General features: G+C 38.7%; 6 protein-coding genes and 1 long non-coding RNA gene across 9 annotated transcripts in view; 3 read left to right on the top strand and 4 right to left on the bottom strand.

Annotated features, from left to right (window-relative positions):
• The window catches only part of LOC110055739 (uncharacterized), a 4305-nt gene extending 3200 nt beyond the window's left edge, over window positions 1-1105 (bottom strand). Inside the window, exon 1 of the mRNA XM_020762140.2 lies at window positions 543-1105. Within this exon, the coding sequence (XP_020617799.2) occupies window positions 543-997 (455 nt within the window). The 5' untranslated portion in view covers window positions 998-1105. The remainder of the gene's footprint in view (window positions 1-542) is intronic.
• A 54-nt stretch (window positions 1106-1159) lies between these two features.
• On the top strand, window positions 1160-5783 carry LOC110055740 (methyltransferase HEMK2-like). Of its 2 annotated transcripts, XM_020762144.2 has the most exons (7): window positions 1160-1290; window positions 1366-1452; window positions 3523-3613; window positions 4150-4233; window positions 4309-4362; window positions 5099-5186; window positions 5653-5783. In XM_020762144.2, exons 1-7 carry the CDS (start codon window positions 1160-1162, stop codon window positions 5781-5783), a joined length of 666 nt encoding a protein of 221 aa, XP_020617803.1. The 2 variants fall into 2 exon arrangements, with proteins under 2 accessions (XP_020617803.1, XP_020617802.1); XM_020762143.2 differs by lacking the exon at window positions 1366-1452.
• A 5861-nt stretch (window positions 5784-11644) lies between these two features.
• LOC149104399 (uncharacterized) lies at window positions 11645-14412 on the top strand. Its single transcript, XM_020762141.2, has one exon. It carries the CDS (start codon window positions 11645-11647, stop codon window positions 12608-12610), a length of 966 nt encoding a protein of 321 aa, XP_020617800.1. The 3' UTR covers window positions 12611-14412.
• A 1798-nt stretch (window positions 14413-16210) lies between these two features.
• On the bottom strand, window positions 16211-41695 carry LOC110055745 (DNA mismatch repair protein Msh6-like). The gene is made up of 41 exons (XM_089271814.1): window positions 41265-41695; window positions 40153-40462; window positions 39829-39925; window positions 39252-39367; window positions 37098-37402; window positions 36183-36237; window positions 35819-35857; window positions 35616-35675; window positions 35083-35157; window positions 34859-34935; window positions 34224-34282; window positions 33507-33569; window positions 33152-33228; window positions 32551-32625; window positions 32272-32343; window positions 31521-31611; window positions 31235-31329; window positions 30988-31024; window positions 30586-30652; window positions 30378-30432; window positions 29539-29607; window positions 28210-28318; window positions 27261-27324; window positions 26424-26522; window positions 25740-25817; window positions 25553-25648; window positions 25053-25096; window positions 24816-24877; window positions 24451-24505; window positions 23364-23464; window positions 22825-22843; window positions 22265-22469; window positions 21759-21830; window positions 21294-21366; window positions 20266-20364; window positions 20038-20166; window positions 19251-19338; window positions 18482-18726; window positions 17247-17381; window positions 16821-16888; window positions 16211-16419 (listed from the first exon to the last, which is right to left on the bottom strand). Exons 1-41 carry the CDS (start codon window positions 41630-41632, stop codon window positions 16347-16349), a joined length of 4176 nt encoding a protein of 1391 aa, XP_089127940.1. The 5' UTR covers window positions 41633-41695; the 3' UTR covers window positions 16211-16346.
• A 983-nt stretch (window positions 41696-42678) lies between these two features.
• Window positions 42679-49999, bottom strand: LOC110055789 (tRNA-splicing ligase-activating factor archease-like). The gene is made up of 9 exons (XM_089271816.1): window positions 49837-49999; window positions 49555-49579; window positions 48804-48814; window positions 47005-47036; window positions 46283-46361; window positions 45529-45611; window positions 44828-44880; window positions 44281-44317; window positions 42679-43586 (listed from the first exon to the last, which is right to left on the bottom strand). The coding sequence occupies exons 1-9, from the start codon at window positions 49997-49999 to the stop codon at window positions 43497-43499; spliced, it is 573 nt and encodes a 190-aa protein (XP_089127942.1). The 3' UTR covers window positions 42679-43496.
• LOC110055790 (uncharacterized) lies at window positions 49999-53721 on the top strand. 2 transcript variants are annotated; one of them, XM_020762197.2, is made up of 4 exons: window positions 49999-50061; window positions 50142-50913; window positions 51799-51923; window positions 52459-53721. In XM_020762197.2, exons 1-4 carry the CDS (start codon window positions 50020-50022, stop codon window positions 52522-52524), a joined length of 1005 nt encoding a protein of 334 aa, XP_020617856.2. In that variant the 5' UTR covers window positions 49999-50019; the 3' UTR covers window positions 52525-53721. The 2 variants fall into 2 exon arrangements, with proteins under 2 accessions (XP_020617856.2, XP_089127941.1); XM_089271815.1 differs by having other exon boundaries at window positions 50142-50949.
• A 2304-nt stretch (window positions 53722-56025) lies between these two features.
• On the bottom strand, window positions 56026-69235 carry LOC110055737 (uncharacterized). Its single transcript, XR_002297392.2, has 9 exons — window positions 69080-69235; window positions 66129-66171; window positions 65464-65514; window positions 61948-61968; window positions 61001-61024; window positions 60252-60281; window positions 59707-59736; window positions 59421-59481; window positions 56026-56546 (listed from the first exon to the last, which is right to left on the bottom strand). It is a non-coding gene; the product is annotated as an uncharacterized LOC110055737 (long non-coding RNA).
• Window positions 69236-70514: the final 1279 nt, after the last annotated feature.

Genomic DNA, 70514 nt, shown 5'->3' with positions numbered 1-70514 from the left:
CTCAGGAAATACTCTAAGGATGATAAAATGCATGAAAAGCTAAAAGAAATTTGAATGGAGACCTAATCACAATGGAATTATGACCATCAGTTCTAGGCAATGCAAGGGGAGTGGAATTTGTTAAAAAATACTCTTAGCGCTAATGCGCGTCACTAATCAGTTGCGTGACGCCGCGTCACGATTTTAATAAATGGTATCTTGGTAGTTCAGTTAATAAGTTAAGTGCCTAACTATTGTGATGCAAAATTGATATTAAAAACAGATGCACTAGTCGACAAGGGTATTTGTTTTTCATCAATCAATGATATGAATTTTCAACTGCGGCGAAAAACAAAATCAAAAGGTCTCTTTCTCAAGGAATATTACTATTTATAGACTTCTTTTTTAAAAAATGTTCCTTGCCTGAATAAATAACAAATCGCGTATTACTGCAGACGGCTAACTCGTGTGAAAATCACATTACGAATTTTCCGCTCTATTTAACACAAAAGCATGCTTGCTTTTTATTTGATTTGCACGTTGATCAAAACAGCGGTACTTACTGAGATCCCAAACTATCGCTGGCAAGTCGGTCTTCATGCGTTTTTGCTGTGACGGATCCCTTATCTTCGCCATCTTCCGATTCGCTGTCACAGTAGTCATCGAAAACAGGTTGTGTGCTTTCCACGTCAAAGTATGGTAATTCCACAACTTCGCATTCATTTTCTTCGCAGCTTTCTCCCTCTTTGTTGTTATTTTCATCTCCATCGCCCTTTGCAGTCGGGTGCCAGAATTCTGCGAAGTGAATCAAATCTGTCTGACTGCACTTTTCACCATGTTTACACACCGGAAGTTGCTCATTTCCCGCGTGGAGCGCGGGTTCTGTTTCCACGACGTGTTTGTCGCTGCATTTTTCCCCATTGTGCAGATATTCCCTAGAAATTGCAGATTTCTCATCGGAAGTGCTATTTTCTTTAATATCGTTGTCCGTTTTAAAACGTTTTAGTTCTGGTTCCATTCTGAACTACAGTCGAACAAACAAAGAACACCTGGGGTGCTGAGCGCATTAAGACTAAGCACTAGTTTGACTCCAGGTTTCAGACTTACCCGACAACCTCACGGACAACATGGCGATCAAGGTGAAGCGCGAAAGTTAAATTTTAAGTCTTACGGTTTTACAATGTCGTTTCCGACCCCTTCGTTTTCTCACTTAAACCAAGAAGATTACCAAAATGTTTATGAGCCGGCCGAGGATACATTTCTCATGATGGATGCCGTAGAGAAAGATGCAGAGTCTTTGAAAGAAAGAAGGTGAGCTTACAAAAATTTTATCGACACCTTGCGGGACAGAATGAAGTTTTAGCCTTTGATCCGTTTTGTACGCAGGCCACTTTTGTGCGTGGAGGTAGGCAGTGGATCTGGTGCTGTGATAACATTTTTGGCTTCTATTTTGGGACCATTTTGCTATTACATGTGAGTCAATTTAATGTGTCCACTTCCGTAGTTTCTTCAGGACGTAACATGTCGATTATTTCGATAGTTGATAAAAATCGATCATTGTCGATCGTTGTCGATACTAATTAATCGACAAATATCGGAAATAGATAAAAGTCCATCACACAATTTATTGTGATTATCGACTTTGTTCGATTATGATCGATTTTGATCGATTTCAATCAACAAGTATCGGAAATACAAAAAACGATGTATGGCGTAGGCATACGTAGGTTGTGGAGTGGTGCAACAGTCACAGATGCAAGGAGAAGCAAGGGGCATACAAACCCGACAAATACAGCACACCTAGCGGAGAGGGAGGAGAGTTGTAGCAGCTTGTATTTGTCAAATGTTGAACTGAATAAAAACACTGATGAAATAAAATGCCAATTTACTTTACGTTACCTCTTAATTACTTTGCTGGCCTCGATTTTTCCCCGCATCTAGTCTAAACTTTGGCCCGTTCTGCCCCCCGAAGAAACACGACTTTGAGTTCCCAGGATCTCTCATCTCCCCTGCCTAGAGAGACTCTGGGAACTCGGTTGGTTCAAGTTATGTTATAGATTGTGATTTAGTTCAGCTGAAACTGTTAATCGATCATTTCTCGAGGTAATTTAAACATTCTATTCTGTAATGAATAACAGACCACTTGGTTGTTCAGGTTTTTATTTAAGTTTATTGTCATACAGATTTACTTTAGAGCTGTTTACACTCGGTGTAAAAAAAGTCATTGGAGCTATTATTGGTTTGGTTGAATTTTGTAGCTGATTGAAACATTTGTCTGCATTTTTGTCAATAAAATCGATAATCAGTTGAAAACCTTGTGATTATCAACTTTCATCGACAAACTTAACTTGTCGAGTGACATTTATCGACAAATGTCGAGTACTATTGACTTATCGACTACGTTTTCAATGATCGACTTTGATCGACATGTTACGTCCTGTTTCTTAATTAAGCCTATGAGTTATCCTCAATTTCTTGTCGCCATTATAGCCATGCATAAAGCTGTAATGCATTCATTTGATGTAAATGCTCCATGTAATAGAAATTATGCATATTGGAAAGAAGGGGAAATGGTAAACTCCCTCTTTGAGATGCACCAGCAGGGAGTCATGGTAGTTGAATTCATCACCTTGGACATTCTTGTCCCCAGAGGCTGCACTCCTTTTGGTGAGCACCAAGAATCGTGACCTTTGGCCTAGTCCAACACTGGAAGTCCATGATTCATGGACTTCCCGTTACTCTGTACATGCTCAGAGTCAAGTCTGACAAATCTGATTAGCTCAGAAAATTGGACCTTCCCTGAGGTCTTGACTCTTGGTGCTGACCAAAAGGAGCACAGCCTCTGGAGATGAGAATGCACCTTGGACTGAATACAACTACCATGATTCCCTGCAGGCACGTCTCATAGAGGGAATTGACCATTGCAATTTTCTGTATGATTCTTTTCATGGCCAACGCATTGGCAGTGGGAAGGAAGTTGTGGGGGGGGGGGGGAGGGAGGGAGGGGGAGAAGGTGATTTTGTCACAAAACTTAATTTTGACAATTTTGCATTTCATGAACCAGATCTTAGAAATACACACTCCACAGACCGTACCTCAACTTCGATTCATATCTAAGTCATCCCACTGCCATATTCTTATAACTCAACTTATCAGTTTCTTTTTGTTTATTTTAAGTAATTTCTATAAAGGTAAAGGTTCAAAATGTAGTTAACAGAGGGGAATGGTTGTGAAACTCAACAAAGTTCTTTGTTGTATGTTTTTGTTCTCTTTTTTGGCCTTGACCGTGCACAAAACACAACAGTTGTTCACTACTGACCAAGGAACTAACCAACAGAAATGTTTTGATTGTCACGTAATTCATACATATTGTATGAACGCAAAACAAAAGAAAAGATTGTGCACACTTGGGGACCTTCCAACATAGATCTTGGGATCTTTGTTTGGTCCTTTGATGTTAATGCCTGGTTTCATAACCATTCCCCTATTTTCAAAAGGGGTGATATTGAAGTTAATATCTTTTTACTGTCTCAATTCTCCCAGAGCTACAGATATAAACCCCATTGCTGCCCAGTGTACATCACAAACAGCAAAGCAAAATGGAGTGAATGTTTCCTGTGTTGTGACAGACCTGGTGAGTGGTAGTTTATCAAGACTAGTGCTATCCTGGAAAAAAATCTGATAGTGAAAATAGTCTTTTTATAAGAAACATAAAGACCCCTTTCATTCTAGCTTTCAAACACTAAAACATTGTCGATGTAAGTTGAATCATAATCTTAAAGTTTCGATATATTCTGTCCGTATTGTTGTAGAACTTCTGAATTGCATATTACGGGTATTGTGACATTGTTAATTTCATGCTCTATGTTATTTATGATGGTCTCAGCCAGACATAAAGACATCTTCACTCAATCATTTAACATCTAATACTGATATTTGAAAAACTCAAAATCTAGAAATCTGACCAATCGCTTTATGATGGAATTGTATAGCAAATAGATCTTGAGTACATGTATTATTTAGACAAATCTCCTAGAAATTCTTTAGGCAAGATATTTGCAGGGTTCTTGAGACTTGGAGAAAAGGTCTATAGATACAGAAAATATATTCAAGACTTAACCTACACCTAATGGCGATACTGAAAATAATCCAGACTATTTAATTTTCCAGGTTGAATGCATTGTGCCTCACATTTTGGGAAAAGTTGATGTTTTGATTTTCAACCCACCGTATGTTGTTACGGAGTCTGAAGAGGTAAGAACAGAATATCTTCTCATTAAATTTTTCTCGATTTCTTAAATTTATATTCAGTATTTTCTGGTTTGTCAGGTTGGCAGTCACAACATCGAGGCATCATGGGCAGGAGGAAAGCAAGGAAGGGAGGTATGGAAAAAATATTATTTTATGTCTTGTTATATTCCAGTTGTTTTGTTTCACTGTTTGCCTGAAATTTTGACTGGATTTTAGATTATAATTACATTTTCTTCTGCTGCTTATGGTTTTGTTACAACTTACAACAACAGCAACATCAAGAACAACCATTAATTTGCCTAGAACAAAATAAAATAATATTAAATATAATTCACATAAGGCAAGGAATAAAATTTACTTTAATGTAATAGCTAGCCAAAAAACGAACCAGAATAGTTATCTTAATAGCATTAGTTTTATGTCAGTCACGTGTATGAAAAAATACGAGTCAGTCACCAACAGGATTCAAACCCATAACCTGTCACACACCAGGCAGGTGCTCTATCCACCAAGCTGCAGAGAGACTCCTGGGTGACTAGGCCATTAACTAGGTCATAAGAATTTTATTATAAACACACATCCTGCATTGGCAATTTTGGAATTTCGCAGGGGAATGCGGTGAGTTTCAAGGTTTAACTAATTTATAAAGTGACACCGCCACATGAAAGATCACAGTGAGATTGGTCAAGTGACTAAGTTTGATGCTCTCAGGGTAAACAGAGACAAGTTAGCCACCTTGAGACATGGTTGAAAATCTATACAAATGTGTCTAATTTTGAGACAGCGTCCCTCCAAATCATTTAAATTCTGCCTTCCTTGTCTGCAGGTTTGTTTGCGAAAACTAAATTTGGTTTTAATTAATGTGTAGGTGATGGATCGTCTGTTTCCTCTTGTTTCCAGTCTTCTATCCAGCTCAGGGTGTTTTTACCTTGTGACTGTAGCAGAAAATAAACCAGGTATGGTTTTTCTAAGCTCTTTTTTTCTGAGGATGAATATCCCACACAGTGAAACTTATTTTCTGGACTGGGTGTGATTGGTGTTACAAATCAATGAGCTTGCTCATTTACTACCACAGGGAACCCACACTAACAACAGGACAACCAACAGGGCGTAATCACTTACACAACCATTGTAGTAATATATGTCACAACCAATCAAGTTTCTTGTAGGATGTGGCCCTCTTTGTATTGATGCCGTTTGCTATGGTCTCAGGTATTCCTCCTCAATTAGCCTGTCTAAGAATATTTTTGTTTATTTCCCTCTTTTGTTTAATGATTCCCTATTAAAGATCTTTTGCACTTTCTTGCTTACTATTCTGTTCACCTCTAAATACCTCCATGTCACCTGACGTCTTTTCTTTGAATTTTCTAACCCTGGTACCAAGTGAGTTATATAATTACCATTTTCTTTAATTTCCTTCAGATGAGATCATTAGTTTGTTAGACTCGTTTGGATTGTGCGGTGATGTTATACTGTCAAGAAGAGCCGGCAGGGAGAGACTTTCTATTCTCAAGTTTATCAAAAGATCAGAAGTGAATAACTCTAACAGATAACAAGTAGGTCAGATTTTGTTACGAGAAACCATTGCATACTTCCCTTATACCTTAATCAGCTGTCTTGTCAGACTTTCAACACTGGTGGAAATGACCAAACAACTTGTGGGATGCGCTAAACAGCTAAGCTCGCCCATTTCAACATACTGAAGAACTGTCAAGTCTAAAACATCTGTCCTTGATGCAGTTTTTGACAGTTTTAAGAGCTTTTTCAGCCTTGTACTATTTTTTCCACACTGTTTTGGTAACAGCCATATTCTTGTCTCAGGTAGAAGAACCTGTCGGCAAAGGCTGCCTTTTTTTTCAAGTGTTTGTGTTTGCTTCTGGGTTGTTTCACAATGGGACGTTCCATTTTTTATCCATACCCCCTCCCCCCTCCTTATGGGGGGCATATTTTAGTATGGTCCTATTGGGCCCTGTCGGAATCTGCATTTTTCCCCATAACTGGGGGATTCGGAAACAGCATTTAGAGGTAAACGATCCCATCGGAATCGCTAAAGTATTAAGCCTGAATCATTAAGCTTTTTCCTGTATAAATTGAGGGGCCCTGTCGGAATCAGCATTTTTTATATCGGGATGAAACAGCATTGGGCCCCTAGGAAAAATGGGAATTATATAAAGCAGCCCTATAGGAATCGTTGAAATTGAATTTAGGACCTGTCGGAATAAGCATTTACCGAATTCGAGTCCTGTCGGAATCTGCCCCTCCACTGGGAGATGCGGAAAATTTTTTGGAACGTTCCAATATTAAAGCAAAGAAAAATGTCGCCTTTGTTGACATTGCCAGACAAGAACGTAAATGAAAAGAATAACCATGTCTGAATGACCTTGTTTAATTGACCAATGAGAATACTGAAAGCTAGTGACGTCAAAGGCGAATCGTGGGCGCACGCTAAACCAATCATATTGCTTACTTCTAATTCATTTTCAAAGTCATACAAAAATCGCTCTCTGGAGAATTATTTGTAAAGGAGAATTTATCTCAAACTTTCTCGAGTGCCATCAGCACTGTGTAAACAGGAAGTGGTGACTGTGTTAACAAGCTGTGTTTACAAAGCCTTTAGATATAATGACTTCACAATTAGAAGGCGTGTTATGTCCCCGATAAACAAATCTTTATGAGAGGAAGTTTCACTTATCCTTTCGGAAGTACGATAATTATGTTTGTTCCAGTTTTGCGGTATCTCATCTTGAACTTGTCAAACACCAACGACGTATTTTTGTTTCTTTTCTAAAGACAGCGGAAATTTGAATCAAATTTCGAAACAGCTAAAACGGAACGTCAAGCTGTCGAGAGCTCGATAATCAGTGGAAGCGGACTGCAAACAAAGAACTGCAAAGAGTACAATTTTGTAGTCATCTTCTATAACTTTAGGAAACGTCAGAATATATTGTCCGACAGTGTTATGTCGCGTAGTAAGGAGAAGATAACATTCTTGTTTTCCCCTTCTTAGCCCTGTAGAAAAACCAGTGAATAGACACTTCTGGTTTACCAAGTGTCGATAATAGGAAAATTTGAAAACGCATCTTTACTTCTACGGTTCGGCCTACCGTGCACACTAATCCGTCACGAAAACGGAACTTTTCCGAAACGCTCTTCAAACGGAAGGAATCTGAAAACGCGGGGTTTTCGTTTTCGTGTGGACGGAAAACATTTTGAAAACGGAGCTTCTCGAAAACGATGTGACGTCACGATTATCATTTAATTTCCCTGTTCGAGTTTTCCTTAAACATAAATCCAAAATAAGCGATGATTGTAGCGTTTTAAAATTTCTCCGGCGTAGTGTGGACGAAAAAAAAAAATTTGATGCATTTTCGGAGCGAAACCTTTGTTTTCAAATTCCTCCGGTGTTGTGTGAACGGGGCTTAGACGCGTTCAGAATGCAAGGGGTACTGAAATATATTACAGCTCAAAGTTATAAACCCACGTTTTTTTTTACCAACACTACAATGCTTTACAGAAGTGTGTAAAGGTTTGACATTTTTAGAAGAAAGAACACTAAGAAAAGGATACTAAAATATAGAAAAAGTGAAGAAATAGAAATCATTGATATTATATTTTAGGATAAAAACTAGCGCTTAAAAGCGACGTCTCGAGCTCTGTGAGATCATTTTATTTTAATTTTGCGTATTTACATTTTATTTTAATCGCTTTTCAAATTCTCATCTCTTCATTTTACTCTTATACGCAAAATTTTATTACTTTTTAAACTAGAAAATGATCTCAGAGGGATCGAGTCGTCGTTTTTTATCACTATTTTTCATCCTAAAATGTAGTTCGAAGAAACTGCTTATTAGAATTGTTATTATAGTACTGAATATGCCTTTTTGCTTTTCCTAGATCAGCTTAAGTCGTGCTTTGAACAGCGCTAACATCTGATGCTGTATGAAGTCTACGAGAACGATTAATACAGCACTCTTCCGAGAACGACGGTTCCTGTTTCGTTTAGAAAATAACCTACAGAAAATATTTCTCACGCTTTTTATAAACTTACAGAAACCTCGTCAGCGTACTTACGGATCTTGTGGATCCTTCGGTTGTAATGTTCGTGAACCGCCCGAAAAGTTTCCGATTTGTGTCTGTACCAATCAAGATCAACACGACAACACTCCGACAGTTGTCACGTAGACTGTTTTTTGGTTTACCAAAGTGGTGCTTCACTGACCGACAAGTAAGCAATTGCGGGCTCGGGAGATTTTCAGCCCTAAGCCAAGAATAAGACTTGGTCTTTTTTATATTTTTTATCGATTTAGTTCTTGCACTTTCGTAACCGTTAATTTCCAAACAACGATCGAGTTTTGTAGAAACTGGATTTTTCTGCGTTCAAGTTCGATTTATTGAATTCATTTGCGGGAAACGATATCACAAAGTAAGAAACTGCCAGAGGTCGTTGCTGCCAAAATTTCCCACCCGAACATGAGTTTTAATGAGGAATAAAAGGAAAAGATTTTCGCGCCTGCCAAAATAGTTATAACAAAAGAACATATGTTTTCTTGCTTTCTATAAATGAAGTAAATTGAACATTTTTGATTTATTTGCAGCGGCTTAAAAACAAAAAGGTTTATATAGAAACACCCCATGAGGTATCTTTCAGCAAAATTAAATCGAACGTGACTTAACTTCAAATTAGCTTTGGGAGGCCAACGACCTTCTTAATGCAAATTTAGAATTTTAATGGCTAGTTGGATAAAATGTTGCATGTTTGGTTTTTTTTTTGGCGGGCAAGATAAATATTAATCTTCAATCAAGTCTTGTTTGGTGAAATATTGTTCGAATTACCGAATTTGGATGATGTAGGAAGTATTAGATTAATGTGTATTTCGCAGCCGTTAAAATGTTGTTTACATTTCCTTGTGTTGCAAATGTAGGTTTAATAGAACTGCGTTGCTAGTTTACATAAAAAGTGTCCTTTTATCACGTTCTGTCAGTCGGTGATTTTCCAGTGAATGTCAAATCGTCACGTCCTCGATATAGCACTTGCAACCACAAGCCTCGCGTTTCGCGTTTTTGTTGTCAAATGGCTTCTTTGGTTAACCATTTCTGTTTTATTTACTGATTTTGCGGCCGTTTGTGTAATTTTACGCGACTTGAGGGAACGAATTTCTGAAAAGTGGGCAGAAAAATTAACTGGCTGTATTGATCTGTCTTTTAACGCTAACGCGACGAAATAATTGTGATCGGCCGGCTTCAACCCAACGGTAGGTTTTAGTTTTTTTCTCTTCCTTTCTCAATAAGAATGTAATTTTGAAGAAGAAACGTTACCTCGCGTCGAATTTAACAGTTTTCTTTTTCCATTTTACAAACATACGACCAACTTGAACCCTAAATGATGTACGTTTTACTGAAACCATTTTTACACGGTTTATTAATTCTTTCGCGTTTGCGGAGATGTAAATTGAATTTGAACTGAAAATCTGGCTCTAACACAGTGTTCAAAGTTCAAATCCCAGAAAATGAGGAATATTGGACCTTGAGGCATGTAGTTGAAGATAAAACGCGAAGTGTTTTCATTTCTCAGTTTTGATTTGTGGTGTACGCTATTTTTCCCCTGTCAGTCGTGTTGAGAAACCTTTTATAGCAAAGCGAAAGGTAAACTTTAACGAATAGAAATGCACAGATGTTATTAAACGGAAATACTTCAAACCTTCGGCCGTTGCCTCGGCTGGAACAATAGCTGCTTTTTAAAATATGAAAAGTTTCCATCTTTGGGCTTTTTCAGGTTAGAATATTTGGCAAGCATATACGCGTATATGTCATTCACGAATGTTCAATTTTAGTAATTCATGTTATTACGTTTTAAACTACTCTGCAGAACTGTTGCAAACATCACTCTTGTGGTTTAGTAAACTTTTGTTTCGTTAGTTTTAAAACACCGCTAGATAAATTCTGCTCAGATATAATGTGCCATTTCTCGTTTTTCTGGGACCTGTTCTTTACCCTAAAAAAGTGCATTCGGCTGAAGGGTAATTGAAGACTTTCAAGATGTCTGACGGAAATTGACCAAAAGGTATTCTGATTAGCGGGAAAAAATAATTCGAGGGGAATCAACATTTCCGAAATTTTCTGTGAAACGTTCGTTCTTGTTATTTGTAATCATTTCAATCTTCCAGGAATGTTTGCCACTTCGCCAATAATCTGTCGTTGGGTTTTTTTGATGGTTAGCTTTGCTAAGAGCTTTTTTGGATCAAACGAAACGTTCCAAGATAGAACCAGAATGTTATTTGTTTTGCAATAAATTATTAACTTATTAACGGCATATCGCGTGCCATCTTTATTCATTTGAAATCATGAAAAATTCACGCTGAAACCGCAATCCTACAGAGATGAATAAAAGTAAGATGTTAATAGCAGAGATAAGAATACGTAATTTGGAAATTAAGCTGGAATGATAAAACGGCCATGCTTTCAATTGTTTTCCACAAAAACCGCTTTAAAATTGGGGTTTAGGTACATTTTAAGTACGTACCTTTTTATGGATGGAAATTGTCCATTAGAAATAATTCTGGATGCATTGTTTTTTAGAGAAATCGACGCGCAGAAGAGCGAGAACTTGAGAGGCGACTTGTTTATCTTGACCCTACTGCTCAGCGTTTGCACAATTCTGACTGACAGCCAGTGAGTCAGTCAGTGAGTCAGTCAGTCAGTCAGTCAGCCAGTCAGCCAGCCAGCCAGCCAGCCAGTCAGTCAGTCAGTATTTTGGTTTTGTCAACTGGGTTGATGATGTGAATTGGCCACTGTAAAGAGATTCGAAAGCTGACGTTTCGAGCGTTAGCCCTTCCTCGGAGCGAATCCATTTGCTATGGGCTAACGCTCGAAACTTCAGCTTTCGAATCTCTTTACGGTGGCCAATTCACATCATCAACCCAGTTGATAAACAAAATTATCTTGTTATACTACTCACCGACGCAGCACCTCAGTTTCTTTAATAACTTACTCCCTCTATTCAGTCAGTCAGTAAGTCAGACAGTCAGTCAGTCCGTCCGTCCGTCCGTCCGTCAGTCAGTCCGTCCGTCAGTAAGACAGTCAGTCAGTCAGTCAGACAGACAGTCAGACAATCAGTTAGATAGTCAGTCAGTTAGTCAGTCAGATAGTCAAGGCGTTGTCCTCGGCGTCGCCGTCGTCATTGCGTAAGCATAAACTCTAGCTGATGATTTTCTTTATTCTCATCACCTGTCTCCTTGACAACGTATTTAGATTGCTAGGAGAAATCCGCTTTTTATAACTTTTGGGGGTTTAGTTCGAATTTAATCACTGGGTAATGTTTCCTTTTCTATCTTTACACAGGTCTGCAGGTGGTTTGCACGCTACGCAGACCTAGAAAACCCGTACATCCTTGAAACTTGAGACGGTAGTGAAAAGCATGGAAGACGACTTGCGATCACCAGTCTGCATCCCTGGCGCAGTTTTTGTGCTCATATTTTCCCTTATGGCCGTGGTGCTAAACTGTCTTCTGTTAGTTGTGCTGTACAAAGATCCAACGAAATCCCTCAGGTCGACAACAGCGCTTTACATCTCCAGTTTGGCAGTGCTGCATTTTCTATTTGGAGGCGTGGCCGGTACAGCGGCAGCAGAAAGCTACATAGCATGCGCGTTGGGCGCAGAAGATTCGCCTCACTTCCAAAACCAATTTTCAAGAACCTGTTTAACATTCCTGATACGCGCCGAGAATTTTCTTGTACTCGCTTTTTCCGTGGAACGTTTAGGAAATACGGCTTTTCCAGTGTTCCATCACAGCGGTGAAAAAGTAAAAAATGCCTTGATCTGCTTCGCCTGCATTGCTTTGTACGCGCTGTGTTTTTCAATATTCGAAATAGTTGCCACAAAATGGTGGATTCGCAGACTGGATGTTCATCTTAACATCATAATTCCTCTCGCAGCGACGATCACTTTGACTGCCCTGCTGCACAAGTCTATAAGAAAACTGAAAGTACTCCGAACAGAGCGTGACAGCTCCAACTGTGCTTTACGCGGGGAGCGAAGCCACACAACAAAGCTCAAAAAACAAATACTCTTGTCAAACGCGTTTATTTTTGTGGCGTTGTTGTATTTCGTATCTGTGGTTCCCTATCTCGTCTTTGCGTTGTGCGAGGTCTATTGTTCGAGTTGTGAGCAGCGAGAATGGTTCTTCGCTACATTACGGTTTTGTGTGGCGATGGTCTTTATTAATGCGGGTTTTTACCCTCTCATCTATTACGTTTGTGTCCCAGAGTTGCGAAAAGGATTCAAGACAGTGTTCTGTGGTGTGCGCGGGGACCGAGCATTGCGGCTTCCACAAGTGAACCGAAATAACAAAACACCGGGAACAGTCGCCGTCATATACCTTTGAGCTGTCGGGCTGTTACTTAAACCCGCTTTCAATAAAAATTTAACGCATTCTTTTAATCAAGCATTTTTATCCCTTTTAATCGTTTTCACAACCTATCCATGGCAAGTTCTCATTTTTTTTTTCCGCTTGTCTTATTCATTTTTTTTTTTACTGTTCGCAGGTTGAGGTTACGAAAAAGAACTCTCTAATTTTTCAAACTTTTTCTCAAGTTCAGTTCAGTTTTGACTATGTTACCAGTTTTGATGTTCTCCGATCGTTGCAAACTTATTTAGCGGTTTTTTTTTTTCGAAAGAGTTTGTGCCGCGCACGTTTAACAAACAAACACCGCTGAACAAGTGGAATGAAGTAAAAGGACAGAAGTTGGTCTGACCTGAGCTACGAAATAGAACGAATCCATAGCACGCTACGGGAAAGAAAGAGATTGCTCATCGTCTAGAGTTATGATGACGTGAAGGAAGAAGCAGCCTCCAGGGCTGGAAATAACAGTCGGTCATCGGACATTGTCCGACCATATCTTGAATATGTCCGGTCAATTTCACATTATGATCGGACATGATGTCCGAACATTTCACCAGCACCTATTGTCCATCCATAAAATTTAGTTTTATAAATTGTTAAAAAGGCTCGAAGTTGCGACCGGTACGGTCGCCAATGCGGCTAAAATTTCATCTTTGGCGACCAAAAATTCTGGTTTAGTCGACTACCGAAGAACGTCTGCGTTCAAAGGCTACCATAATGGGCTCTACGTTTCTGTGTTGACGATCAACAACGGTTATTTTCTCAGTCATTATGTCCTTCCAGAAATACATAGTGAAAGATCTTTACTTCTATAACATTCAACATAAGAAAAGAAAGCAATCTGTCCTTTTGCTTTGCTGTAAAGGATTTCCTCACATCGGAAAACTTGCAAATGGCCGATCGTGTTTGAAATCGCCCTATAATGCATTGCAAACCCTTGAGCGTTAAGTATGTCATGTATGTCTACCGATTGTGTCTTCTGTAATGCATGCACAAAATTAGCGGCCAAAAATTAAAAGTCTTGGAAATTTTTTCTTTACAAATGTTATGCATTGAGTTCTTTTCTGAATAAAATTCCACTTGATTTTTATCACTTAGTCGCCAAATGGCTACTCAAGCATTTTTGTAAATTTTGGGCCCTTAACTCTGACAGTTTGAGCCATATCCAGGAGCCCATTATGGGCTTCTGCCATATCATAAAGCAGAAGTGTTCATCTTTCCTGTACTTGCCAAATAAAGTACTTTTCAGAAATTGCCCTATTATGCATTACGTGCATTGCGATATGCTGTTAGCCCTTCATGTATGTACCCTAGAGTCAACTTTGGTCAGGAGCCCATCACTAGGAGCCTGCAACTCCCATACTAAGCATATGTCACAGTATTTTTACAGACCGGTCTATTTTAAGGCTTCTTTTACCTCGAAAAAAGTCAGTTCCTGTCTAAATGAGCACGCATCAGTAAGGGGAAAACATGGAGACCTCAGGTGGACATGACGACCTAATCTTCCGGTGAGATTATAAAGTCCGTGCTTGTGATTGGTCACTGAGGTTCCTGCGGGGGCTGAATTCGCGGTAAATTCAAACTAAAAAAAGATCGGCTGTGAAAACACCGGGACAAGAATAATCGAGAAGTTGCACACACCTAGTGATGGGCTCCTGCGTAGAAAACTAGGTTTGCTTGAATAACGTATAATCAGGAGATAACCAGGAGAGATTGGTGCAGTCATTTAGTTGATAAAGTCATCTAGTTAATCATAAATGATAAATAAATCACGTTTAAATACAGTTTTGAATGATTTGTATTGAAAATCTTTACAGTATGCTAATAAATTCTTTATGCTAATTAATTATGCTAATCAATGATGCAAATTAATGTCCAGTCAAATTGGTAAGATGTCCGACCAAAATGAAGATTTGAAAGGACATATGTCCTGTTAAAGAAGAAAAATTATTTCCAGCACTGAGCCTCCGTAAGAGAAAGAAAACCGCGATCAAATAATTCCTCAGCAAAAAAAGTGGATTATCTGAAACGGTAGAATATGCTTTCCTATCCATGGTTGAGACCCTTTCGGTTGGCAATGAAGTGAACTGATCAAGAAACAAGCAATGATAGCCGTGCCAGGCAATGGTGAATCTATGTTAGATGAACCACATCCGTTCCAAACGCCATCGTCCCAAGACTTGCGAATCTGTGCCAAGGCTATTTGTCAATGTAAATATGCAGGTGTTATTTCCAGAAAAGAAAGTATGGATGAAACATGGCGGTCGACATTTAATTTTGTGGCGGAAAGGCTGAATTTTACAAAATTTCACAGAGCCACGTGAAAGTCAACAAAATAGTTCAAACAATTTACTGCCAATAGGTAGTATTCTTCAGATTAGCCTGCATTTCAATTCTTCCCTCGACTATAGCGCGCGCGTCAGATTCAGCCTGAAACATTCTATACGCAACTTCTTAGAGATCCGTCCTATTTAGGGGGCAAAAATTGAAATTCACGGAAAATTCGAGTTCTCAAGTATTTTCTGGCTGTTCGCCTGTTTACGATTGGCTCGCAATGATGGAAATGGTAACACGATTTAGTTAAAAACTCTACAATCTGTAGTCTGCCTTTTATCCCCGGTCTGCAGTTTGCATTTTACACTGACCGCCCTCTCAAGTTAACTCAGACGAATAAATCGGCAACAATGTATAGATAGGCAAGCAGGCATTTCGTCTCTCTTCCGAACGGCAAAAATTGCATTTCCCTTCTGCCGTTTTTACGTAAATCTGAGTACGTGATTACGAACTTACTTGTTTCAAATGTATGTTGAGCTGTAAGAAACTCGTGATGTGCCCTATGTAATCATCTGTTATTTCAGTGTAAACTGATGTTTTTTTTCCATTTCTTGATTAATTTATTTTATGCTTGAAGGAAAAATATACAAAATCAGCAGCCACCAAACGTGTGCAGTTTTAACGTGGCTCTCATTACTGCGTCTTTCAATAACACGGACTCTAAAATTCAAAGCTCAATCGACAAATGCGTTTTTCGCTACCGTCAATCAAATGTTCGGCGACTCCTCCCAGCTTCCGACTACTGCCGAACATTGTTTCGTTGTCTGAACTGTGTTCAACGATTTGATTACCCTGAGCTCGGCAGTAGTCGGAAACTGGGAGGAGCCGCCAAGCATTTGATTGACGGTAGCGAAAAACGCATTTGTCGGTTGAGCTTTGAATTTTAGAGTCCGCATGTTATTGAAAGGCGCAGTAAACGCTCCCCATGTGCCAGGATCCAGTTGTTTTCACCGATTAAGGCTACCCATCGGATAAATCTCTATCTAGTGGATACGTGTTCAAAAAAACAACCCGCACACTACTCGTGATTTATTCCGTGAATAACTTTATTTAACCTACAGGGCCAGACATACTGGGCGAAAAATCGAGGCAACAGCATACAAAAGTTTCCAAATTCTAGCTAGCAATGTGCTTTAGCTGAGCGAGAGGGCGAAAGACGTCTTCTCGTGGTATATTGTAACGATTCTAAAGAGAAGAACGAATAAACAGGGCAAAAAATAACCAGAGTCAAAAAACACGCTGAAAAGGTTGAGTTAATATTTTAATACCATCACCATGCTCCAGAAAGACTGAAAAATACAGTAACACTTAAACTGTAACATAATTTCATTTCTTCTAATCGGTGTAACCGATAATTTAAAATTACAGCACTATATCATTTGCTCTATAGACATTTTGCTCTCTGTTGAAGCTGCAATACATCTTGTTTCTTGCCGGTCGACTTGAAGAGCAGCGTCCTAAAATATAAATTAAAGGAACAATTTGAAGCTAAATACGTGATTTGATTATGAAAAGCAGATGACTCCGATGATCTAACCTTATCCCTCCCCATTGAATAGACTCACCCCCTCCCCCTCAAAACTGTCTCGCTAGTCTTGCTCCAGCGGGAAGACAAAAAAAAAAAATCAAAAGCTTCACAGCAACTCGCGCAGTGGCCAAGACTAGCCACGCCCATGGTTCCCTCACAGCAGAGAGCAAACGAGAGTGTTCTCTCTCCCTAATCGAATCTATCAAATGCCAGGTAAATAAGACCGCGGTCCGCGTCTTCCCTCATAACCTACTGTAGTGATTTTCTATTTGAAAAAAAGCCGACCAAAGAGTTGTTTTGTCAATAGCTGCACAATGTAATTGGATTTACCTGAAAAGTTTAACGCGATCCATGCTCTCTTCAAATTGCCTAGCTTTCTTCACAGCTACAGAAATAACCTGAAAAGACAAGTGTAAATAACTGCCACTAAGCTCGTCATTGTGTATATATGTCATTTTCGTAAAGCCAAGGATCTCGGCCATTTTCATAGGGCTACACGCAAGTCTTTTCTCCCTACATGGTTCCTATACTGTTAATTTTGGAGGGTAGTCAAAGATACGCGAGAATTCAATGGGCAAACATTTATCCGTAGGGAAAAGAGAGGGCAAAAGTTACTGTTTTGCGAATCGTATTTCGCGGAAATTTTTTACTACGCAATTTCAACCGACCTGCTAAGAACTCATGAAAAACGTCGTGTAACTGTGGAATTGTTAAGTAAAACGGCCACGCATTTACACACTGCTTCCTCATACTCACCTCATCAGGTATGCCAGCCAGTCTTGCTGCGTTGAAGCCATAGCTTTTGGGACAAGCGCCCTTGACGAATTTATACAGGAATGTTATCGTCTCTTTACTAGGATCAGTTTCGTCTTCGTTTTCAACCATACAAGCCTGCAAAAATAACAAGTATCAGAATGATCAGTATGCGGTAATATGTGTACTGCGTCGGTTGATAAATCTGGAGGAGATTTTCTGGTTTAAATCTTAGTTATCTTAGTCTGAAATGTTTATTTGTTTACAGTATGTTCTCAATTTTATCAATACGATTCATCATGATCATTAATTAAGGACAATTTTTTTGGGAATTACAGTTGCCAATGAAAACAGTACTACGGTAATTTTTTTCCTGCATGCTGATGACACGGATAAACCATGCTAGCATGGTCGCATTGCTGACCCCAGCGGTCGCAACGTCGAGCTCTGAAATTTCAGATAGAGTAGGGGCTTATAGCCTCCGCTTACAGCCATCCTTTCCACCTAATCCTTAAGATATTTCAAGACTAAAAAGTTTTCAACAAATTCTACTTCTAAACATCGTCGAGATCACAGTGACCCCAACTGTTTGTTCCAAACTTCAGTGACATTACATCAGCCGTATTTAATTATTTAACATTTCTCTGGCCTTTCTTCAAAATGTCAATTTTCCCTGACTCAAAATGAAATTCCCTGACTTTTCCCAGAACTTGAAGAAGTTTTTTCCTCTGACCATTTCCTGACAAGTGGCAACCCTGAGTAATGACACTGCAAGGTGAAATTCTCTACATATTACATAAAACTTCTACATTACTTACAAAACTTTCGGACACTTTTGATCTCAATTTGGACAAATTTCGGACCAAATTTTCGGACACCTTGCTGAAACATAGCTAACGGAAATTTACGCCTCCAAAACACGAATTACACTGAAACAACATATGCGAAAATGTTATGTATCTTAAGAGTGCCTCCGCTTGAGTTAGCTCCAGAAAGGAAATTAAAAGCTTTGGAGCTACTTAAAAAAGTCTTATAATGTACTAGAAATATTTTGGACGCTTAAAAAATTAGGACGGTTTTATTTTCGGACACTTTTTTGCCCGGAATTAAAATCGTCCGAATTCGTCCGAAATTTCGCGAGTAATGTAGTCGATGAATACAAACGCAATAGCTAAAAGATGCGCGAATCAGGCTTGTTTTCTGGGGGAGGTGGTTAGGGGCTTATTGCGGCGGCTCACCATATGACCAAGTCGAACATTTGGATCAGCGGAGAACTCCTCGACCAGTGAATGGTAGTGGGTGGAGAAGAGTGTCCGACATTTTATCTGCTGTGACAGCTCACCGACCACAGCACAAGCGATGGCTGTACCGTCATATGTAGCTGTACCTCGACCCAGCTCGTCCACGAGAACGAGTGAATGCCTCGTGGCATGTCGAAGAATCGTGCAAGTCTCGCTGAGCTCGACAAAGAACGTACTCTCACCTGGAATACGAAAGAACAGAAGAAACATGGAGTTGTCTTTTACAGTGCGACTACTCGAACCGGACATAGTTAATGGAGGAGAAAAGCCCGGCAAACATCAGAGGAGCAAACAAAGATGACAAGCTCTATGTTGGAAGGTCCACGACCGTGCACAATCTTTTGTTTTGCGTTCATACACTATGCATGAGTTACGTAATCAAAACATTTCTATTAGTTAGCTCCTCAGTACGGAGTAAACAACTATTGTGTTTTGTGCAGGGTCAAGGCCAAAAAAGAGAACAAAAACATACGACAAAGAACTCTGTCGAGTTTTGTAACCATTTCCTCTATTAACTATGAACCGGACCACCTAGAGGAAAACTAACCAATCAAAAGGTAAACTGACAACAATAGATTGGTGGATTGGTAACTGGAACCCAAACCCCCCGATCCAGAGGCGAGCTTACTCACCACTAGGCCACCGCACCTCCACTAAGCCAAGAAAAAAAATAGCCTGTATTTTAACCCCTGATGTTGACCGTTACCTGACAGAATTCTGTCCTGCGCTCCAAGCCTCGTAAACACTCTATCAACTGGTGTGAGGCGGCACTTTTCAGCCGGAACATAACAACCCTGTAAAATGAAAAGATCTACTTCAACAAAGTATAAGCTACTGAGAAAACGGAGTACAGGCAGTGTTGTGTCTAGATCGGGGAGGACACGATCAAGGTAACAGTTTAAAATGAAAAGAAGAAAACAAAAGGACAATTTTTTTTGTCGTCGAAAATTTACGTTAAAAGGCTACAATTTTCCCCCTTTCCCGAATTTGCACCACGAGGCCTTTGATTTGCTACGAGATTTCGACCATTTACTAAGAGTTCTCAGTCATATCCAAAATTAACCTTTAATCTCTTCAAAAGGAATGATGTACCAACAAAAAGTAATGATGTCCGGACATTCTGTCCAATGAGAACAAACAAATTAAATTCCCGCTATTCCCTAGCAATATTGCTTCTTGTTTGAAGACAGATAGAATTAAGAAGAAATCCGCCAGAAGTTCGAGTAACAATTGGACAAAAACTTGCTACCGAGATTATTTACATATTCAGTGCGACTGTTTTAAATATCTTCTCGAAAAAAATCATTTCTAACAACACCAAATATTGTGAAAAAATTTTGAAGTTCACACTTGAAAGTACTGTTGAAATGAAACTGATGATGAAATTTTACCTGTGTTTGAACAATTCCTCTGAACTTTGAGAAGCAGAATTTGCTCGATTCCTATCGGATTTCATCTTAAAATGTTTAAACAGAGAGAGAAGAAAAATTTACCATCTGTGCCATAATCACAATCAGCCCGGCTTGTCTCATGAGCGTCGACTTGCCGCCCATGTTCGGTCCGGTGACGAGCACGCATGTGCTTTGACTGTTAACCGCTGTCTCCTCGTCGCAGTCATTGTCCTGGAAAATGCAACAACAATGGTGCTAAGTCAGCAAAAATGCCCATTTGCCACAAAGCCAAAAGACAACTGAAAAATAACCAAAACACTCCATACTTACATCTCTTATCCCAACCACTGTGTCATTTGGAATAAAATCCCCGCCACTGAATGTACGAGAGATGCAGGGATGACGCCCATCTCGAATTTCCAAGAAAGGCTTTTGAGTAGAGACAGAGAGAAAGAAGAAAAAGAATCACGTTAAACAAGAACATTAGATCATGTACATGGCGAAACAAAAGGATCACCATCAAAGATTAATGAAAAGTAGCCACCATTTGGCGCGAAAATATGCTCGGATATTTGTTCGCAGACATTATCCGTTCCGAGAAGCGAACATTTTTCCAAGAGCGGAGCTCGAGGAAAACTGTGAGCTTTGAGGAACAGATAATGTCCAAGGACAACTATTCGAGCATATTTTCACGCCAAATGGAGGCTATTGTGTTTATTATCCTTCAAATATTTTTCGCCACACGCGCAGTTTTGAAAATTGTGGAACATCATTCGGATATTCCCCAGTTATAACTGGGGGATAATGCAGTCACGTTACGTTTCGCCCAATCGCGCGCGAGCGAAAATATTTGATGGATTATAAATAAAAATATTCTTGACGCTGCGTGAATGATTCGAGAAAAATTCGTAGCTAAACACGCCAATAGACCTTTTTAGCTTAGGGGGTTAGTTGCCCCATTTCAAACCATGTGATGATACTCTTGAGAAATCTTGCTTACAAATTTTCAAATAGTCCCGTGTGGTCTAAGAAAAATTTCAAGGAGCCCAAAGGTCCCTATAACCATGAAATCCTGGGTGCCCAGTACTTGAGCTTATAACAAAAAAGTGAGTTTTTGCAATCGCCCAAAATCAAAAGTTAGTCGCCCATGGCACCCGGAAGTTCCTGGAGCACAAACCTGATATGAATGAATAACTTTCAGATGGATAAAAAACAATTCTCTAGAGAATATCACGTGGTCTGTACTCGAAAACCAAGCGGCCCAAACTGAAAAAGTCTAGTCGTCTCAAAATCTGGCGTTTTGAAATGATTTTTCTCGAGGATCGGAGGAACACCAAGGAGCTTTATGAAGACCGTACCTGGAAGTCCTCGGCTGAATTCTTATCGGGAAGAACAATTTCAGGTCTACACATGGGGCCGTCACCCTGTGAACTGAAGGGAGTGTCACCGTTAAGAAAAAACGAAGCTTTATCTCTCCGTTTAGGCTTTCCGTCCGCACTAATCCGTCACAAAAACGGAGCTTTTGGAAAACGCTCGTCAAACCGGAGGAATTTGTAAACGCCGCTTTTCGTTTCCGCGTGGACGGAAAACACTTTAACTAAAACGGAGCTTTTCGAAAACGATGTAGTGACAATAATCACGAGATTTCCCTGACTGAATTTTGCTCCAACAATTATTGCGTTTTTTAATTCCTCCGGCGTCTAGTGTGGACGGAGAACATTTGATGCGTTTTCAAAGTGAAACCTCCGATTTCAAATTCCTAAGGCGTAATGTGGACGAGGCAGAAATGCAAGGTTACGGACTACAGGTGTTCAAGAGCTCACCTGTAGGACGCCAGACTGATCAGTGAATCCACAACAGCTAAGCATTGAACTGTTTTGTCCCAGGTTTTGTACCTACCAAGAGGAAAGTTCCCGTTTAGTTCAACATGGCTTAGAGCAGTTTTGAAAAAAAAAACTGTATTCGCATTGTCACACAACAAAAGCAAAAGCACTAACAATCCTGTTAAACGAGTTTTCACGCGCACTCGGTCAATCAGGTTTCCCACACTTTTCACCGGTTATAAGTTTTCCCACGCTTTTAGTCGTTTTCTTGTTTTCAGCATTCCTCACAAGTTAAATGTTTTCCCGCGTTTTTCACCAATCATATATTTTTTCCCGCGCTTTGCATCAGTTGCACATTTTACCGCCCTTCCCGCCGCTGAAACGTTTTCCCGCGCTTAGTCGTACCGGAAGTCACAAGTTTCCACCTCTTTTTACACACCACTTACAACAACCATTTACATGCCAAAAGCAAAAAGAAATTTTTCCTTAACTACATTTTCACTCACTCTTGATCAAACTTATGAAACACGTGTCTCATAGTGTCCTTCAAAGCCTCTTCTCTTCTCTCCTCTGCATCCACCATCTCAGCCAGTTTCTCCTCGATCTCGGACGTCCAATATCTTTTAAAACCCTTTTTCTGCGACTGTAGAGTGTACTTATCAGGGATTTTTCGGACGGAATCGGGAACTTCCAGCTGGAAACGGTTCTTAGCTGAAATGGTGCAACATAAAGTGATCAGAAACAGCTGTACGAAGAGGCTTACCACTGAACAGTGGATTAAGAGTCAACAGAGAACTACGCCTTTTCTCCTGAGTACCGTGTTTGCTTTTCACGTGTATTATTATGCTTATCACTCCCTCTAGGAGCCATTATACCATGCTCTACAAATATGGTAAGCTTACGAGTAATTTTTTTGGGCGTTTGTATTTTTATTTCACTTTAGTTCTCTACATTTTGGGGGGCGTTTTTAATTAAACAATTATTCCACTCGCGGTTGTTGGATATGAGATGGCAGATAGCCAATGCGCAGTTGTTAATTATCAGTATACTGTATGTATCGCCTCACCTGAACCCCAATACGTCACCTGAACAAAACAAAATAAAACAAAAATATATATATTATTATAGGTACAGCAATAAATAATAAATATTGTGGACAAGACAACAGTCAAGACAACTTGTTCAAGTGGTCTGTTATTTGTTCAAGTTCCGCTTTGAAGCCAAATCGAAGAGCCGTGCTGATTGAATAAACGAAAATAGAGCTTACTGTCATAAAGTCGTGTTAACTGACTCAGACTAGTACTTACATTAGGGTAGTTATACCCTTGAAAAATAAAGAAGAAACCGTGGTTTTCTGCAAAGTTCCGGAAACAGCTCAAAATTTAGTTCCTCCTATTCAATATTCCACGAGTTAATACAATATGGTAAATTGCCAAGCAAATAGGTAAAGCTAATAAAGTAAATCTCTAGCAAGAGGTTATTGTGTTGATGTACTATCAAGTTCTCTGCACAAACATAAAACGAAATGTATGGAAGTCTGTAGGGAGAATTACTCCTTCAACCTTAGCCTGAGCTGGGCTTGGTAGAGGTCATTTGCACACTCACCTTGCAGCCCAGCACAGCACACTGTTTCTTCAGATACTGATCAAACCAGCTTTTAGTTGCCTGAATGTCAGCCAATGCTTGGTCATACTCTGGGTCAACCCCTGTAAGCGAAAAAATTGTGATTAAGGCTATTTTCATCATTTTGCACACTATCTCTGTTCTCATAGGCTGAGCGCATACATGGATAAGAAAAATGCAAATTAAATTTGGGCCAACTTGTCCATACCGCTAGAGTTTAGCAGAGTTTAGTAGTATTAAGGGACTGAGAATTTTGCTTCTCCCCCCCAGATGGGATGCTAGTCCACCGCAGGGTTGTCATTCAGCGGTAAATTTGTCGGTACCCATTTATTCACCTGGGCTAAGAAAGGCTCTGTGTGAGAAAAGTGTGTTACCCAAGAACACCATACAATGACCCCAGCCAGGGCTCAAACCTAGACCACTTGAGTCCACTGCAACTCTCAAAGTGATGCAGACATTAGGATTTATATAATGCTAGGGCAGATAGCGGATTTTAGAGAAGGGGGTTCAAGGTATGGACCACCAAAAGCAGACCCCAGTAGGGGGGTCGGGGGTATCCTTCCTCCGAAACATTTTCAAAAATAAAGTCTTAGGAAATGGGATTTCTGGCATTCTGAGGCCAAGTTAGCATGTTATAATGTCTCATTTTTTTAAATTTAGTAGGATTGAACAAACCCCCAGAGATCTGGCTGTAATTATCTAGACATATAAATTTACACAAGCAGAGATACATCATGTATGCATCATCATCTGTCTGCTGGAGAATGTGTTGCTATTGTGAAGAAGAGATCAGATGTCAATACCTTAAATCCACGACTTTATATGTGGACATTACACTTTTGTCAAAGATAAAATGAGCATGAACCAATTTAATGAAAGATTTTACGCCGGACCTTTCACTAAGGAAGTGAGGCGTCAACAGACTGGGCTTGGTATTAAAACATCTTGAATAAAATCATACACATACAATGCAAGCAAAGGCCTACAGCTTTCTAACTCTCTGCACGTAATGTATGCCTATGTCTCTAGCCATTACACATAGCAAAATATGCATGCAATGTCACCACACCTGGTTTAGGTAGAATGACTCCTTCATTCCTGGCTTTGTTGTGATCAAATGCATACTGAGAGAAACAAAACAGGAAAAATAACCAGGAGGAAAGATTCTGACAAGGCTCAACGTTCAGGAAAAAACCTTGGGGCCAGCTGGCCTCTAAGTTCACAGATTTAATCACCAGCAAAAGTAATTCAGTAAAAAGCGTGAAAAGTTAGTTGCCAGTGAAAAAAATTTGGTTGCCAATGGGACCCCAGTGGTTGCAATGTCGAGCTCTGTTCTGACAGACAAGAACAAAGAATTTGCATCTCAAAGATGTTTGGCACTTCACAACTAAAGAAGTCCACCAAATATTAGTAATAAGCTACAAGTAAAAGTACCTTGAAAGTGTTCAAGAGATCATCCAGCTTTGGAAAGTGTCCAGTGGTTTTTGACTGCTTAACTAAAAAGGAACAATAACACAAGCAAGGGGTTCACAGGTGGTTCCCAACTTCTACAATTAAATTGAATACTTAGGTTTTGATATTCCTGTTCTAAGAGAGCCCTTGTTGAAGCACATCAAATTATGAGAGTAGAAATGTCAGACTGGCTAAAAGAACATTCGCAAATATACCAACCATCGTTACCCTGTTCTGTAACAACCTGGGAAAGAAGTTTGGACCTGCAAAATTGATAAAAAGAGGTATCATTCAATGAGTAAGGTAAAGTCTGGATAGGAGCCAGGGGGCCCATCAGGCCAGAGCTATCTCAGTTTCTGTAGCATGAAGCAACTAGGAGTATTTCTACTCCCCCATGGATGGGATGCTAGTTCATTGTAGGATTACCCCCTGCATTAAATTTGCTGGTACCCATTAAGAACACAAAACATTACAATGTCCCCAGCCAGGGCTTGAACCCAGACTGTGTGATCTGGAGCAGAGCCCACTAACCATGAGGCCACCACACTTCCAACAACATTCATTAATAAGCAGCTAACAAAAAAGAAACAGATAATGTATTCTCCGAGCTAAACATTTTGGCATTTTTTTTAAAGAGAGAGTTTACACTTTGGAACTTTTAGAGGGGAAATCTAATGTTTTAATAGGTCTACTAGGATCCATCGTTATATTTCATTTACCTGAAAGAGCTGACATGGTCCTTGAACAAGCTCACAATCTCTGTTGCTTTATTAAAACCCTCCAAGATTGTTAGGAAATCATTGATTTTGCGCTTGCTGGAGAGGAACGTAATGAACAAATTATTTATTAACTTGAAGGGGTATTCAACAGTGAATGTAAGTGAATATTGAGCTAATTCAGGAGCACCTGTAAGTGTCCTCATTGTAGAGAATGGCTCTGCTTGCTGGATGATTCTTGTCTCGTGGCAATCCCAGTGCATGGATTCTATAATCAAGGAAGAAACATGAATTAGTTGCTGGCAGGGTTCACACTAAAAACATTCCATGACACAATTCTAATTTTTGGAGGACCCATCCACTTGAAAATATCATTAGAAATTGACCCTATAGGCTCAGGTTTAAGTTCTTTTTTAGGTCTTTCACTGTATGAAAAAATTTTTTCATCAAGCAGTTTGGCACCTTGGTTTCTTTTGTTTTTCATATTTCAAGGTTTTTCATTAGGGCCAAAATTATGTACTAATCTCATGGAAGACTTGAACTTTGATTTTTAAATTCAAGGGCTTTCAAGGTGTGTGCGAACCCTGAGCTGGTATCAAAAACTTTTAAACGATACTTTGTTAATTTTATGATAGCTCAAGAGGAGCTGAAATTTTCCAACATCACTAACATATCATTCTGTAAGTTAAGAAGCAAAAACACCCCTAAAAGCTGTTATTGAAGTTGAGTCTGCAGTCAAATATTCTTTTGTTTAAAAAGGCATAAAAACAAGACGAAAGGGTCAATGCAAAGCAGAATTGACCCTTTCGCCTTGTTTGTATGTCAAACCGTTGATAACTAAAATAACAGCTATTAAATATGCACAAGACCATACTTTTTTAACAGTCTTTCAAGGTCTGGTAGAACTTTGAGGACATCTTTCACATCAGCCATTAAACCTGCATTTGACATAAGATCTTCAACAGAATTCAGCCTGTGAAGCACACATGTACACAGAAATGTTAGCAAAACATTTTAAATGAAAGTTAAATTTGTCTTTTACATGGATTTAAGCTGGCAATAAAAATGTAATCAGCCAGTGTAGGTAAAAATTCTACATGCTTTCAAATTTTAGTCAGCATTATTCCAGTTGCTGCAAGAACTGTACAAAATGCTGTGGTCTCAATCCTATTTCACATGTGCAAATCAAAAGTTAAGTCATTGCAGGCATGCACTCGGACCTGGAAATTGGGGGGGGGGGGGGGTGGTCTTATAAGCTATATGGGTATGTGCCACTGGGAAGGGTATGATTTTCAGGCATTTTAGTCTGGCATAGAGTATAGAAATAAGACAGTTTTGGTCTAGAACAGGGTACAATTTCCTGGAAAAGTGGCCATTGTATAAAAAATTTAGTCAAAAACAGGGTTGTTCACCTGGGGTTCCATATTAGAAATTGAAACCAGAAAATGACTTCATAAGATATTGGTTTAGTTAGCTTCTGTTGGACTAAGATAGTTATAAAGTTTCTGCATGAAAAATAGCTAGTCTCGGATAGCATAGCGGTTTTTGATTGTTAGTCTAGAATAGGGTTACAAAATCAAGCTGATCATGGTCTAGTATAGGGTAAGGGTGTCAGTGTCGCAGCAGCAAACCCCACCCAAAGATTTACAGAGTACCCCCTAACCCCCCCCCCCCAACTCATACCTACATACCATTGCTGGACATGCCATACCTGTCGTTGATTGATGATGGATTACATAAAGGTGCACAGAGCCACTGCTTAAACAGCCTTTTGCCTGTATGGAAAAACATAAATTTTTGCATGAGGAAGACTTTGGAATCCTGGCATACCGCAATTAATCGGACAATGAGTCAAAACCGTTACCTAGACAAAATTCTATTCTTTTATAAACCCCATTAAAGCATTTTACTTCCTCGCAAGTATCTTTTTGTTCTTATTGTAATTTTTCCAACTTCACACTTTTTACCATATATATTTCAAAGATCGCATTTATTATTCACTATTTGTCAAAGATTGCAGACTAGCAATCGAAAGCATGCAATTTTAAACTAATTTAACCAGAGAATGTTTCTAAATTTTAACTATTTCTTGTCCTGGTTACCTGTCCACTTTTAAATGTACTTTATAGTTAACTTCAAGTTATTTGCGTGTCTCCAAAACTCTTCAGGGGAACACAGTTTATATTGGAAGAGAGAGAGCTCCACAGAAAACATTTTACTAACCATTAGTAAAGTTCTCGTTATCATAACTGTGACTAAATAAGGCATATTTCTATTGTAGGTCTTTAATATTCTCTTCACACTGTGGGTTAAATCTTAGCAGCAATTGAAACGCTGATCCCATTATTTGCCAGGCAAATTGTCACAGAGGCTGGTCTTTTGTATTTAATATTTACTTTCTTCCAGCTGTATGAATGCTGACAATTTAACTCTTTTATAAAAGAGTCAAACAGGCAAAGTGTTGTAAGTACAGAGGATCTGGTGGACCACAAAAACACTTTTTGACTTAACGCCAAGTTTCACCAAAAAAATAATAATAATAATAAAAGGAAACAGTATGGAGAATTTGCATGGTAATAAAAAAAAATACTGGTAAGTGATTGTAAATAAGTCATAAAATAATGTAATTATTAATAATTGTTATTAATAGATATCCCCACCAAATGGAGTGGAGCAATGATCCAGTCTTTCTAACAGAGTTCCCTCAGATGTTGTATCCAGCCCAGTTGGAACAATGTCAAGGTTTGTAAGAGTGACGTTGTCCAGGATCTGCAAATACAAGTCAGAACAAGTTAGGCCCCGTCCGCGCTTTAAAACGGATGTTTCACTCTGATAACACATCAAATGTTTTCCGTCCACATTACGCCACAGAAATTTAAAGAAGTACAACGTGACAATCACCAGTCATAATTTTGGATTCGAGTTTGATGAAAACTCAGGGAAATGACACAACTATTGTGATGCCATCGTTTTTGGAAAGCTTTGTTTTCAAACTGTTTTCCATCAACACACAAACAAAAATTCCTCCAGTTTGAAGAGCTCGCATTTTTGAAAAGTTCTTCTCTCCTGATGGATAAGTGTGGACAGTAGGTGTAGGGGTCACCCCACCCCCACACAGTCAGTCACAGTCAGTCACGTGATAAGTAGAAACTAGTCGACCACAAGGTCGAGAGATCGAAAAGAAAAGAAAACGGTTGGACAAGTCTACGTTATGATCTTGCCTTATTCTTTTGTGGACATGAGGGCCAACATAGGCCTAACCATAGAAAGAAAGCTGCATTTCAAATTTCTCCCACATAGCGTGAACAGGGCCTTATATACACTGTATACCATTAGTTCTTCCCACATGAATAACAAAACTAATCCTAAAAGTGTGTCACAACATTTAGTTTGTTACTTCTGAATTTGATTGTATGGCCAGGAGCAAACAAAATCTAGCATTCTAAATCTCTTAAATTGTTATCTCTTAAATTATAAATTCAAATAGTGTGCAGAAGTTACAGGATTGAACTCCTGTTAGGGGAACTCAGAGTTATTTTTCCAAGAGTTTGTACCACTGCCTAGTAACATTTTTCTAACATTTCTACTGAGCTAAAAATACATCATTCATCATTTCTTTTCAACAACAATTCACTTCAAATTTAGGCAGGAGTTTCCACAGGTGTCAATTCTTGAAATACACTCTACAGTTTTAGTTTTTCAATTTTAAAGAAGATAGACTTGGTTGTCTCATTGGTATGACAGAAATACTAACAGTTTTTATCCCAAATTGTGATCATTCTCTGTGCCAATTACCGTACTGCAGTTTTATTCTTCTGTTAAGTCTTAGATATCTTTAAGGCAGTCCTTTACATAATATTAGGAGTTATTGGCTTCCCTGGGCTTCCTTCCCCGTATACATTGATATCTTGTAAATTTATATATTTATAAATGAAAAAAAAAAAGAAAATGATAAAATAAAACAAAGAAAAAAACAAAGAAACAAGTACCATGTGTTGTCTTCCTTTTGTAAATGCACTTTGTCCACTCCGTGCACAGCTGTCTAGAGGTGTATATTCCTGAAGGGTAAAATTAAAATAAAAAAGTCCCAAGATATATAGGCAGTTGTAGTATAGATATAGTTGACCTACTTAGCTTACCAGACCATAGATGCCATTTGACGATTCTAAGTAGAATCTACTCTATATGCAGCATGGACCATTTCATTAATGTTTTCATTTGAGGGCAAAGCTTTTTGGAAAATTTTTTTCCTAGATCATGGTCACACCAGGTGGGCAAAATCATCGTCACAGCCGGTCAATTTGCGCAGTACCCGGTCCTTAATGAAATTCCTGTGTAGGATCTTGTGGGATCCGAGTTAGTGATGGAATCTTACTTACAATCCTAAAGAGCACAAAGGCTGTCACCAATAATACTAGATCCTTCCTGAACTAGTGCAGGAACCTGCTGGATCATACTAGACCCAATATGATCTTGTGCAGGATCTTACGGGCATTGTTTCAATGATCTTTGCTTGTGATCCTGTTAGAATCCCACAAAATCTATCAAGTGCTGGTGTAGAAGTTTCATTTACTGCTCCAGGCATTGGAAAACACTTCTAGGGAGACTTGAAAAAGCCAGGGAGGGGACGGGGGAGGGGAACTGGGTGGGGTGGAGGTAGCTTGCGATGAAACAGCATGCAATCCAGGGAAGAATAATGACCCCTCCTTGCCCAGGGGTACAGAAGCTGGGATCATACATGTAAGCTTCTGTCGTGCGGCCACTTTAGGCTGAGCTTACCTTTCTTACAATTTAAAGAAGGTACACTAATACATTGTACACACTGTACCTCAAAATTTCCCATTGACAAGACTTCTTCATCTATTAGACATTTCTTTAGATACCTATAAAGTTACAACACCAAATTTACATGTTATTGGTATGAATAAAGAGTATTATGAACAAGAATGGTAAAGTTAATGCTATCAAATATTTTTCAAGGACGAATGGCAACTGCAAGTACAATAATGTCATTCTATTTTGAATTGAAAACCCACCACACAACAGCTCCAAGGGCACTTAGGGCCAATTCACTGCCTTCACCTGGCATCAAGCCCAAAGGATCTAAAACAAAGCAGGGAACCTGGTTAGTTTATCTAACTACTTGTTTATCTTACTACTCACTGCCCTCAAAGCTAACCTCAATGGATGCATGTTAGATTATCTAAGATGTAGATATAGATGTAAGGTAAGGCCATTAGTGGCATGAGGCGACCAGGAGTATTTCTACCCCCCCCCCCCCCCCCTCTCCTCCTTGGAGGGGATGCTACTCCATCGCAGGGTTACCCCAACCATTACATTCACCGGCACTACTTGTGACAACTGACTTAACATCTTTCTTAGTTCGATACCGAAGTTTATCCCAATGTTCTTGATATTTTTATAGTTATCATCCTTACCTCCATCAGTCAACTTCTCTAATACATCTGGCCAACTCTGAAACACAAAACAACATTTAACTTTCAATACTGTGGCAGCAGCAGCAGTTTTTCAAAAGTATGCATGTTCATCACATTAGTATTTAACTCTATGCAGTCTAAGGTCAATGCTTGAAGGTCATCTTGATATTTTCTTCTTGTTTACCATAGCAGGTCCAACACTAGTACAAGAAAGTGCACCAAAAGCTTAATAAAGTGACTTGCAGACCTTCACTGGATTTTCTGTGCTGGTCTTGTCTTTGTTAAAATACTGCTGCTCTGCCAGAAACTTCAATGTCTTGCCTGCCTCCCAAAATTGTGTTCCTACAAAGAAAATGCAATATTGAGTGTTTCAAAAAAATATGGATATAGACTTACAAATCCAGGAAGTACATGTATTTATTATCTGAGATTTGGAGGGGAATGCAACCTTTTTGGGGGGTGGAGGGGGGAACAGAAGTACTTTCTGGAATGCTGTAGATTTAGAGTACGGTTCAAGTCTTTCATTCACCTACCTTGTGTTAGATATTCTTTCATAGAGGACATTAACTCATGGTTGAGAACATGCTGTGTTTTCAGTGTTAATCCCCCACGAGGACACAGGACCTTCAATGATATAACAATGGACAGACATAATTGGGGAAAATGAATAATAAAAATCCTTATCAAAGGGAATATTGGATTAGGAAAATGCTAAAAAAAAACAAAACAAAACAAGATGGTGGGGAGCTCTGGAAAACAAAATTGAGCCTGTACACACTGCGCAAATTTTTGTTTACTTAATGGAAAAGTCAGTTAATCTGTGGTACGCGTGTGCACAAATTTTTTTTTTCCCTATATAGTTTGTCAGGCCAGACCAAACTAAAAAGGTGCCAGCATCCTGCTTTAGAACAAGACAAAGTTTTGTCAGGTATGAAAAGTGACAGATTTTTGAGTTTGCACCCCTTAATCTGAGGGGAAACATCAAACAAGTAAATTTGATCTCACATTGATATCTCTTTGATCTTTGATCCCCATGTCATTGACACTTTGTGGTCAACAAATATTTTACTGATTTTGAGTTTGCCCACGATGACCAAATTGAAAATTTGATGGAGACACTTTTTTGTCAAAATTCTTGGAAGAGCCAAACAAATTTTGTCAGCCAAGTGCATACAAGCCCATAGTGATTAAACACCCTTCCCCTGTGAACCAGACAGAATTAATTTCTATCTCAGTAGCAAAAGTCGCAGAGGTAGCCATGAGACCATTGAAAATTATCCACACCTGAACTGGTGTATAATGAGCCACAAGAGTACGCAGACGAGAAGACTGACGATCATCTTGAAACTGTCCAACCTAAAGAATAATGATTAATACATGTAAGTACCTCTTGTGAAATGCATTTCAATAAAGTATACAACAAAAAGTGAATGAACTGGAAGAGATCAAACAATGCTCATTCAAATTGAAATCTTGCAGTCAGATTTTACCCAAAAACCGTTAACAACTTTAAAAAATTGTTTAGACTTCACAAACTACTATTTTGATGAACTGTTAACTCACATGAAACTTTCCAATTGATGTATCGACAAAACAAACACCATAAACACTTTCACCACCAGAAACATCATCAGAACCCTAAATATTGAGAAAAATATGTACATGTTGGTACATGCAGGTTTCATGCATGAAACAGTGATACAAAATGCAATGTAGTGTTAGTATTATTGGATCATGTGTACTCAAGGCATTGATACCCTCAATTGATATCATGATCAATACTCGATCGACATTCGATCGATACTCGGTCGACACTCTAATTGATCAACAGTCGGTCGATAGTTGGCCTACACTTGGCCAACTCATATGAATTGATCAAAAATTAGTTGACTCTTGACCGACTGTCAACCGAGATGTTGATGGAGTGTCGATCAAGTGCCAACTGAGGTGTTGATGGAGTGTTGATGGAGTATCAATCACGGGTCGATAGAGGGTATTGATTGAGGGTATTGATCACCATTCGACCGCAAATGCCTTTAGACATTTTGAAAGCTGATAGCATGACTGTCAAGACAAGAGATGAGTGCACATGCAAGGAAAAATGCTAAATATACAGGTAGTTGTACTTAACTGACAGCAGTATGCTGTAAAATATTTCATGTACCTTCTCAGAAATAGCTAAGAGATATGCTGCTTCACTGTCATTACAGTCTCCATCCAGAAAGCTATATGTCTTTGTTCCTGCAGAAAATGTAAATATGCTGAAGTAAGTCACAGCCCAGACGAACCTTGATTTTTTAAATTTTCTTTGGCCATGCAGTAAGATTTCTTTCCACAAGCAAAACAATATAAGGCAGTCAAGGTAATAATTTCTCCAAAAGTTACATCTCTCTTTGGTTGTCTTGAGTTCTAACAAAATAACACTATTATCATTTCTTTGCTCTAGATACCAGTTGTTTGCAAACAATACCGCAAAACTAGGAAAGACCAAAATTATGAGTAAAAGACAACATGACTACCTTTTGTAATTACTGCACATATTTCTCTTTTGACAACTTGGTCACTTCTTGCATTTGAAAGAGCTGTAAATAGAAAACAAAATATCATATTAAATGAAAAGGCAATTTCAATGACCCATCAGGCTGTAAAGTTGCTAACGCATAGTAAAAACTTCCTTTACCAATTAACCTACTTTGGTGAACTGAGTGTTAAAACAAGATGCAAAACAGTGATAAAATACAGGGCTTCAGATTTATATTTACTTGGAGGAATTTTTCAGTGTCTGTGTCTTTTAGTTCAAATATCTTGCCCTTGGTACAATTTGTTTCGAAACCAGTCCAAAATGTTTTGAACCAGTACAAATTTTTTGAACTAGTACAAAACGTTTCACCTGTTACAACTGCACTTATGGTTTCGGTCTCTCAACACTCAGTGTTGTTTATTCATAGAGTAACTTGAATTTAAAGCACTTTGAAATCTACATCTCGCAGTTGAAGAAGTCAACTGTCTCGCGCTTGCAAAGAAAAATACTACTCTCGCCTTCTCACAGTCTCAAATATACCATTCACCACCACTTATGTTGTGCATGAAACATCAAGTCAAATGGTAATAAAGATGGGAGAGAGGGGTCTTTGCTTAGTTTCTGAATCTTTTACTCTTCTCTGGTCTTCTACAGTGTAAAGAAAGAACGTTATAGTACAATTTAACTTCAACCAATGAAGGACTAGTGGTCTTACTTTTCTTGCATCTCTCTTTCATCATTTCTGGAGTCTCAGTTTGTTCTACTCGTGCAACTCTGCAAAGAATAGTGGACTAGAAGTTAACTGATGATCTGCTGAAAAGATTATTATTAACAATTAATCTTGCTTTGGAAACAGGGTAAATAATCGCGCAGTTCCAAAAAATATCCATACAACTCTAGCTCCCCAACAGAAGAGATTTTCTCTAGGACCTCCGCCCCAACCACACGGGAAATTCTAATTAAGCGTCATACATTTCTTTAAACTTTTTGGGCTTACCAACTGCCCCTCCCCCCACCCTGCCCCCACACCATCACCACCCCCAGAAAATTCAAATTTCTTCTGTGGGAGGAGTATAATGGATATTTTCTGGAACAGCATATTCGAAAAATGCAGACTCAGAGCAAAATTTCTTGGAAACAAATTACATTAATTTGATATTATTTGCATCATTTAATAAGATGATAATGTTAAGGCCCTGATAGCTTTTGTGGGAGCAAACTGGGACACTGTCCTACAATGAATAACATACAGTCAGCACATTATATTTGTCTAGCTCCAAATCGCACTTAAACATTTTAACATTTCTGATCAACAAACACATTTCTATGTTTGATATTTAGATTACTTACTTGTAACCCTTCTGAATCAGCGTATCAGAGTATCGACCAAAAGCAATTTCAGGAAAACCAGCATGGGCAAAAGTACCCTGAAAAATACATGTAAAGAAAAAACCTTTTGAAGCACATGTCTATCATCATTCTGTTTTAAATTTGCTATTTCAATACATGTATGCATGGGAGAGCTGGACCCAACTGCTCAAATGAAGGACTGCTGAACACAAACTTAAACTTACCTTCATGTAGATCAATCCTAGTTCCTTGACCCCAACAGTAGCATCCATATTGTACAATTCATAGAATTTACCAACCTGATCAAAACGAATAAGACCATGAATAAATCTTTTAAATGTACATATTGCAGATTTGTTCAAAGTATACCCCGGATTTCCTGAAAGTTTGACAGGGACAACAATAATGTCATTAGTAAGTTTTGATTGGTTTTCTTATTCAACACTAGACAAGTCTAGATCTTATCAATTACCAGTTTATACTGGTTGACCAAGCGTAAGTCAAGATATGGCTTGATATAGGAAAAACACATTGAGGCTAATATCCAACCATCTTGATTAAATCAGCTTGGTTAATTCAGACTGTAAGTACTCTATTGTGGGGCATACAGAACACCATTTTCTTGCAGGGTAGAGAGGACAATCCTGAGTGGGTAAGTCAGCCCCATTTTGCTTCCTCGGGTAGCTAATGGTTCTACAATCACCATTCCATCTCATGGAGCTAGCCATGTAATGCAATCACGTAATTTGTACTATACCTTAAAGAAAAGGATGGTATCAAAGTTGTCACTCTTTAGTTGCCACCATTGCTTCATTGCCTGAGCAAAAACAAAGGACACAAAATCAGCACCAGAAGACCATGTAGATGATTAACAATTTGTAGCTTCACTCAAATAGCAAACAAATAAATGCACATCAATAGTTTTGGCTTTTTGGAGGAGAACAGAATAAAAACACTTACAGGTGTGACATCTTTTGATGTTAGAAAGGATGATGGAACCTGTAGAATTATACAAAATATCCTGTTAGTAAATAAATGCAAATTACATGTAAGCTACCTATAACCAACTTTGGGATGAAGTGCAGCGCTTATGAAAAATCAAACAACTCCCCAGTGAAGCTTATAAAAAGTCATAAAGAGAAAATATATTGTTCTCTAACTGCTCGTTTTCATCGTCAATGAGGAAACAAAGTAAAAAAATCGAAGATTCTTTTTAGTTGAGAAAATCATCGTCCACAGTTTAAAACCAACCAGTGAAAGCATAGCAATTATTTCAAAGTAATAAAATTAATATTGATAAATTGTCACAAATATCAACATTTACCAGTAACGTCCTGGGATCATAGTCAGGATGCGACATTGGTCTACCATGTTTGTCTCTAGAAGAAAAAATATAAAATAATGTATCACCAGTGATAAAAACATATTATTGTGTGGTAAATGAGCAATGACAAATGTTCCTTCCTTGATATTACACCTGCCAACTTCTTCACCATACAATCCTTCATGATGAAAATATAAAATACTTGATAAACAAACTTAATCATATATTTTTTTAGATTCTCATCCACATTCATGTAGTTTAAGTTATTACATGTATATCATATATGCAGCGTAAAAAATATACACTGTCACTAGAAATTTTGAAGTTGCAGTCAAGACAAAGGCCCATTTATTGTGGTTTCCGTACTGGCATGAAGAAACAGAAAGGATTGCTACGTGTCCATGCCCTTCTCACTCTCTCAATCCTCTTTGTTCCTGGTGGAACATAGGTCATCCACTAGTGCCTGACCCTATATTGACCCTTCACGTGACCCTATATGAGCAGTGCGTTTCACCTTCCACCATGTGAGCTGTCTCTGCTCCAACTCTGCCATTCTTGTGCACCTCCATGTGTGCTGGGGTACACAGTCATATTAATGTAAATAATCCTGTTTGGATATAATGCATTTTGCATCACGTCCATTACAAATCACTGCTACCCATTCACACTTGTGGGTAGAGAAAGGCAGTGTGAGATCCAGTTAATAACTATCTTGGCCACAAGCACAACAAAGTGAACCTGGCAAGCACCCTGAGCTCAAAGCTGGACAGCTCAACCTAGAGTTCACGACTAACCACAACACCACTGCATCTGACCCAACTGCAGTACAGCAACGCTACTCTTTTTCAAGTCTACATCACAATGCTTGTGTTTTTTTTTTTCACCCTCAGTCTTCCCAGAAGTATAAATACATACCTTCTCTTGTCTTCTTTTAACCAGTCTAGTTTTTCATGCTTATAGGTCCCTGCACCAGCCTCATCAACAGTGTTCACACTAGGAACTGGGGAAGAACTCATCTGGAATCTTGCCAGTGACTCTGCTGCTTTACTGGCTGAACTTGACACCTTGTTTGTTAATGATCCTGGTAGCAGTGACGGTGAGGGTGTACTTAAAACAGGTTGCTTAGAGTTAACAGGTGTACATGGAGGCGAAGACTTGGGGTTCTTTGTTTTCTGCTGACGTGGTGTTGATGTGTTGCCTCTTTTACGCTTACGAGATGACTATTATACAAACAAAACGTCAGACAGAAAAATAATACATGTAAATCAGGCAGTGAACATTAACAAATTTAAAAATACTTGGACCCATCCATTCAAAATAGGAAATATGCTAAGCTGACTCAAGATCATTATCAATAAATGAATATGATGTTTACAATTTTTATCCATACTTTTAATACTTAGCAAATCTTTGACATGAATGGGCACTGGCAAAATTTGTACAGCCTGAGTGACAAGGTACTTGGAAGTGGAAACCCTGCGACAAACAAGTGTCCGACGCAGGCGGACAAACAATACTCCTACAGCTGTAGACACTTTAAGCTAAATGTACAGTGTATTGAAATCACAATTAAGAGTCCTTTAATCATGTTTACTGTAGGTAGTGTCAGCCAACACTAACAAGAAATATATCAACTGACACTTGGTCCATACCTCAGCTGAGTATCGGTCAACACTCAGGCGATACACGGAAAATATATCAGCCAACAGTCAGTCAAGTGTTGGTTGAGTGCCGGTGGATTTTCAGTTGGGTTTCGGTCAATTATTGGTCCATGCGATGTCCAATATGTGTGCGAGACAAGTGGCAGCTGTAACGACCAACATATTGACCAATACTCAACCGATACACAACCAACGCTCGACTGACTGTTGGCTGGTATATAATTATACTGGCTGCAGGGCTCAAAATTAACTTTTTCGTCCGGGAGCCAGCGAGCAACTAACAGAAAAATTTTGGTCACCAGAGAACACGAGAACACGATTTTATACTTTACTTTGCATGCAAGAAAAGTCACAATTGAAGAGCCAAAACAATTAGAAACAACACGAGTAACACTTAGTTATAAGGCTACCATTGTTCTCAGGTGATATGTCTCTGGTCCAAAGGTGATGGTTGTCTCCATAGTCATTTAAATGAAGCGGAGCATAAAACGTTTTAAGTCCGTGGCTTTCACTGTGAGACAAACACGGGTCCTTGCGTATTTTCCCTTTGCTATTTCTTCAAAATGCCGTTCTTCATTTTCAGCTTGCTTTCCTCGACACCTTTCAACAACTGATAATAATAATAATAATAATAATAATAATAATAATAACAATAATAATAATAATACAGTCTTTTGGACGCATTTAAAAAACTCAATGCGCTTACATTACTATAAAAAATAAACTAGTTAAATCCTATAAAGCATTTCTAATAACAGTAATAAATAAAATAAATGAAATAATTAAAATACAGTTTCTCATAAAATTAAATGAAGGATTCAAAGTTTGGATTAGCCTTTTGGCTGAATCTTCATTCCCCCGCACATAAAAACTCATGTAATTCCTTCAACGGATTGGTATCTGCCACCATTTTCGCAGCAAATGAAAAGCACATGGTGTTGAAGTTCGCCTGTGATCCCAGAAGAAGCCGCTGAAACAAAATGGTGCGCCGTGAACGCAGTATCAACATGTCGAAATACATTCAATTTTTTCAATTATCTTGTAATATTCAGACATTATTTTACTGGGACGGAAAGGTGAGTTGTATACTAACTACCATATTTGATTGATTCCCTAATATAGAGATTTAAAGACAAAAGTTGTGTCATGATTTTCTTTAGTTATCAGACAAAACACGAGTCGCCAGCTGGCGACCAGTTGTGAAAATTTAGCCGCCAGTGCTCAATTTTTGGTCGCATTGGCAACCAGTGAGTCGCAATTTCGAGCCCTGGGCTGACATATCGACCAGGTGTCGGTAGATATATTGCATGACAGTGTCAACACCACCTAGAGTAAACATGATCCGAGACCTTTATAGCTTGTAAAGAGAATTTGTTTCCCTTTCCATAATGTCAAACTAAATGAGAACCTTTTCCAAGATATCCTCAATGTCCTCTTCTGATTGGGTTTCGTCTTCTAACTCATTTTCTTCAACTCCACTACTACAGCTCTCATCACTATCCTCTTCGTCTGGTTTATAATCATCTGAAACAAGATTTTGTTGAGAAGACAATGTCTTGATTTGTTTGTCTGTGGTGTTGTGTTATAGCAATAAAACAAAAATTTCCACTGGTGGTCACTCAATTATAAAATGTAAAACACTACAAATTAAAGACCCATGACCATCTGTACATAGTTCAGATCATTATTTTGCACTAAAGACATCTGCGGTTGAGTGTCGATTGATACCCTTGCTCAATCAACATCTCCATCAAAACTTGATGTGATCGATTCTCTGTCAACACTCAACCAACAGTCAGTTGCATCGACTGAAAATTAGTCAACTCTTGACTGTCTGTCAAACAAGATATCGATGAAGTGCCAATTGAGGTGTCAATGACGTATGATTGAGTATCGATCGAGCCTTGATCAAGGGTTCTGTGAAGGGTATCAATTGACACTCAACCATGGATGCCTTCAGTACAAATGATCCCATAGCAATTCACCTGCCGAGTCTCCTTCTGAGCCAGATTCTATAACTCGCCTTTTCTTCACTTTATTGTTCTTTGCTGCAGCTTTCCTCTTTGGGCGTTTGCTGTTATACTAAATACAGAAATCAAACACAATTTAGTATCAATGTCGTAAGTGAAGTTAACAATACAAATTTCTAGGCATTAATTTACAGAGAGGTTATAATCAAAGACACCAACATGGCAATGTTTAAGATTCTTGTGATAAAAGTAATGGGCTCAATAATAATACAACGTTCCCAGACTAATCTGGGGTTTACAGGGTCTTTTCCAAAAAACTCTCTTTAATCTCTTCACTACCTTTTTCCCAGTAACCTCATCATCATCTTCATCATCACTTTCACCCTTTCTAGAACTATCAGCACTGTTCTTCCTTTTCTGTCCATCCTTTTGTTTGCTCGGGTTCTCATCTTCTGATAGCATGGTTTGATCGCCGTCTTCATCATCATCATCATCATCATCATCCTCCTCATCAGAAGCCAAACAGTTGACAAGCTCCTTTCTTTGTTCTAATGAAAGCGACAAAGCTTCTTCCGCTTGCTGGACTGCCTTTTTAACAGTTGGGTCCACTACATGACCATTGTGACCTTTCAAGAAGGGTTTGACTTGTCTAAAAGAAAAGAGTATAAATGTTAACAAACAGAAGGTTCTCTGAAATACAGTAGCTATCTTCCATAGCAAGTTTCCTAATCCTTCTTCTCCATGTTCCTGCCCATTTCATAGTCCTTTCTTTATTGCACAATGTTCGCTGTTGCAAAAAAATTTTTCCTTTTCCACCAGGTTGTTACCATCTGGAACATTAACACTTTCCACCCTCTCTTTCTGCCAGAGTCGTTGTCCCCTTTACTCCTGGTATTCTGTTCCCCTATACCTACTGATACCCCCAACCCCTTACCCGCCTTCTTGACCCCACACCAGCTGGACCTGGGCTGGGTATATTATATATTTTCTGTGTTAACACCATATTGAAGTAATTAAATGCATAATAACTATGCATAATGGTTTCTTTTAATACTTTTCGTCTGGGACAAACAGGGTCATAAACTGTTTGAAAGACTCGTGAAACTGTGTGTACGGGGTTGCACAGAACTCTTTGCCCATGTGTATGAAATTATCAGTACGCTTATAAAGGAAGGCAGTTGAAAGTTGTATGGGGAGTTGGTCTCACCAAAAAACAATTACTTCTGACTACATTTAGTATCATAGTTACTAGAGTATTAATACAACTAAACTACACACCCATATCTACACTATCTACACTGTATTGTTCAAATTAAATGTTAAAAATTAGTGCCGCAAAATTACCGGGCATAAACAACACCAGCAAATCGTATGCAATGTACAATGAAGAAGAGCTTAGTTGAGCTGCATGCAAATTTCAGGTTCTCGAATTCCTTCCCCCATATTCCTACCTTCGCTTCACCCAAGCTCTACTCGGGGGCTCCCCAAAGAACTGAACATGGCACTCATCCCTTCGTTCATACACTCCTAGTGTAGGATGATTACATATCAAACTCGGCCACCAAGGATGTCCTTCGAGTTTCGCCCACAATATTCCACAGAGTTCAATTTTTGTCGGCGACCCTGATTTTACGTTCGATTGTTTCGGAGAATTTTTGTCTTTTCTCGTCGACGCTTTTTCTCCATTAATTGGCGAGAAACCTTTTGCTCTTTCTTTCGGTGAATTGCTCTTCTTTTTCTCTGCTGTTTCACCGCAGACGGGCGAAGAAGGCTTCTTGGATTTTGGTGTTTTTGCAAAGTAGGAGAAGAGAGTGGCCATATTTATCTCTCCGCGATCAACTCACTCACGTGAACAATTTTCCCGCGTTTCTTGTACTAATGTAATGCGCATGTGCAGTTCTAGACTCTCTCGGCCACAGCAGTTTGGACTGTGTAGGCATGGGTAAGTGTTTTATAAAGCTAAACCAATTTCTCAATTAACAAAATTGAACCAAAAAATTATAGATGTTATCAGAAATCTATTTTTTTCAGTAGTAAGAGAAAGTCCTCTGATATCTTCATTAATCTTTTTGGCTGAGACTACAGGTGAACTTTATTTTACATGTATGCACTTTTCACACTATATGCTAGGGGGGGTTACTCCCTTATACGCGCTATATGGGTATGTGTGGCCCCAAAGGGTATGGTTTTTCAGCTGTTTTAGTCATAAACAGGGTATCGTTTTTGGCCATTTTGGTCATAAATAGGGTATGTTTTTGCACTTGTCTTGATAATTATGAGTATGTTTTTAGAACAATCCACTTTTTCATCACATTTTTTTGGAAAAGAAAATCAACAAAAACCCTTCACAAATAATTATTATGTTTACGGTAATTTAACACTGGTCTGAGCTAGGGAGCTAATTATGAGGCAGGTCTGAAACAGGGTTTTGCTTTAAGGGTCAGGTCATAAATAGAGTATCGAAGTTTTGGACGGGTCATAAATAGGGTAGGGAAAATATATTGCAGATTTTGGTCATAAATAGGGCAAGGGTTTTGGGAAGCAAGCTGCACACCCCAACCAAATTTTTCTGGGAGTGATCCCCAGGACTATATGGGCTGATCTGACCTATGTCAGACTGACTTTGCAAATGTTTTCTCAAGTTTTTAGTCAAACACAAATGCAAGATCATTTCAGACGGAGAGTAGGCCCCAATCTCATCCACAGAGTCTGCACTCTGCACAAATTATTTTGGTCAGCAGTGACCATTAACCCTCAACGTTCTAGATGAAATCAAAAACCAGAACCAGAAAATCCTGGTTTTAATTGTGCACTTGGAATATAGGAACAGAGGGTTCCTTGACAATATCAACACAAAAATCAACCTCCTCCTGAAATCACTTTTAATGTGCAGATCCAGGACATGTCCATGCCAACACAAGATATGCTAACAAACATGATATCATCACAATGCTGGGCTAAACGTGACATTTGGATTTTGTTCCTGCTCATTTTCAAGGAGCCTCTTCTCAGGACCCTACGACTTGATAACACTCTTTTCAATTAGAGGACCTTTTTAGAGGGCCTCAAAGCTAAGAGAAGGGCATGCATCGGGTTGGTGACAGGGCTACTTATTTTGGCCTTAAATTGACGACATGGTCATCTCGAAAAAGGGTATAGGTAATAAGATTGGATCAGGATGTGTGATGTTCGACCCATGTGCAAAGCATGCCTAGTTGTTCTGTTTCATTAATTGAATTCTTAATTACTACTATTTTGGGGATTCATCATTTTTCTTAAAATACCAGTAATTTGGCTTTTTAAAGCTCTAACTGTATACTTTGTTTCTTAGCTTGTTCGTCTGTTTTTTTGGAGAGGGCAGGGGGGGAGGGAATCAAGAGATGTAGGCAGCAGTTATAACTTCAAGTGAAATGTCTTCTTGCATTTAAGATTTCAGTTAAAAAAACCTTCAGTTTTAAAAATTTGCATTGTGCTATCATGGATAGTTGGTTAGAGTGCAAAACATAGAATTTGTTGTAGAGAAAAGAATGATCTTGCTTGCATTGCACCACTCAGTTCCTTGATCATCTGATAGGACTGGTTGAACCAGGCCAGATTTTCAGTTCCTGAGTTCTTTTAGGAATTAAATCTTGATGTGAAGTCCACTGTTGTATTGCAAAAGATGCACTTCTGATCTCAAGTATTTAGATATCAATTATGACGTAGACTTCATGCTTGTCATCGTTGTCATGTACTTGCATGTTGGAGTAGGTTATGGCCTTAACCTCTGTCCCCTGATGATACAAAAAAATATTAACAAAAAAATGAAAAATTAACAAATGGAATTGACTGTAATGCCGAAGATTAAGTTACTTTGGTCAATGAGTACATTTTAATATTTGATTTTAGTTGTATATTTTTCTTTTTTTTTTCCATTTCTTTATCTTCCCTGTTGATGTTGTAATTTAATTAGTGTAAGAGTTGTAAATAGTGCAAAATTATATTGATTCTGAATCCAGCAACTGATGTAACAAGGATGGGCAATTTTAATGTTCACTGTGTAAATTCCCAGAGAAAATATTTTCAGTATGTACGCAATCTTTGTGCCTAAAATATATTTTTTTAAACTATATTACTTGAAAAAATTTCAGGCATCAAAAAATGTTGGACATTTCTTTTCAGACTCTTAATTTTTGGGCACTTTTTATCTCATTTTGGATAAATTTCGAACAAAAATTTCAGACACTTACACTGTAGTTGAAACGCACTTAAAGTAAATTTGCACAGTCCAATAAATAACAAAATTAATTAGAATGAAACAACATCTGTGAAAATGATAGTTTTACTATCAAGCCATTACATATCTCAAACAGTGTCTCAAGGAGAGTTCGCTGCATAAAGTAAACTAAGAGCTTTGGAGCTACTTGAAAATTTTACGCTGTACTGTAAATATTTCAGACGTTTACAATTTGACGCTTTACAATTTACCTGTGGATGTTTCTCAAGGTCAAAATCTTCACCTCTCCTAGAAATTTTATTTTAAAACAAACATTACACTGGTCTAATCAACTTATAAAAGATGGGCATGGGTAATGCAATTGATATAAATCGGTAAACATTAAACACTAGCCTCGTGATGGCAAGACATGAACCCTCAAACACTTTTGTACAGGTGGTGATTTAAAAGCACTTTGCATGATTCTATGATCAACATTAGAAATAAAATCAGGGAATTGAAACCAATCTTTTTGAGTTTGACTGTACCTACATCTTAGAGAAACAAGCTTAGGACTACAAAGTTGTGGGTGCAAGCTCATAATTTCCACATACTATAACTGCTGCTCAGCAAAATTTGAATAACGTTCCATCATTCGAGAAACACGGGTGGACATCATCATGCAAAGGTGCCAAAAAGGGAAACAACATTTTCTAGATCCGTGTGAATGTCATTTCAATTATTTATGAAAAAAAGATCTTGCAATTCCAATCCAAGATTTTCGATTAAAAAATGTTCAAAGTTTAAGTACATACTCACCCTACAGCTCTTATCTTAAAATTATCTTTGTCAAATTCTAAAATTTCAACCTCCTGTGAAGCAATCAAAACAACACTGATGGATATTTCATATAATAAAAGTAGTGAATGTTGATTCTATGAAGTTGATAAAAATAGCAATTTCATCTATATATTACAGAGATATGCCTAACATACAATGTACATGTATACAACATTTCATATGGTTTAATTTCAATTAATGTTTCATCTGAGTTGTGCGTCCCTGAGAGAAGTTGCACATTGTTTGTTTGTTTGTTTTATTTTTTGCCTTTTATCAAATATATATACCAGTAAATTTACAAAAGATCAATGCATAAGGAAAGGAAGCCCAGCGAAGCCAATGAGGCTTAGGATAAAAATGCTGCCATCAGCATACAACATGATCGCAATTTACACGTAAGATAAAAAATAGTTAACTACGAAAGTTATCTAAAGGTGCAAAAGCGCAAAAGCAAAGCAAGAAAACAAATTTAGCAGAAAAAGCACACAAAAGCACACAAGTAGTTCACAACATGTTCTCTAAAAGCTTTCTTGTAGAAAGTACTGAAGAGGAACTGTTTTTAATATTAAATTACAAATCAACTTCAGGACAGTCATTCTCAATTTTTACTAACAATGCTCCAATGTTACAATAATTTAATTGTTTAGTAATTTACTAAAAATCTGTTTAATTTCAAGTACCTTTACAATAAAGTATGGATCATCGCACATCAGGAAGAGGAACTCATCAAGGAAATGGAATAGTAAGCCTATCATGTCATCACCTGGAAGGAAATTTAAAAGTTAGAGCCCATGAATTAATTTGTTAACTGTTGCACTGTCCAGTTGAAAGGCTACTCCTGGACACAGCTGGAGCGGCTTGTCAGGGAGAAGAGATAGGAGGAGTGTTGTCAGTTGCCTATCCTCCAAAACAGAGTGGACAGACTTCAGATCACTGTTACAGTGAATCCCACACTATAAATATTGCCACCATAAAGACTGCACAAATTTGGACTCATTTTTTCTTCCCAGACCTATATCTTAGTTATTCCTTGGAATGTTTCTCTCTTTCATTGCAGACAAAAAAATCTCTAGCAGATCGGGCATCTGTAATAGTTGAGTTCAATAATTATTGTTTTTATTATCATTCAATCACCAAGTTTCTTTTCATATTTAAATCACTCTCTGACAGCTCAGACAAGAGCCTGGTTACAATAGCACATGTAAGCAGAATTTTATTTGTACACCAAAATACATTTAGACAGTATTATGCATAAGCAGACCATTATTTGTAGGCAGCTATTTGCAGGCCACGTGGTGGGCTTTCAGTCAATGAAAAGGAAGAAAAATGCATTGAAAGATTAATGATATTTATCATCATGACATTTAGGAAGTCCCTGTTGATATCTCTTCTTCAGGTAATTCATTCAATTTGTCATTTGTCTTGTTACAGTACCTTCAGCTGTGACCTCTACAGTTCTTGCAATATCAATGCTGGACAGCTCTGTCATATAGCCAAACATGGCTGTTGCTACCTTACAAAGTATCAAGAAATATTGCAGAGTTTAGATGTCAACCTCATGTCTATGTTTTGGTCAACTTTTTTTCTGCTTAACTTTGATTTGAATTTTTTTTATTTTTAAATAAAAAGAAGTTTTATTTTTGGGTGCTTTCCATTCATCTAAAAATTCTGGTTTAAATTTTCAGAAATTTCCTGTGGTGATCTGGAATTTAACAAACGAGGAGATTAGAGCAAGAGCAGGAATGGAGACAATAAGCAAGCAAGTCGCAAGGAGGAGATGGACGTGGCTGGGTCACGTCCTCAGAATGGATCACCACTCACATCCACGAATTGCTCTCACATGGGTACCTGAAGGCAAACGGAAACGGGGTCGACCGCGCGAGACTTGGAGAAGGACTGTAGAAAGGGAGCTGGAAAAGGAAGGTTTAAGAACATGGGCAGCAGCAGCATCGGCTGCGGAGGACAGAACAGCCTGGAGGCAGAGAGCTTACGGCCCAATTCTCCACTTGGAGAACAGATAAATGATGATGATGATCTGGAATTTTCAGAAAAGAGGAAAACCTTGTGAGGTATACCTAAATTTCTGAAAATTTCAGACCAGAAATTTCTGGAATTTTTGGTACACATGCATTTTCATAAAATGAGCTCAATCATACCTGCTCAAAAGCTTCCTTCAGGTCATCACCCCCTTAAGAGTTGAGCATTGAATTAAGGAAGAATTGATGTGTTATTATGAAGGACATCTTAGGCGTTAGTGAACATGATATTAATGTTAGTTAATACATAGAGGATATTACACAGTGGCGAGAAGATATGAATTTTATGTTCGAGAGGCAAGAGCAATACCTCATGAATGAGCACAATGAACGAGTGAGATATTGTTCTTGCCACAAGAACATAAAATTCATATCTTCGAGCTAACGTGTTATGTTCTTATTATTATATATTAGACATACTGATGACTGCGTTTTTGACGATTTTCCAAAGATTTCCGACCACTTTCCAAAGATTTCTGAAAATTCTCCAAAACTTGTCCGAAGGTCACACAAATGTTGCCGAACATTTTTCGAAAAATTTCCAAAGATTACTGAAGACTTCTGAAGATTACCGAAGATTGCCAAAAACTTTCGAGGAAGACCCGAAGATGTTTTGATCATACACCAACGAATTTTAAGTACAATTTAAGAGACAAACTTATTATCAGTGAAATCATTGATATCTTCACTAGTGAAGATATGGAAAATACACCACCCGAGTCCCAGATGGGGTTTTGTATGAATTTTAAAAGTGGTGTATTTCCCAGTAAAACACTTGTTTCTATATAATAAAGCTGTGTGGACAACACTTCAGTGAGTAATTAAACTGATGAGGAATTACGTCTGGTAAAGGTTTTGATTCCAAAAACACATGGGTTCAACTGTTTTATCACTTTGTACAAAATGGAGCTCATTAACTTAATAATAGTGATAACTATATTTACGTGTTAATACACCTTATTCAAAAATGGCAACAAGTGTAGTATTCTTTTGTTTACATTGTAATTAGCTCTCCTTGCCTTGTCAACATGCACAAAATACAAAAGAATTTTGAAGTGAAAATGAGGCAAAGAGGGCTAATTAACATGCAAACAAAAGAATAATAAATTGGCAGCCATTTTGGAATAAGGTGCATGAGATTTAGCATTGCTGCTAATTGGGGACACCTAAGAGTTACAATCATCAGGTAAGGTTAAGTCTGCATACGAGCCAAGTGGCCCATCAGGCCGGAGCTTATCCCGGTTTCTGTAGCACGAAGCAACTAGGAGTATTTGTTTTTCTACTCCTCCCTGGATGGGATGCTAGTCCATCCCAGGGTTACCCCCAGCATTAAGTTCGCCGGTACCCATTTATACACCTGGGTGGAGAGAGGCACTGTGAGAGTAAAGTGTCTTGCCCAAGAACACAACACAATGTCCCCGGTCAGGGCTTGAACCCGGACCGCTCGATCCGGAGACGAGCGCACTAACCATGAGGCCACCGCGCCTCCCACAACCATTAGGACTATATACAATTTTTTCCTTTTTTAATTAAAAGAAGTTTTATTTTTGGGTACTTTCCATTCATCTAAAAATTCTGGTTTGAATTTCCAGAAATTTCCAGTGGTGATCTGGAATTTTCAGAAAAGAGGAAAACTTTGTGAGGTATACCCAAATTTCTGAAAATTTCAGAACAGAAATTTCTGGAATTTTCACTTGTGCCACATATAAAGAAGAAGTATGAGATGGCTCTAGAAATAATGTAGTCATTTGAACACTTTCTTCTTACAATTACAATGTATTGTTCCATGTATACTGGAACAAGCAGCTGTCAGAGCAGTAAAAGAATCGTGCTTTTTTGTATCATAAGTTTCATAAATCAAACCAGGAGCATTTCGAAAAATTATATTATCTATAAGCAGAAGAGAACTAGAAGGATACAAGCATGAAGTCTGAAAGAAAAGCAAATAACAAAATTTTTGTAAAATAAGGTTTATGTCTTTTATGATATTTGATATGCTGTATTGAGACCCACGTCAAATGTCAAACTTCACAAGAGACGAACTAAATTGCAATTTGGGTCAATCCAAACAGGTAAAGCTTGACTGTTGGGTCAAACATTGAACTAGATCGACCAACTTAATTCATCCAAATTCAGTCAGACAAACTCAGTTGAGTCAAATGTTGAACTTATCATGAACTTAATCCGCTCAGTTAAGTTTGTCTTATGTGAAGTTCAACATTTGACCTGGGCCTTTTTAAGTTTGACAACCTTGCAGAACTTTTGGGGGAAAGGTACTGTACATGTATACATGGGTATTTTGGGGTGTCTTGCCTAGCCTTCATTTGAATGTCCCTGTTTAATTAGAAACAATCCTTAGAATACAGTCTTATAGCCTAGAAAATTAAAATAAGCAAACGCTAGCTACAAGAACATAAGAACTTATCACGCCTATTGTAACAAATTCATTACAGTTAATAATGCTGATCTGTACAACTCCAAGTTGAGTGTAACATCACAAGGGGTGTCATCACAATTTCACAACACCACCGACACTAGTCACACACACAAGACCGTTTTCAAATTTATCATTTCTTCCTATTCATTCTTAATATTTACTAAGAAATAAAAATCATGATTGGTGGCTGTGGATACTTAGTAAGCTTATAAACATTGGAGAGAAGTACTTACTGGACATCAGCAGTATGATCTAAGTCTGTTAAGGGACGTAAACAAATGAAGAAATTTTAAATTAAGACGGCATGCCTAGTATTTTAACTTTGCTATTCACACTGTTCAGAAATCAATTTTTTTAGAATTTTTTGCGATCGGCTTCCCATACAAACACTGTAATTTCTGGAGCATGATGCCTCGGTCAAGAAGGCTCCCAAAACCGTTGGTGAGAAAGTCTACATTCAGCTACATAAATGATAGAACCGAACTAAACAATATATCTTTTCTTTTGATACTTACACTCATACTTGACTGGCTTTTCTGCAACTTTCCCTGACGTTGTCGCCATCGTATTTTTCAGTCTGTCTAAAAACAATTTATAAAACGTTTCCCGAGTCAAGTCCACTCGCCATATTGGATGAGCCTGCGAAAACTCTCCTTCGGTTTGAGGAGTATGCGCCATGGTCACATAAGATCGCAAAGATGGCGGTAGATTTGACTTCAACCAAAATTGTACCTTTACAGGTTGGTTTATTGAGCATAAAGTATCTCTTTACTGACAGATTAAGTAAGACTTACTTTTTTTCCATTATCGATTTCAACAGGCATTAGTTCGTGGATTTCTTGCCCGTAGAAAATTACTGGAAGTTCGGAAAGAATTTGAAGACGTTTTGAACGATTTGGAGAAGGACACAAACGTTGTGTGTTGGAAGACAAAAACTCTAGGACTTCCGTTGATAAGTTCGGATCCTAAAGTATTATCCAGCGTAAGTAAAGAAAAGATCTTACGTACAAAGGAGAATGACGTTGAAGTCAATCAAAGAGATTCATTGGAGGATGAATTTGGTGTGAAGCTTTCTGTCAAGGAGTTTGAAACAATGTTAAATACTGGACATGGCGAGCAAGGTAATGGAGAAAGGAGTGCGGTTGACGAAGAACCCGTGCTAGATCGCCCAGCTTCTGGAGCGTCAAATTTTGAAAGTTATGACAACCACGGTGACTTGCTGCAAATTAACCAAGAGTCTGGTCAGGAAAGTAGCAGTACGTTTAGGCAAGTGGACAGACCAGGAGAACAAGCCATCTGTTCCAGGGAACAAGGTTCAGAAAAAAAGAGACTTTTAATGCCAAATTCTGACACAACAACTCAATGTGATTGTCCAGATGAAAGATGTTCTCACAGGGTTCCAGATTTACCTTCTCCCTTAAACAGTACACTGAAAAGCACACATGGGTCAGGGGCTGAACGAGAGGAAAGGCAGACAGTTGGACAAGAAAGTACTTTACAATCATCACTGCAGTCATATTTACAAGGGGGAACTCCTTACTTGAGGGACCAAACCCGGCTAAGTGACACTTGGTTGACGGACAGGTCATTTGGTAAGCAGTTGGGATGGGACTCTAGCCTAGGAGAATGTAAGCCATACTCGTAGGTCAGAACAGATCAAGTGCAACAAGATCAGTAGGCTGATGATATTCTGAGCAAACTTAGCCTGCAAACACAGACAGATTTCCAGAAATGTACAGTTCACAGGCTAGAGCAAGTTTGATTAATAAGAGAAATATTACACATCTGTATATTTGGAAAATACAATGTTTCCAAAATATTGGACCACAAACTATGTGCACTGATTGGTCGATTTGAGTTATTAGCCCTCTCAGCTGTTGAAGTCATGTAATAAATGTATTATTTTAGCATGGGAGTAGGGTGCTTCCTGTATGATACAACAGCAGTGTTTGACATACAGACCTTTCAGGGGTTAAAAATTGTGTTCTGGTATCTCTCAGGGTGTTCAATTTAAGGGTATAAAATGTTGAGGGAAATGCATATGGAAAGCACCCCTCCCTCCACATTACAAGACATGGAAATACAAAGAGCTCTTCATACGGGAACGCTTGCTACGCAGGCTAAGATAACCTGACCACTTCGAGCGAAGAAGTTAGTAAAGGGGAGTCTCTTGATCAAGTAGTCTTGGAAGGTCAAAAAAGTGCTGACCTGTCAACCAGGACAAGTAGATTTTCCTTCTGGGCTAGTAACTTTTCATTCTCATTTGCCTAATGGGTAAGGGATCAGCCAAGTTGTCAACCAACTAAATCAGTACATGTAAAAGAGCAAACTAAGACTTGCCCAGGGCAAGCAATATTTGAGAGATACTTGTCCTAAGGGCAAGCTGGAATTCAAGTTTTTTTCGAGCCATGAAAAGAACTAAAAGGGATATGGTAAAAAGCTTTTTGTATGTTTACTTTTCACACATTTCTTCTCAGATACAATACCTGGTGAAGATTCAGCAAAAGGTCTTCCTACTGACCCTGTAAAACTACGTGAACTAAGAGAACACATCGGAATGGAACTTCTTTGGACAGAACAAGCCATTCAAAGCCGGAAAAAAGTAAGAAATCATGTTCTGAAGGTTCAGTTTAAGGTTTAATTTTATTAACAAAGTATTGAAGCTTTAAGTCTTGTAGCTATAGGGGCTGACATTGAACTTCAGTATATTATCTGGGGCGTGGAGTACAAAAAGAGTGGCTACAGGTATCACTAGTTCCCTTTGGATAGCATGTCTGCCCATCACAAGCATACTAGCATGGTGTTAATTGTACAAAGACCCCAGACTCAAAGCTGGACCTCTTTATCCAGGGTGCAATGAGACAGGCCCATAACTTTCTCCAATGACCCAATTTTTGTAAAGTACAAATGGTACAGGCCTTGGGGGACTTCCATGTGAAAAGGTCACGATGGTTGGTGCAAAATGTGAATTTAATGCTTATAAACCCCTAATGGAGATCAATCTTGGTGTGGCTCTACCTCAACTATTTCTTGTTTCTTTTCTTGGCAGTTTCACATTGTTTTACACTCTTCCCCAGTTCCATTGAAGGTTGCAGCATTCTCATTTAAATATATTTGGTGATTTTCCTTTTTTTCAGTACTTGGGTTTGAGAAAGGGATTAGCAGAGGCAGAGAAAGAAGATCCAACCATAAACTGGGAGTGAATCAGCCTCAGGACATCAGAGTAAAATCTCACTGAACAATTTAGGTTGACTTAAATTGTTGCTAGTTTTTTGTGTCGTTCAACCAAATTAAACCCACATTGAGTTTTGCATTTGCTAAACTTTTGATCTTTTTGGCTTAAACCATGATACAAAATAGTGGCAGGGATACAAAATGCTACCGTAGCCATTAGCCCTAGAGATGAACAACTGTGAAGGTGCAGTGGCCTCATGGCGGGTTCAAGCCCTGGCCAGGGTCATTGGGTTGTGTTCTTGGTCAAAACACTCAATTCTCACAGTGTATAAATAGGTACTGGCAAATTTAGTGCTGGGGATGATCCTGCAGTCTACTAGCATCCCATCCAGGGGGGAGTGGAAATACTTCTACACGCTTCATGCTACAGAAACCGGCCTGATGGGCCACTTGCCTGTATGGCTGAAATGCTGGTTAAGGTGAGCAAACTTGTTAATCAAAGATTGCAATGTAACTCACTCAGGATTATCTATTTTGAAAGACATTTCCTCATCCTGGCATGTTTAGTCTGCTTGTGTAAACAACAGCTTATCCTAATGGGAACCCTACTTCCTCTTATGCCTATTCGATCTCCACCCCCCCCCCCCCCCCACCTTCACCCCCTACAATACTTTCCTGCCAGCATGTTACACATCATTCTAAACCCAGCGTGATCAATCGATGACAATCGATCATCGGAAACCAATCGATCAATCGATAATCACAAGCTCGGATGGTGTCCATACTATGATGACGAAAAATGGAAAAGGTTTTATTATTTGTTGTTTCACCTGTTGTTCTTTCTAGAAATACTTGGCTTGTATCTTGATTTTTTAACCTATCTTTATGTAGTCACGTCAATACGGGCCATAATGTGTCTGGTGGGGTCAGTCTATTTCTTACTTGTTCTGACTCGCGTCTTGAGATTGTTATTTGCAAGCTTCATGTTCGCAAGTATTAATCTTGTTTCATTTTTGTACGATGGCAATGAGCATTTTCTTGCCATGGACTGCCAGTAACCAGGAAACTTTAAACCGTGGGTTTCTGTTGTAACTTGAAAGAGTACGAACATTTTCATCCCAGTTTAGTTTGTGTTAACAATGTTAATTTTCTTGCATTATACCCGCATTTAGAGAGATCAATAAAGTTATTGTTACTGTTGTTGATGGTAACGATGATCTTCACAATTACATGTCACCATATTTCTCCTGTCAAATCATTTTTTTACCTCCCCAAAAGATATGGTAATCGATGACAATTGATGACAATCGATGGCAATTAAAAAACACAAATTTTTTGGCGATCGATTGGTCATCGATTTCCAATATCAATCGGTTAATTGTTATCGATTGATATCGATTGCCATCAATTGTTATCGATTATCGGTTTCATCGATTGATCACGCCGGGTCTAAATCATCTAGTAAAAGTAATGACAATATCACAATGAGAACTCTTCAACTTAACCTGGATGCAGATGTCTCCTATTTCCTCAAAACTAAGCGAGCAAAGTGTTGAGAACAAAGCATGCTGACTTCATAAAATTACCTACCTTGAAAATAGTTGCAGAAGAAATAGAAACCCTGCAGAATTGCACTCAGAGCTGTCATGGGCTTGATTACCAGCCATTTTGTGACCTCGCATTCCTTGCCGTAGACCACTGGGAGGACGATGAACAACTGGACTCCCAAAACAGCTGGAAATTAAGCCTATAGCTGACAGGAATTGATTAGATTTAGGGATGGACCATCACTTTTTTGGGGGAGTGGGGGGTTGGGATATTTCCTGGGGCATGATTTTTTTTTTACACGTTTAGGTCAGGCATGATCTTTCTTTGGTACGAAATGGCTTTTGCAAGAATTGTTTCAACATCAAAAATCAAAATTATGATTATAGTTGAAAGCACTCGCTCAATTTTTTTTTTCTCCACAGCTCCACTTGCACGATTCTTTGGGCAGTTTTTGCTGTGCAGAAAGTTTATTTTTGGAAATTTCCCAACCACCACCCCACCCCCTCAAAAAAATGACCTATCCCTTAAGCAGTTTGTCAACAGTTTTGGTTTAGGCGTCACTAACCTGGTGTCAAGCATACCTGACTTTTTCCCCATTCACACCAACTGAACTAGTTTAATTAAATTAGGTTTTTAGCTTTTTTCAGTTTGTCAATTACACTTTGCAGTCACTTTGAGAAGAAAAATTTCAAAGCGTCTTGCTAACATATTTAGCTATATTTGAATCAAACAGGTTTGCTTGCAGTTAGCATTTACATACTGTTTGCTAGACCAGGAATAATTGAAGTGGTTATTTGAGGGAAATTGGAGTTAGAATTCTACAAAAACAATTAGATTATTCGCTCTCGATTTCTGAGGCAATTGTTGATTTGGCCTTCAGCCTCATGAACTATCACCTCATAGAAATCTTGAGCTCATAATCTTAAGTCAAGAAGGACACATATATAGTTTGCTTTTATTTACTGCTATTTGCTTGCAGTTAGCATTTATTTACTGCCGTTTGCTTGCAATTAGCATTAATTTACCACTGTTTGCTTGTGGTTAGCGAGAGGTGAAGAGCAAAGCAACCAAATGTCCTCCACGAATTACTAGTATATGCCCTACCTCTGCATATACAAAACAGGGTAATGAGTGATAGTCAAACCTGTATTAAGCGGTCACCCTCGGGGAATGGCTAAGTGACTGCTTAATACAGGTTGTACAAAATACAGGTCAGAACACAGTGAAAATGCCATTTTATATCACAGTTAATGACGGAAGGGAAGCGCATAAACAAAGGTGGTGGCTATGGTCTAGAAGTGCCATGTGAATATCATTTTCAAGGGGATGACTTCTTGCATAACTGACTTAAACAGAAATTCATGAAAGAAGAATTAGATCCAAAATGCTGACAAGACTTTTGACCTTAAGGCAGAAACATTAATATCCCGCAATTTAATGATTTGTGAAACTAAACAAGGAAATCAATTACCTGGTGTGCTATTTGTAATTGTATGAACTAGTACGAGTGGTTTCCTATTACAAAGTGACCGTTTAATACGGGTCAAGACAATAGAAACAGCTCGTCAGGACTTGGCAAAGGGTGACCGTGACCACTTAATAGAGGTGACCGCTTAATAGAGGTCAAAATTAAAGTAATTAAGGGAAGTAATTTTCGCGACTTTGAACACTGACCGCTTAATACAGGTTCGACTGTACATCAAACATAAAGACCTTGTTTGACCACATTTCCAAACACCGTCTTCATATATCTTCTCTATCAGAATTAAAACTAAGGAGAAAACAGAGGAATAAAACTGTAAAGAATCTATGCTAATTTAGATCGATGTCCAAACATCACAGTCAAGTTCCTTTCTTATTTAAGTCAGATTGCATCATGGAGCATACAGCACTTTTGCTGTACTTGGTTGCCCTGCTGCTGTACAATCATGCAGAGAATCATAATCAAAAGCTTCTGCAACTCACGTCTGGACAGAAAAAAATTGTGCAAACACAAGATTTTTTACTTTTATGTAACCACACAGGACAACTTATTGTCTTTTTCTTATACTAGGACAATATTATTACAGCTTTATTTTCCACTACACTTTGCTAGTTTTCTATAAAAAATAACCAACATTAAAATTGAAACAGTAGCTATAATTCTAACCATGCGCAATACACAATAGATAGGCGGATAGAAAAGGACATATTAACCTTCTCAGAAATATACAAGTTTGTAAAATACTGCAAATTCCAGCTCAAACAGCTGCACATGTCTCGAACTTCAATCTCGCCTCTAATGCAGACAATGTTCTAACTCATCTCATCGCCTTAACTGCGTGTTGACAAGCGACAAATTAAGTCTAGATTAGGAGGTGACTTCCAGGCTTCCCTTTCATGCAAATGGAGTTCAACATATGCTAACTTTAGTCTTTGGCTGTGAAATTAACAAGTGTAACAAAAAAAATCACTCAAACACAAGGCATCAGAACTTGGCTCTGCACAGCTTGATCAGAACAATCTACAAAGAAAGCACAACAAAAAATCATGTTGGTTATTAATGTGGTTTCATGGTTAATGCAACCATTTTCAACTGCAAAATAGCCATGTGTGATAAAGATAACGCCTGGTCCTCACTAGCAACGCAAGCATAAGCATAAGCATAAAAGAACCTTATGCACTAATGGGGACAGCCACCACATAAGCATAAGCATAAGAATATCAAAACATTGCGTTCTTGTTATGCTTATGCATATGTCCCTATAGTGTCCACTGAGGACATGTTGGCATAAGCATAAGACTATCAGCCAATCAACGAGCACTGTAAGCTTATGCCAACATGTCCTGACTGAACATAAGTATAAACATAAGAAGAAACCTCATGCCTAAGCTTGTGTTGCAGCTGTCCTCACTAGCACATGAGCTTCTCACTGCTTATGTTTATACTTATGCTAGCATTGCAAGTGAGGACCAGCCTTAACCTCAAGTTTGGAAATGTTCAAAAGTCTATGATAAGAACTGATTTAAGTGCCACTGAAACGAAATTTTTGTATGTGAGATTTTTGCTTAGTAATAAAGTTTCAACCTTACTTGGAAACACTGCAAACTTTTTTTTCGCATACGGTGAGCGAAAACTGCTTTTTGAGCCTTTCGAAGTTGGCTGGTTAGGCCCAAAACTGGCAGCCATTTTGGCACGGCCAAAACAGCCTAGTGACGTCACTGGTTGTATTACTCTCATGCCACGCTGAAAATTTAGAGTGACTGTGGGAGAAGAGATTACTGTTCAAAGCCCCCCAAAAAACATCTTAGGGACATCTCAGAGCTGTAAAACAGATAATAACAGCAGCCTTAGACATGAAGAGGTGGAGAGTCAATCCTGGGGCTTTCCAGTCGATTTAACTGGATATTTGCAGGATATTTTATGTAAGCGAGCAAACGAGTGGGAGTTCTTAGATCGCAAAGTGATCAGGACTCTTGGTGAAATGGCCAGCACTCAATTAAACAATACCTACACTCATAAAGTACAAAAGACATCAAAACAAGAGAAAGCGGCTTTTTAAAATATTATCTGGACTGCTGCTGCACAAATCGCAGCAACGCTTCGAGTTTTCGAGTCGCTTCGCTTTGAGGAAACCGGACACTTCGTGAGTTTCACAGCGGACGAGATTGTGCCAGTGACCTTTAGTCCAGTTGTATCTGCTACATCCTACAAGTTATCACAACAGCAACAATTTAAGAAACCCTCTTCTTTTATATGAGGGAGCGAATTTAAACTATAAAGGTAAACTAAGCTGCCATGACCCTACAGGAATGTTTTCAGGAAACGAGAGACAGCGTGACAATGTCGGCGGCGAAAAGTCATATATGCAAATTAGTTCAAATTCTGTTTAATAAACCTTCGAAAGGAGTGTAAACTAGTGACGTTTTAACGGTTTTGAACTTGGATACTATTAAACAAAGATCATAGACATAAGTATGTTCTAAAGAACTCAAAGTAATCCATTGGCCATGAAATATTGCAATTGGGAGATACGTGTAAAAGAGAAGCGAAATTCCCGCTTTGTTTACACTGATACGTATGCGGCGATAAAGCAAACCCTGCTGCGGATCACAATTTTCAAAGATACATTTTGTCTACCACAAGAACTCTCACTTATTAGTATCATAAAAAGATGCCCTCTGTGTGCAAAGAAATACTCGACTCAAAGCTTGTGGACCGTTAATAACTTCATGAGTGTGTGGGATGGCTGATGCGCTTACGGCTTTTAATTATGCAGTAAAGTTGCCGAGGATATATTATATAGACCTTAGATAAACGTGAGAATCCAAATTTCAGAACCAGGCTGAAAGCAGACGACGAAATATAGTGTTTAGGCTTCAGGACGTGCTATAAAAGTTGCCACACTCGTCTTCGAAGTCTCCAATCGAGTACTCAAGATGTTTGAAAAGTATACTGAGCTGTTCTAATCTGTAGCATTTATTTTGGAGAATCTACACTGTCTGGCGCCTTCCAACGTTTATGATGTGTATTTCCTGTCAAGGCTCGACAGAAATTACAAGGTAGAAAACTAGTTGGTATCGACAATATGAAGAATAAACTTGAATAAATCAAGTGAAAACAAGAGAGAATCTATAGCGCTTCTTGCGTGAATACAACCAGTGACGTCATAAGGTCCTTAAACTCGGTTCCAGAGCCCGGACACAGTTTTGCTCCAAAAAGTCGATTTCAACAGCTAAAAAAAGCACTTTCCGCTAGGATTTGACAGAAATAAAGTTCACCATTACTTTAAGCACGTTTGAAACTATAGATTGGGATAATAAAAGAGAATACGAAAATTTCGTTTCAGTAGCACTTTAAAAATAGCTGGTAAAGATTTGCCCTCCAAATTTGAGACAAAATGAATTTGACTGCTCATGCAGCGTTCCTTCAGTGTCATTACTTGACACCCCACTGAAGGCTGGAGTACTTTCTTTGCTAGGATAATCAAAATCAACTTTTGAGACGAAGAAAAGTGGTTTCCCTACCCTACAGTTTTCGTCAAAATTGCTTTTTACCCAAGTTTCACACGTTCAAGGATCTTCAAGAAAACTACACGACTACTGGTGAGAAGTGAGGGACTTTTCCAGCAAAATTTAACTAATTAAATGTTACATTTTAAAGGACTTTTCAGGGATACATAGCCTGTAATCCACGCAGGTGTCCTGAAAAGTGCATTCTGTCATTTGAGGCGTTTAGCCAGGGTAAGGCCTTATGCATCCCATGGCCCAACAACGAGTGTCGATGGTGATGATGATTCAGACTGGGCAAAATTATTTGACATGGCAGGCTTAATTTAAACAATGAAACTTCAGCATACAGAAGCCTCTTCAACAACAGACTATTCTGGACACTTACGCAATCAAAGCGAAGGAGGCGACAAATCCAGCAAGGGCTTTCACATTAACAACTCCGCTTGCTGAAATAAAAAGAAATACAAAACATTCACTAATGTATCACAGTGGACGTATATTGTGCCAATTTCAGGAGAAGTTGCTAAAGAGGAATGCGATTAAATTTAACCTCAAAACATTTTCAAAAAATAAACCTTGAGATGTTACACTACTGAAAATTCACTTGTTTGCAGCATTTCTTAAAAAAATCTATCATAGAAGGTCTGTTAAATACAAAAATGGTCACTTACTTGGTGTTGTAATTTTAGCTGGCACCTCAGCTGTAAATGCAAAGAAAGAGCAAACCAGCAGTTAGTCAAGAATCATTACAACATTCAAGTCCTCTAATTAGTGACTGGTCTTAAAGGACCCTAATCAGCCGCTGCCACTTCCGATGCCATCAAAATAATCGATATCTCATGGTCAAGCAAAATCTTTATTGGTTTACTGTAAGTTGTGTTCCCGAAAGTATGTTTAGTTATCTTAAGTTTTTTCAGAGATTTCCTTCATTTCAACATACTCCAAAATAAAAAAAAAACATCATAGCCAAACTCTCCTGTGTAAACAAAAACAAGTGTGGGTGACTAGCGCCCTTGAAGCTTGACAGTTGTTTATTTGGGGGGGGGGGGGGGGGTGTAAATTTGAAGTTCTGTAAGAGGTGAAATTATCACATGACTAGACATCATCATAGATGCAACTTGCCCAAAAGGGCAAGCTCAAAAACTGTTTTTTTTTTCCCCCGTTTGCTGGTTTTTTTGCGCTGAAAACAATAGCAATAACACAAAATGCATCTTACTTGTTGTGGTCATATTCTCTCCTCCTGGAGCTAAAAAAAAAAATGGAACAAAAAACATTGGCAAGAACTTCTTAATAGGGGTCCTTCTTAACTACAAGCCTGACTTCCATCGACAATATGTTGGGTTCTAGAATGATAATAGACAACCTGCTTGGCAATATTTGGTTTATTGGAAAGTCAATAGAGGCTTTTCTGTCTTCATATTCATACACAGCAGCAAAGTTACTTGGGAAGCTACAAGCATGTTGTATTTGAATAAACTGATGTTTCTAACAAACTTCGCACTAATTCCTTGTGAAGTGGCAACCTCCCATTTCCCCGAAGGTGGCCGCTTAAAAAGGGTTCAACTGTGATTCAAATAACCTCCCGAGTGTTTTTATTTTTTGAACTGATCAAAAGGCAGCTAAATCTTCAGCTCTGCTTTGCAGTGTAGACAAGGTATCAGGGCTGTCACCTAGGGCCATAACCTGTCACACCTGTTACAGCTTAGTACACTTAATTTTCCCTCGATGCTACACGTGAAATTACCTGTTGTTGATAGAATTCACCCACAAAATAACAAGTTTGCTATGGGTGTGGAGAACAAGGCTACAAGTGACTCAAAACCTAATAACAGCCCTGGGTATTATCCATTTTCCACTGCTCCTCCTCCACTTGGATAACCAAAGAAAGAGTTTTTCACAACTGCTTCCTAGATTCTTAACGAGATGACTACAAACTCCTATTTCACCACAACATAAATGACTTACCAGGAGTGGACGTCCCTGGCATCACTGAAAGTGAAGTTGAAAAGAAAATCCTTTTAACAATGCAACTCAGTCTAAACCAGTCAACCACTTTTCCCATTTTTGCTTAGTGCACCCTTCACTAGGCAAAGTTAATCTACTATAATCACTGAGCAATGCACCACTGGATATAAAATAATGCCAAATTTGAGTAACAATAAGTTAAACAACCTTTACTACGTTTCCAAACCAATTGCTTGTTGAATTTGGCCCTACTTATGCAACTGGTCTATTTGGCTCGAAATTAAAAAATTGCCATTTGGCAACTTGGAGGCAAAAATTAGTCGACAAGTGCAAATTTTTAGTGGCCAGATCATGAAATCAAATAGAAGAGACATAATCTGCAGGCATACATGACACACTTAATGCTTTGCAATGCATTATAGGGTGATTTCGAACACGGGCAGCCATTTCAAAGTTTCCCAAGGATTGTTTACAGTCTTAAGCAAAGCAAAAGGACAGATTGACTCCATACATGCATTATGTCGCATGCTGTAAAATAAAGAAGCGGCTGAATCACACATGGTGATCCAGTTAGCGATCAAAGAACCCAGGTTTGTTTGGTTATATTTGTTTGAATAAAATTAATCGTATCTTTCCTCTTCAAGTGAGGTCGTTTTCCTTAGAGGACAAAAGGTTGCCAAAAAAAAAAAAGGTGAGCTGCCCACTGGCGACCAGGTCTTAATATCTGGTCGCCAACACTGTTTCTGGTCGCATTGGCGACCAGTGAGTTGCAATTTCGAACCCTATTCCCAGTATGACTAGGTTCTCATGCAATAACCAACTGGAGGGAGAAATGGAAAAAGCACATTTTTTGTACCACTTAAAGAACATACTATGAAATGTAGAACTGACAGAACATGTGTGCTGATAAGAAATTGCCAGCAAGCAGGCAAATGTATTTAGCTTACCTGTTGTATTAGGTGTGATACCTGTGGGAAAGATTACAAAAAATACAATGATTAGTCAAGTTGGCCAACATAATGACGCTTATTCTGTAACAGCAGCCCTGAAAGGGCTTCATTTAAGGAGAATCTTTTTTTCCATTTTTGCCTCATTAGCTTAACCTGTTCAGTTCAGTAGTTGGGGAGAAAAGAAGGAGAGAAAGAGTAAAAACAAGGGAGGACTACACCTCAGTCCCCATCGTTTTCTCTCTCAATCGCCCTCTTTGTTTCGCTCTTCCCCAACCACCAACAGCCAGAAACAGGCTAGTTCAGACTTTGATCAGGCTACAAAGATATGAGCTCTGAATAGTCTGCATACAAGTCATGTGGCCCATAAAGCCAGTACTAATCTTATCTCCAGTTTCTATGTAGGATGAAGTAACTTAAGCCTGGTTTTCATATGTCAGGAAAATACCAGATGGTCTGGGATTTTACTGTTTCCTGACTGTCCCAGATTTTGCCAACTAATGAAAACTCAAAATCATAGATACAGTACCGATCAGAAGAAACCTAACAGGGAACGCTTAACCAAATGCATTCTGTTTCCGTTCCACATGCATTCCCGTTCCCGTTCTGTATCTGTTCCGTATCCGTTCTGTATCTGTTCCGTATCCGTTCTGTATCTGTTCCGTATCCATTCCGTTCCCGTTCTGTATCCGTTCTGTGCTGTTCTGTTCCCGTTCTGTTAGCGTTCCATCGGTAAGCGTTCTTGGAACTCATTCAAAGGAACGAGGTTTACGAGAACTTGTTTAAAAGATTAGCGACACTCATTTGCATATCATAAAGTGAGTTAAAACTGTCGCCTTTACGCAAGAATAGGTACAGTAAAGTTAAATTTTCGTGGTGAAAATATGAGTCCAGTTACTCAAAAAATATGGGGAGATGGTATTGTAACTTCAAGGCCAGTTTATAGTAAGTCTTTTTTCCGAAACGATACGAAGCGACCGGCAATCCGTGTGATTGCCCAAGGAAAGGTAGAAGTAAATCAGCTTGCCACGCCATCGATGAAAAAATGCAAGCAAAAGACGAACTTTCAGCTCTTGTATTTACACGAGTACTTTTAGTGAGATTTAATACTGAAGTATCAGCGAAAACTGTTCGGCGAGTGCGGCAGAAACTTGGCTGGAGGACGTGAGTGGTGCAAAGTACTGACAAAAAACCAAAGCGAGCATTTTGTGTTACTTTTACTAACATTATTTTCACAGGCAAATTTTCAGTAAAGACTGAACGTTATCCTCGCCGATCCTTCCGCAAAGTTGGTGAACAAAACCGTAATAAAGGTCAACCGAGACATCGATGTTTTGTTTCGTTTCTCTTCACAAGAAAGCCTTTCAATCCCAGTCTAACTTGACTAGTCCATCCATTTCCTTATTTGGACGTAAGTTGAGCTTGTTGACAAACCAAAATGGCGGCGATGAACTCGAAATGGACGAGAAGATGCAGGGAAGATGCCTGCTTAGTGCGTGTAAAAAGAAATAAAAAAAAGACATAACATCATTCGCTCTGTCATTTTCTCAAGATCGCCGGGCTGGACAAAAAATTGAATGAACGTGTATTTAAAGTTACATCGTTTCCAAATCCTTGGTAAGCACTCTGATAGCGTAACTTACTAGCATGTGTTCTGAAGAACACGTTCTCTTGTAGTTTGCGTTCTGGAGAACGCTTTTTTCCATTTTTGTGATTCGTAACCGTTCTGTATCCATTCCATTTCCGTTCGGTATCCGTTCGGTATCCGTTCTGTATCCGTTCTGTACCCGTTCCGTTTGCGTTCTCGTACCCGTTCTGTATCCATTCTGTTCCCGTTCGCAAACGCATTCCCTGTTAGGTTTCTTCTGATTGGTACTGTATCCCGAATCGTCTGGGATGCATGAGGACATATCTAGAGAATAGGGAGCATTTCTATTTTCCTGACGCGTCTCAGGTTTCTACAATGGTCAGCGATCATTCCCAACAAATGAAAAATCAAACTTGTACGGTTGGGGTCGTCGGCGTCTGTCGGCGATGGATTTCGCTAATTACCAATCCCCTAAATTGCTGGGCTCCAGTCCCCCTATCACAAATAAACATGGCGTCTCTCAAAAACACGAGTGATGGCTATCTCAAATCTGGGACAGACCTCTGGTGAATATCCGATATATTGGCAAAATCTGGGATGGTTGGCAAAGAGAGTCTGGTATTTTTCAGACACATGAAAACCAGGCTTGGGAGTATTCCTACTCCTCCTCTCAAGTCCATTGTAGGGTTACCAATAGCATTAAATTCACAGGGTACCCATTAAAGCACCTGGGTTGGGAAAGGTACTGTGAGAGTAGTGTCTTACCCAAGAGCACAACACAATGGATGCTTTCCACTCATCCAAAAGTTTCAAAAATTTTGAAAATGGGACATGGAACAGAAATTTCTGGCCAAGTTTCCAGAGAATCCAGAAAATGCTGAATTTTTTCCAAACAGGTGGACCTTTCAACCGAAATTCTGGAAATTTTCCAGGAGGAAAGTCAAAAAGATTGGAAATTCCTAGTAAGAAATTTCTGAAAATTTCAGTACAACACAAAAGGAAATTTCTGAAAATTCAAGTTTACCAGGTTTTCTCACCAAATAGAAGTCATTACTGTCTCTAGCCAGGCATTCAACACAAACTACTCAATCTGAATTTGGCACACTAGCCATGAGGCCACTGCACCTCCCAGATATTATTAAAAGGGTGCGATACAATAGGCCCTTTGCACGATCTGGTCACACGGTACGGAACTAATTATGCTGGGATGCAAGTTACACAGTGAGATTTCCAAAACAGAGGAACTCATACCAGTCCAGCCTGACTTTCCTTTGTTTTTAAAGTCCCACTGTGTAACTTGCGTCCCAGCATAATTAATTCCGTACCATGTCACCGGATCATGCAAAGGGCCTATTAACTGCCCTGGGAAAATAACTACAAATTAGTGATGTGGCATTTTTGGTCCGTAAATCTTCGAATTAGCACCCGGGGTACTTATTTCAAATTTAGGGGAAGACAGGGGGCGCCTATTTCATATTTCCCAAATCATAGCCTAACATGATCATTTTTTTAATATATCATCTGCGCGTAAAAAAAAACTATACATCCTTTGTTGTCTCATTACTCGTCCACAAAATGGGGGGAGGGTAGGGGGCGCTTATTTTAATTTCAGCCAAAAGAAGGAGCGCTTATTCGGGGGGGGGGGGGGGGGGCCTAATTCGAGGATTTACGGTAAATGTTCATCTGCTACGGCCGAGTATGCTTGATGGGCCCTTGATGTTACAGGTGAACCTGCCCATAGCTGATACAATTCACCCATAAAATAACAAGTTTGTAAAGAGTGTGAAGATTAATTTAAGAGCTCAGATGAATCAAAACTTTACGACAGTCCTGAATTTATTTACCACATAAAAGCACAGCACAATGGATATCTTAACCCGCCATTAGTAATATTAAGTTTTAGAGATCCAATTCATTACAAAACTTACTGGCTCCTGGAGCAGGAGTTGAAGGGCTTTGTGACAATGACTCAAGCACAACTATGAAAGAAATAAAAAATGTTCTGTTAGAATCTTGTATAGTGAAACTAGCATTAAGCTGACACCCTCTATTAAGAGGATGCCAGCTTGATTCCTCAATTTTCTTTCCACATTTACTGTAAAAATAAACCTGCATTCAGCAGACATTTCTGTATGTTAATTGAATGCGGACACCAAAATAACATTTGAAATACAATTACAATAACATTTCTAAAAATTAAAACTACATTGGTGACCAAAAAAAAGACACTAATACTATTTGCTTTATATTTGCATTCGAAGGAGAAAAAAAAAACTATTCAAAAGATTTACTGGGGTTTTGAAATTAAAATACAATCTTAATTCAGCTGTTAAACTACAAAACTGAGAAAAGATTGATAAAATTACACTAATTGTAAATTAATAAACAATGCAAAAGATGTTGCAGACCGGTAGTCAGTAGAGTTTACAACCCTGAGTGGAAAATTTGGCTTGTGTATTCGGGCTGTTTATTCCCCGACTTGCAATATGGTAATCTTGGCTTCGAGGGTCATACCTGCCTTTACTTTGCCAAATTATGACCTCAGAGATATAACCATGTTTAAAATTAGGACAAATTTATAGTGTGTACCTACCACAAGCAAGGAACAGAAATGACAAAATGACGATTTTCTCCATCTGGTGAAACCAAAAAGAGGTTAACTTAGTTCTTATTAAAAAATAATTATAGCACCATTATTTAAATGCAATACTGTTGAACGCTAGCAATTGGAAAAATATCAGTTTGGTCCTTTGTAGAGGTATTGTACTAGCTCAACCAAGGGTTTCAAACAGATAATGATCTGAAGTTATGTCAAATTTTACTGAAGTGACATATATCTTTTAGGCACAACTAATTAAAATTCGCTGATTAAAAAACCGGTTTACAAATACTAACGCTCTTGAAGAGAACTCGTGACAGTCTGTTTAAGTTTGCAAACAAACCGTAGTAACGGAGAGAAAAAATAAATATAAAGTGGGATTAACGAATCGATGAAAATAAAGGTGATCTATTGTCGCCAAGACTTTAAAAATCTGACAGCGGCTTTGTGGGCGTCGATACCAGAGACATCTAACCGCAATAGCGCGATCGAGCGTGTTTTCAAGGCTACGCAATATGTAGATATTAACACTTTCGGCTCTAAACATTTATGGCATGTTTACTCTTTCGGACAAACGAACGAAGTCAAGCCATAGCAAACCAGGGTACAGCAAAAATCGATGAGAACGTATTCTGTTCCCGAAAAGTTCTTGCTATCGTGTTTTCATTCGATGGTCTCCGTTTCTGTTTATTCAGTTGGCGGTATCTTTTACCAGAACTAGGAGGTTATTAGTTATTTATTACATTCACACACACACACACACACATTACAACAATATTATGTGTGCCGAAAAACAAAACGAAAACAGAAAACGTGTTTTAATCAAATCGCAATTGCTTTTTCGACTAGATACGCCTAGACGCGTCCCTCCATCCTCCAGCAAAACTGATGTTTCGATATTAATATTAAAACCATTAAAGCTACTTCTGTTGCCCGAGAATCTAAACGGTAGTGTAAGTGACGGTTCAGCTGGGAAAATATTCTTTGCGTTGTGAAGGCAGAAATATGCCTTTTCGCGCGCGCGAACACAGCGAATTCGACACTTCAGCAACAAGGAACTTCCCTTCCAAAATCGTCCGCTTTCAACAGACACTTAGGTATACAAGGAAGCAGTTTAAATCTGCATAGAACTGAGAATTATTAAAAGTGGTTGGACATGAATACTCGGGCTGCGTTCTCTTTCCATCATACAGCCTTTTCGTCGAAGTGACTTACCGACTGACAAGTTAACTCAAGATTTCCATACATCTTGACTTATTTTTTCAAGGTAAATGAAACTACTTTTGCGATTTTGTCCTTGCGATCCGTGGCAAATGCGACGAAGGGGCTATTTTAAAATATTCAAAGCTTTCAGGATGCAAAATATGTCGAGATCGCCTTACAAAATTAGCTTGTTTTAACGGAAGAACAGGCATTGATAAAGAACAGATATACTTAAAGAAACATACTTGCTATTCTTATGACTGAAACGCGAAATATTTCGCGATTTTGGGGTAAAAATGTTTTTAGAAATTAACAGCTTCGAATATAATGTCGAAGAAACCGAAACATCTGCGCCGAACAAAATAAAATAGAACGGGGATAGTTTCAAAACTAAAACCACGCGCTGTTACAACCCGACGCCTCCCGTTTCACCGGCGATTTAGTCGCCTTATGTCCTCGCTAATTGAAAATACGTCTTGCCAATTCCTCAACCTGCTTTATTAAATAAACTATGTATGTATGTATGTATGTATGCATGTATGTATGTAAAAGCGACTCAGAGTTTCTTGAAGGTGCAGGTTACTGAACTACACGTGTTTCTCTCGAGGCTACCAGAGTCGATCCGGGAAACTATGTCAATAAACTGAAGGCGCGCTTTGGTTCAGTTATTCAACACAATCACCACCACTGGCGATCCCATTAGGTGGATCAGGCTCATAAAGGGACGCCATGAACCTCGACAGTGAAATATGGGCAATCAGGGTTTTTTAGTGCGTCATTACAAAAGCCAGTTAAAACAAACACAGCACGATTCGGAGCCATCAATATTCAACGGCTTAATTGTCGAAAGAAACTAACGAACTTCAATTTGGCACGGACTAATTTTACAGCAGGTTACAACAGAATGCAGTTCCAAATACTGTACAATTGTGAACACGTTAAGGTATTTAGAATAGATTGACTTTTACGAACTTGCAACAGCGCGTGTCGTGGGTGTTGTTTCCGCCACGCCAGTTTCAAGGCGCCCGTAAAAGATTGGCCTTGTTCAGGGAAGCATTTCGCGCTTGAGCGAACGAGGAAAATATCACCTCGAAGCAACTAATGAGAAAGCAGCCTTTTTCTCAGTTGAATAGTCACTATTATAGTTAACTTTTTCTATAGTAATTCAGGCTACATCCCTTTAGTTTGAGCTACAACGTGTATGTTCGTTTTTGCTTCATACAGTAGACCAAACACGTTTCGAAAACCATGCCGATTTCGAAACATCGACGATGGTACAGCAGTTTTCGAACCGGTTTGGTCATTCAGATAAAATATGCTTTGTCTTCATTATTTTTGGTTTTATTCAAGCATGAGCGGTCTCGCTATAATCGTACGATCTTCATGAAACAAGCGAATATCCTCAAGAAATGAAAATGGCGGCGCGCCCAGTTGCATTACAATTTATGCTTAGTTGTAACAAGACTTTTTAGGCGCGATAGTATAAATCTAAAGCATTCGGTTTCAATCTTTCGGCAACCGAAGCGAGTCAAGGTCATAATAGGAAAAAAAAGCTGATCGAAAATCGCCAGTGAATCGTAACGAGCTCCCGTGAAAGAATATAAAGGCGTGCCTGCCGAGCGAACCGTGCTCGATTAAATCAATGTTGTATGCTAAAATGAAGCGCCTTACAATCATTCCTTACTTTCCTTGCTTACACATAAAATTAAAACAAGATTTTTGTAAGCGCTACAATAACTCACCTTATAGATTTACGATTTTCGAACGTCGAAGATCAAGCTTACAAATTGCTTCTATACAAACAAGAACAGCACAGCACCAACGCCTTAGAACGAGAGACTGCGAAATGTAATCTCCTTGCTATTTGACTGAAGCCAAAAAGCATGTGACTTCCACGTGATCATTTGATTGTTTGGTTTTGGTTGCTTACGTAAGTGGGTTGGAATCCAGTCAAGCGCATGGCAGCGCGCGCGAGCCAACGGGTTACGAAGAGGCATGCTGTGTTATAATTGTTATTGTTGCGATGAACTCTGATCAGCATCGGGTTTGCTGTTTCATGTGCCAGAAATAAAAACATAACTTGTGTTTATACTGTCGTTTGTGCTGAATTAAAGAAGAGGAAGTTAGTTTTTGCTCCTAGCAGCCCCTCGGCTTGTCACGAACAAAGGTTACTATTTGTATTAAGACCGGGGTAGCGACTGTGATTGGCTAAGATTTTGATTGACAATTTGCAAGGTTGGTACACCGTATAATTTTAAAATAAATAAATGTAGTTGCCGAGGACATCGTTATTTAGTTAGTATAAAATTATGCTCCTTGCAAAACTATATCATTGCTGGAAATAATTTTTTTTTATGGACGACACGCATGGTTGATGAAGTTTTTATTTTTTTCCTGATTCCTTTCAGCGAATATCGCAAAAAAAAACCGATTGCTTTAATAAGCCAATGAATCCGGGTGTGTGTCAGTCATCAACTAAATCTTTCTTCCTTTTGCATCAAATTTGCATCGGAACAATGTCCTGCTTTCACTTCTCCTACATTTGTATAAAGCGATAGATTGATCTTTGACCTCGCTTGAGACGCCGATATTCCCAATCCAAAGCGATATCTGGTATTGGATTACGGTGAAAACCCTGGCTCAGGTTGCACGTTAGCAGTACAACGTGGACAGATGTAAACAGAAAGTCAACACAGAGTTTATATGACGGAGCTCATCCAGACAGGCATTTCACACACAGCAAAACTTTACACCTTACCAGGAGCCCCCTAACGTATCAAAATAATGATGAAACTGATATAATCAAGAAAATTTCACAAAATCTATATCTGTAGCTATGTCGGTCCAAAGTACACTTCTTTGAAGTCACGCTAAAACTCAACTCGAAATACATCGCTTTAAAAAAATTAAACGAGACTTTCCAACATTAACTTGTTCTGAATATGTAAAAATGGTCCTCACAGATTTATATGGGATTTGAGTAACTTTTTCAGGGGTGAAATAAAGTGGCTCATTATTCCATACAAATCGTGACTTTTTTCATTTTATCCGCCGCAATATATAAACAGTCAAAAACTGACGCCCTTGACGCCGCAATGTTGAATTCGTGGTGAGCAGGGCAGATTTTCTAGATAATTAATGCCAGTTTTCAGTTGTAACTTCGGCGCGCACCGAAAT

This window comes from Orbicella faveolata, unplaced genomic scaffold, assembly GCF_042242905.1.
Source record: "Orbicella faveolata isolate gen_17 unplaced genomic scaffold, um_ofav_v1 contig_34, whole genome shotgun sequence".
NCBI lineage: Eukaryota > Metazoa > Cnidaria > Anthozoa > Scleractinia > Merulinidae > Orbicella > Orbicella faveolata.
Note: the sequence above shows the minus strand (reverse complement) of the source record. Positions and strands in the feature narration are given on the sequence as shown.

Bases quoted from the DNA above. Each gene is read 5' to 3' on its own strand.
- LOC110055740 (XM_020762144.2), top strand. From the start codon at position 1,160: ATGTCGTTTCCGACCCCTTCGTTTTCTCACTTAAACCAAGAAGATTAC. The intron at 4,234-4,308 runs GTAAGAACAGAA...CTGGTTTGTCAG, and splicing joins TTGTTACGGAGTCTGAAGAG to GTTGGCAGTCACAACATCGA. The intron at 4,363-5,098 runs GTATGGAAAAAA...ATTAATGTGTAG, and splicing joins GAGGAAAGCAAGGAAGGGAG to GTGATGGATCGTCTGTTTCC.
- LOC149104399 (XM_020762141.2), top strand. From the start codon at position 11,645: ATGGAAGACGACTTGCGATCACCAGTCTGCATCCCTGGCGCAGTTTTT.
- LOC110055745 (XM_089271814.1), bottom strand. From the start codon at position 41,632: ATGGCCACTCTCTTCTCCTACTTTGCAAAAACACCAAAATCCAAGAAG. The intron at 39,926-40,152 runs GTAGTGAAGAGA...TTCTGTATTTAG, and splicing joins ATGAGGTTACTGGGAAAAAG to TATAACAGCAAACGCCCAAA. The intron at 35,858-36,182 runs GTAAATGTTGAT...ATAATTCTACAG, and splicing joins ATGATCCCAGGACGTTACTG to GTTCCATCATCCTTTCTAAC.
- LOC110055790 (XM_089271815.1), top strand. From the start codon at position 50,020: ATGGCGGTAGATTTGACTTCAACCAAAATTGTACCTTTACAG. The intron at 50,062-50,141 runs GTTGGTTTATTG...CGATTTCAACAG, and splicing joins CCAAAATTGTACCTTTACAG to GCATTAGTTCGTGGATTTCT. The intron at 51,924-52,458 runs GTAAGAAATCAT...CCTTTTTTTCAG, and splicing joins CCATTCAAAGCCGGAAAAAA to TACTTGGGTTTGAGAAAGGG.
- LOC110055789 (XM_089271816.1), bottom strand. From the start codon at position 49,999: ATGGCGCATACTCCTCAAACCGAAGGAGAGTTTTCGCAGGCTCATCCA. The intron at 46,362-47,004 runs GTATGATTGAGC...ATACTTTGTAAG, and splicing joins TGAAGGAAGCTTTTGAGCAG to GTAGCAACAGCCATGTTTGG. The intron at 45,612-46,282 runs GTACTGTAACAA...ATTTCCTTCCAG, and splicing joins TGTAGAGGTCACAGCTGAAG to GTGATGACATGATAGGCTTA.